The 72089-nt window shown below is 43.0% G+C and overlaps 1 protein-coding gene across 1 annotated transcript; it reads right to left on the bottom strand.

Moving 5' to 3' along the window:
• Positions 1-50462: 50462 nt before the first annotated feature.
• Positions 50463-56086, bottom strand: LOC138798722 (collectin-46-like). Its single transcript, XM_069979284.1, has 4 exons — positions 56059-56086; positions 53972-54158; positions 53255-53353; positions 50463-50954 (listed from the first exon to the last, which is right to left on the bottom strand). Exons 2-4 carry the CDS (start codon positions 54138-54140, stop codon positions 50845-50847), a joined length of 378 nt encoding a protein of 125 aa, XP_069835385.1. The 5' UTR covers positions 54141-54158; positions 56059-56086; the 3' UTR covers positions 50463-50844.
• Between the last annotated feature and the right edge of the window lie 16003 nt (positions 56087-72089).

Below are 72089 nucleotides of genomic sequence, written 5' to 3'. Positions count from 1 at the left end.
TAACAAGGTCTGGGGCTTGTGACACTCACTAGGACGGGTCCCCCGACACTGGTAGGGCATCAGGTGGTGCAAAGACCCAAAGATCAAAACACGGGCATGTTTTTTTTCTCTCTTCTCAAGTATTCTTTTTGAGTATTCTTCTACCTCATCCTACAATAAAAATTATCTTTAAAAAAAAAATTGCAATGCAGTGATTGCCTTACTGCAGAAACCCTTTTATTAGTTCAACAGGCATTGATTGCCTAACTGGCCCAAGACTTCTATCAGTTAGCCACACATTGAGCCACAGCTGTTAGTGGCTAATCCACTGACATTTAGGCCCCCACCGCCTCATGCATGGTCTTTCTGGTCCCCACCTCCTAATTCATGGATGTTCAGGGACCCGCCCCAGCTGCTAAGCACAGAAGACTCCACTACTTTGTATTCTGAAAAGGGCAGTTAGCTACATTTTTCTGGCTTATCTGTCTCTGTCTGCAACAGCAAAGTCTAATCATCAACATAATGGCAATGAGACATGTGACCGCTGCTACTATACAGCAGGATCACATGTCCACCTGTCCAATCACAGCCAGGCCTATACTGGGCATGGCTGTGATTGCTAGGCAACACCACCAGCGTTAAATTTGATGATTGGCTGCATAGCTGTCAGCAGCCTTTCAACAAACTCTATTGTTTATCTGAACTACAAACCTGAACATGAACATTCGCGGTCAGTGTAGCCAAACAAGTGGATTCAGGCACAGACCCAAATATTGGGGTCAGTTCCATTCATCACTAGTAGTAATCTGATAATAACTGCAAAAATCTCTTTTTGGGACTAGAAAAAAGTATAAAAAACAAAAACACATAAAATAAAATAAAAAATACTACTTGGGATGCGACCATGAAAAACAAAGAAAAAAAATTACAGCATTTAGACCCAGAATGTATGCTGGCGGAAGGGGCTAAAATATATCGGAATTACACAGGTAATTAAAAAGATAATAACCAAAGCTTCACTAGTTTTCCCGACACAGCAATAATAACATTGTGCTCGCCCCAGCCCACACATACTATACAGTGGCAGTGCATCACAAGATTTGCCATGTAAGCATGGCTTTTCCTCAGTTTACATACATTTAAGTAACACAGAACAATTCATTTTAACAAAAATGGGTAAATACACAAATAAGTAGCAGGATAAAAGGAGTGTTTGATTGATTTTATTCATGATTATTGATTTATTTGTGATTTAAGAATACATTTTTAATGCCTGTAGAGGACATTTTTCTTTTTTTCTTTTTTTTTTCTTTCCTAATTGAAATAGAGCAGGAGGATTTGGTTGCATAAAGTAATGAAAATTCGTATTACAGAGAAAATTCACAGGTGATCAGACTTGTGTCATTACAATTCTTAATTTTCCATTTCCCAGTGTCTATCAAATCCACACAATCATTTGCTCCATTGTTATCAGTAGGTTGTCCGTTATTCCAGTTTGAGTAAATAATTGAGCTGCCATTTGGATATCTGAATATTCCCTCATTCTGTATGTCATTTATACCCAGATTTGATTTAATAGTGGTATCTTTTACAATTTTCTGTACAGCGTTGTTTTCATCTGGATTCTGTGGTGAAGCCAATTGACCTCCTGCATTGACGCAAGCTGTCTGTGCATTCTCGTAACTACCCGATTGACTGTTCGTAACATAGGACTTGTCTCCAGCATTCCCTCCACCCTTAATGAATCCTGTAACTGAAATAAACAGGTTGGAATTTACTGCAAACAATTATAGTTACCAAAAAAAATAATTACCATTGCAACTTCAAAAATACATTGACCTAGATTTATTAATCCATATGAAGCAACTGTCTGATTTATTTATGGCAACCAATAACAACTCAGGGTTCATTTTACTGGAGCAATTTAAAAAATAAAATCTGATCTTTGGTTGCTATGGGAAGCTTAGACAGTTCTTGATACCCAGCTGTGTCTGCAGCATATTGCTGAAAGGCAATGACTAGTACATTGTATTATAGCACTGAGCTGATGATAAATGAAAAAGACATAAAAAAAAGTTAAAAAAAAGTACATAAAAATTAAGTAATAACCCCCCCTATCCACCCATAAAATGAACAATACCCCTTTCCCTTCTTCTAAATAAAACATAAAAAAGCAAATAGACACATACTACGTAACGCCGCATCTGTAACGACCTGAACAATAAAATATTTTTTTTTATTTATCCTACATACGAATGCAGAAAAAAAATATGCTGCTTCAGTTATACAGAACAAAAACAGTATCTTCAGTGGGCTGTCACCCCCAAGACAAGTTTGTCTCGGAAATGAAGATGGCTGCAATGAACGAGGTACACCAGAGACCAGTAGGAGGACATCAGAGAGTTAAGCATAGGTTCTTTTTTGTTTTCTATATAACAGCAGCAGTATAATAAAAGTTGTCTAATGCCAGACAACCCCTTTAACCCCTTGATGCAAAATGACGATCAGCATGTCATAAAAAGGAGTGAGTTCCCACATCATGACGCACAGGGGCTCTTTAAAAAGAGTTCAGGAGCTCAGAGGACTGGCTGCTGGGTCTTTCAATGACATTGCACCGAACAGTGTATGCAATCTTATGATTGCATGTAATATCCCCTAAGGGGACTTTAAGGTGTAAAAAATAAATAAATAACCCCTTTCTCCTGGGCTAATTTTCATTTTTGTGTTTTTGTTTTTTTTTCTTTGTGTGTTTAAAAGGCCATAGCGCTTGCATTTTTTCATCTACAGACCCGCATGAGCCCTTATTGTTTGCGCCACTAATTATACTTTGCAATGACAGACTTCATTTTTTTGCATAAAATATGCTGCGAAACCAGAAAAAAATTATATGAAATTGAAAATAAAACACTATATTTTTTATTTGGGGTGGTTTTGTGTTTATGCCATTCGCCCTATAGAGAAACAGACTAGTTATTTATATTTGTCAAGTTGGTACGATTAAAACGATAGGCAACTTGCATAACTTTTATTTTATTTGACAGTTTTCAAAAAATTAAAACCTTTTTTAAAAAAAACTAAATGTTCCTTAAAATTGCTCTATTATAAACCTTATAACGCTTTTATTCTTTGGTATATGGGACTGTGTAAGGTGTCACTTTTTTGCGCCATGATCTGTACTTTCTATCGGTACCCTACTTGCATATATGCAACTTTTTGATCACTTTTTATCACAATTTATCTGGATTTGATGCAACCAAAAATGCGCAATCTTGCACTTTGAAATTTTTTTTGCGCTTTCCCCTGTTAACCATTCATGATCTGGAATGTTATGATTCAATAGTTTGGGCGATTACACACGCAGCGATACCAAACATGTTTATTTATTTATTTTTATTTATAAAATAGGAAAAGGGGGGTGATTCAAAGTTTTATAAAAAAAACATTCGAAAATTCCCATCTCCACAAATATGATACTAATAAAAAGGTAGAGCTAGTGGTGCATAAATGATGCCCCAACCATCCCTTTAGATTGAGAAATAAAAGTGTTTTTGCAAGAAGGAAAAACCAAAGATGCAATGTGATGGTGTGGTAATTTAGGCTAAAATAAGCTGTGCCATTAGGGGTTAATAATGTGTTTAGTTGGGTAGGCTTTGCACAGTTTTTATTCCCTCTTTTTTTTTCAGAGCAACTTCAAGTTGAGAGGATATCTAATAACAGAGATGCAAGGATTTGGATATTTTGCCAGCTTTTGTCAAGCTCTAAGAGACATCCCTTTTAGGCTATGTTCACACTACCTATATTTCCGGCCGTAGTGCGAACCGCAAATATACGCCCGTAATTTGAAGTTGATGCGTACGCTTGGAAGTATACGATTTCCGTACGAACTATGGCCGGACATATACGTAGTGTGAACATAGCCATAAGATGAGTGAACCTACAGTAGACTCAGGTTTGTGCAAACTCAAACTCGAATCCCTCTGCCTGGAGAAGAGGGGTGCAGCCCTGGGGCTGTGTGGAAAATATAGATACAGCCTATGACATAATAATAATAATATTAAATCACCTTTCCTAGTCCCTCATGGGATAAAGCTGTGGATGCTGAGCTAAGTGGGGTAATTCCTGTATGTTCTCAACATCAAAGGAAGCAAAAAGAAGCCAGATCTACCAGCTGGAAGAGCAGCATGGTTGAGTATGTAAAAGGTTGTTTATTATTTTTACTACACCACCAGCTATGGAGACCCCCCCCCCTCCTCCAGGAGAACCCCTTTAAATATCCAAATGTAATGCTAATCTAATAACCTCACCAGCAGTATTAGAGAAAAGTAGCTACTTTTAAATTTCTGTGCTAGAGGAAATTATTTTAAAAAAAGGGAGGGAGGGATAAAGATTACCTCTTAAATGGACACTGCTATTACTGATAAATAATGCTAAATACATTAATTATGATTAATGATCGCAAACGATCGCACCTTTTTCTAGCCAATAACTATGCAGGGGGTGACAGGCCCTAGGAGCCCAGGAGCACGGTGCCATCGTGAGAACAGAATCTACATTGATTGGCTGGGTTACTAATGTGACCGCCAGAGTATAAGAACTTGGCTTTTCCTGCTCGTCATTAGATGCCATCTTGAAGGAGTCAGGGAGAGAGATTGAAGCAGGGACAGCGAGGATTTAGCAGATTGTAGGCAAGACCCCAAAAGCCCTTTTTAGGACTACAATTATACACAGCACAGCATATATCTGCGAATAATCAGCAAATCAACCGGCTACCAGCACATCAGCTTATTCTTACAGACAGGCAAGCAGCTGCTGCTCACTGTGAAGAATAGGCTGCAATGTATCTATTTCCTCCTTCACTGTACGTGTTGCAGGTAGTTGAGTGGATAGATTCTGGAGTAGGGACAGTGAGGATTTTAGAAGACTGTAGGAAGGAGAGACCATAAAAGCCCATATCAGGGCTACTACACAGCACAGACAGCATATAGATCCTTCCTCCATTAAGAGAGCATAGATTGTCTAGCAGTATATCAGATAATGACGCAGACAGCTTATAGTTATAGACTTGTGTCGGACTATTTTGTCCTAGTTAGTGATTGACACGGTAGTTGATTGCCCTCTGCACCTCAGTGAAAGCAGTAAAACACCTGGCACCTGTCGATGTCGGCACATGTAGATGTTGAGATATAGTTTATACGCCTGCATAGGCATAGTAAAACAAAAAAAATTCAAGTGTCACAGCTTTTTCTTGCGCTCTGCCCTCATTGACAGCAGTAAAATTACTCAGTACCTGGAAGGTTCATGTTCATAAAAAGACAACCCCTACCATGAGATGCATAGGGACCTTTGATGTGACCCATTTTAAAATACAAAGCATAGTTAAAAAATTTGGGCCACTACTTACAGCTGACCCGGATATTCAGGATGCTCTGACTCCACATCCGAGTATAACATACAGGAGGGGAAAGAATCTCAAGGGCACACTGGTACACAGCCACTATACATCCCCCACTACAGATAGAGCAATAACTACCACTTGGTTGACTAACAGAACTACTGGATCCTTCCTGTGTGGATCATGTATCTACTGTAGATACATATTAAACAAAAACCTTTGTGAATCCAGCAGACAGAAGAGAATACGAGATCAGAGAATTCATCAACTGCACAAGGTCAGGAATCATCTACGCCATAAAATGTACATGTGATTTGATGTACATACAAAAAACGAATATGCAAGCACATAAGCGATATTAATGTGAAGAATAACACAAGTGTGAGCAGACACGTACATTCCCACCATAAAGGAGACCCTCGCACCCTAAAATTCTGGGGAATTCAAGCTATGAAACTGGGCCCCCGAAAAGGCAATCTTGATAAATTATTACTCCAAAATGAGGCGAGATAGATATATAAACTGAAGACTTTAGCCCCTGGTGGTCTAATCGAGGGGTTCACCTACACTCCGTTTCTGTGAATTGTCATGTAGATAATAGGAAGGTAAACTGCGATTTTAGATTGAGATGTGAACACTCAACTATCCAATATAACAAATAATCCAAGTTTAAACATATGTGCAATACCAAAAAATATCAGTAAAAAAACGAAGTTCGCACGCAGGCGCAGTATAAACCTCTCCCGAGATTTCTACGCAAGCGCCAGACAGATGATTACCTTTGATTCTTGATCAAATACAAAAAACAATTGACATTAAAGCAAATATTACTGCATTTCAAACACATTTAAATGAAGACTTATCGTTACTAAACAACTAACTAATTATACTTTTTCAAATAATCGGAGGAAAAGCCCGGACGCAGGTGCACCCTAACATACAAATAGCGCCTAGGAACTAAGTCCGAACGCATGCGTGATACAAACCACTGATCTCCGGGGCCTGTTGTGGAGTCTGGCGCAAAGTGTGTACACAGGCGCACCAGTATCGACAACCAGGGCCCAGCGAACTAAGTTCGAATGCATGTGCGATATAGATGACAGTTCTCCGTGAAAAGATCAAAGAGCCAACGCATGCGCAATAGAATATATTATGCCCTGACAACCATAACAGCAGCGGTCAGAGTTGCGTAAATTTATTTGAGACAGTAGAGAGGGAGTTTTTACAGGACGGCGTGTTTTATGCTTATCACCGATCCTGTGGTAAATTCAAAACAATTTAGTGACTCCCTCAAGTCTCTCAAAAAAAACACCAAGAGGTGGTGACTGGGTGCCGAGGAAAACTGTGCAAAACTTGATGCCTTTGATGTGCACTAAGCACGGCACGAGTATATAAAGTGCAGAGTACCCAGATTCAAGCTATACACAGAGCCTTTTTTAACTCACAATTGCTTTCTACACTTATCACTCGTAAAGTATTATACATTTTAAGCATATTATTAAAAGTTAAAATTTAACCAACAGGAAACAAAGGTGTATATAGTGCACTTAGTGTACAAAAGATAGACAGGATTGAATTATACCTACCTGTTTGGTAAGGGCTAGCAGCTCCAGCAGTAAAACACCTGGCACCTGTTGCCATATACTGTGTTTGGAATGTATTGTTGAGAATCTTTGATAGTGGTTTAATACTATGACTTGGGCGTGTTATATGCACACAGCCATGCTTCCCCTCCTGTCCCAGTGGCATTCAAGAGGTGTATGCATCCATTTATGAGGTGTCATTGTGGACTTGGAAGCCTAAAGTCTACCACTTGGAGGTCACTAAGAAACAAGCATTTTTCTTTCATAGACTTTAATGGGATTCGATACTCGATCGAATAGCCGAACATTGCGGTCTATTCTATTCGGATTTTGAGCTTTCGAATATTTCACTACTCACTCATATCTATCGTTAACCTGAAATCACCCAACATATTACAGAGAACGATTGTCATTTGTTACAATCGTTACTACGATCTTTACTGTAACTGTTTACTCCATCTGATCCCAGCAAAGGAACAATGTGAATTACACTGAATCGTTTGGTTGAAATGCAGTTAACGATTTACGAATGAGAAATCGTTGATCGCTTTATAAGACCTGGACCTATTTTTATCGTTGCTCGTTAGCAAAACGTTCGCAAATCGTTCGCATTGAATAAGTTGTCGTACGCAGTAGATACGAACACAATGGCGAAGAAATAGCGAAGAAAAAACTATCGCAAATACGATCATAAGTAACGATTATCGTTCCATGGAAATGAGTGAACGTTTTCAGGTCTTTCGCAATAGCGGTCTTTTGAGATCGTTAATCGTTAACGATTATGCGAACAATAATCGTCCGGTGGAATAGGGCCCTAACAGCTGATTGTGTCAGCCACCCCTCTGATCACTGACTGATGAGCTATACTGAGGACAACTCATTAGTATGTTTTGCCTGGAAAACCCTTTTAATAAAATATTGATGTGTGCTGTGCTATTTAACAGATTATTCTACTGAGAATTCTGGACTATAAATACCTTTTCTCATTTGTCCCAAGCTTGATTGTAGATCATTAATTTTTGTAAGGAAAAGTTGGATTTGAATTCTTAAGGCGCTAATTGCTGAAAAAAAAGGTACTTTGTGACATAGGGTAGAACAAAATAAATGACAGTTTAGAATTATGTTCCTGTGTTGTATGCTGGGTTAATAAATCATTTTAGCATATCACTCTGGTATCAATATTACTAAGGGTACAAACACACAGGGCGGATCTGCAACGGATTTCTCACTGTGAATTCGCATTGAAATCCGATTCGGATCCCTGGAAGATTGCCATGGCTGCGGCAGGGCAGCGCACTGACAGGCTGACTGGGATGTCCAGACGCCGGAAGCCCCCGAAGCAAGCTGGAACATGGAGCAGGTACAGTATGCTCCAGCCGGCAGTGGTTAACGGGGCACTCTCCTTACATACTCGCAGCGGGATGTTAATCCCGCTGCGAGTATATCCTCTCATAGAAATCAGAAGCTAGGGATCCACAGTGGATTTCGATGCAAATTCGCAGCAAGAAATCCTCTGATGATCCGTTGTGTGTGTTTGTACCCTTAGGGAACAAATTTGTTTTAATCTAAACAGCTTGGTAATCAGCTGAATGACATGGCTCCTGCTTTAAGACCCTTTATCAGGACTGTGCGCTGGCGGTTCAGATTCCCGTCCAGGAGTGTTGCTAGAAATTGTCCTGTGTAAAAGTAATAGCAAACAACTGAGGAGCGGGCCGTGTCAAGACGGAGGAGGCGTGGCCTCCTTCCAAACCTCATTTATTTATCATGATTTATCATAATCCAAATCTACACCCCTATGGGTCTATTTACACAGAAAGATTATCTGACAGATTATCTGCCAAAGATTTGAAACCAAAGCCAGAAACAGACTATAAACAGAGATCAGGTCATAAAGGAAAGCCCAAAATCTTTCTTCTTTTCAAATCCATTCCTGGCTTTGGCTTTAAATCTTTGGCAGATAATCTGTCAGATAATCTTTCTGTGTAAATGAACCTTAGTTTAGTGCATATTGAGCAGCATGGGGACCGCCTTTGGGAAGTCGCAGTGGAAAGTGACATGCAGTTGGCCCATGTTATGTAGAGTAGGCCTAATGCATAGATATCATATGATGATATAGATTATTAATATACATGTATAACTTTATCATAGTAGAAGTATTAGTTTCATGGTTCTTCCAGGTGCACACGAGAACGGAAAGTCACAAAATAGTTCAATATAAATTAAGCAGATTTTTGGACATTTAAGAGCACTTCTTGTTATTTCATTTTTCTACGTGTATGAAGCTTCTCCCAGATTTTCGTAAGATATGTTTTTAAAGAGAATGTTTCATCAGGTACATTGCTTTTTTTCATGAGCCGATCAGCACTGGCATGGGAATCCCGGTGGTGCAGTCCTTTCTTTGAAACGATGCCCAGTTCTCACGCTCTACACCATTATTTTGCAATGCACCGGCCCAGCTCTATGCACTGGGGATGGGCCCGCTGCCTTGCCCCCCCGAGTGTGAACATATTCCCTCCTCTCTGTGAACCAGCTTTATTGTCTCTAATGGAGCTGCGGCACAGAGGGAAGGGAATATACTGTAATCATATTGGGGAGAAGGGGGGGGTCCCACCTCCATTGCATAGACCCAGCCTGGTGCAAGACAAAAGAATGGCGCTGAGTGCAGTAACTGGGTGGCGCTTAAAATAAAAGGACCACACCCCTAGGATCCCCTTGTCGGTGCTGATTAGCTCATGTTACTGGGCTTATAGTTACATGGGCTTATATTTACTGGTTTACAAAGAACCTGTGGCCGTCATGAATACAAAGAAAGCCAAAATGGTTTCCTTCAGAGGTTCACTGAGGGGAATTTTTACCTGGATCTGGAGTGTCTCCTTTATCACCTTTCTGACCTGGAGGTCCCTGTATTCCTGCTAATCCAGGTGGTCCATTATTGCCTGGTGATCCAGGTGGTCCTGAAGTCAATATAATAATGGGCTTAGAGTAAGATGTATGATTGTTTATATTTACAACATGTAATCGTTCACACTATGTATTATAGGATAAGCAGTTCACACTGCATGCAGTATGGTTAACATTCATATTCATCATATTCATTAAAGTATTGATAAAAAAAAATCATAAAAAAAACACGTGAGAGAGACGTGTTTGACAGTTTAGGGTACTGAGACCCTCATGATTACTATGATAAATGAAAAAAATCACACGGATAGTCACCTTTCTCTCCATATCTCTCCTTGCTGCAGGAAACTGACTCGAAAGACTTCCTATAGAATCGGTCTCCTGCAGCACGACATCGCTTAGCTGAGCACTCCCCACTTTATCTCTTTACCCAGACCCCAACCAATCAAAACTTTTGACATTTCTCTATGACATATCAAAAGTTTTGGTAGATACCACTAGTACTTTAGGGGGGACAATACTATAAATCATAGTGCAATATCATGTCTATACAGTACGACTTTCAAAAGATTTCTTAAATGACTGTAACACTTAAAATAGTGTATCACATAATGACTATTTAGAAATAGGAATTATATAGACTTGCCTTGGTCTCCTACGTCTCCTTTAGTCCCATTCATTCCATTTTCTCCAGGAATACCATCCCTTCCTGGAGGTCCACATGCAGATATAGTACAGTTACCCCCATTTTCACATATCTGTACAGCAGATGACATACCGAACAGAAGGAAAAAGAGAAGCAAAAGAGCCTGCATTCTCCAGATACCCTGCATCTGTAGAGGTATATTGTTCATTAGAGACTATGATTACATATATTATGAATATAGATAAAATACCCTGTCACAGCTAAAAGTATAACTTTGAGGAAGCTAATGGTATACAAACATATTGATATGTTCTAAATATGTGCTTTTTTATGTTCTATAGATAATGCTGAAAGTTGATGCATCAAATAAATGGTCCTTCCTACCCTGGTATTACTAGTCTGCTGCTTAACCCACCTTGCAAACTGTTAGAACTATCTACTTTGGAGAATATTTTGCTGGGACTGTCTCTTAATATTTGGAAAGCAAAAAGAGACAGGGGCGCTTTCTGGTGCAATATCCCTCTTGTATTTAAGGTAATTTCATTCCGTGTGATTTTATGCTTGAGAAAGGTCCCTGTATGTATTTGGGAGGGCCTAAACGCATTGCAATAAACCCTATACCCTACTGAGCAGTGACCTGTGGCATTCATTGATGCTATGTATACCGCTCAGCCCTATCTACATTGTCTTAATATTTGGGACAGTCCAAGAGAATGTAGAATTGTTAGCAGCTATGCATTTAGGTCCTAATGGCCACACAGTATAGACCCCCCTCCCAGCCTAGTTACCAAAGCAAAAATTCTTACAAAACACCACAAAAACTGCTTCAAAATAAAAACACACTATGGTTACGTTCACACATACCGGATCCACTGCGTGTATGGGACCCGGACCCTTTAACGTTTCAATATAGGTTTTTATTGAAGTTTTTTTTATAATTTTAACAACATAAAGCAAATACAGAGCAAAGGCAAATATTGCGTTAAAGTATGACAATAGATCAAATAGGTACAAACATTGAACCAAACGCATGTACAAGTCCATGGTTATATAGTCCTGTAATGACAAAAACAAATGCAAACATTCTACTATCCAGAGTGAGTAACACTGAGTTTAGTTCAAAGTATTGCGAAGGATGCAAATTAGGAGGTGTAATAATGAGAATAGTTACCATTGTCAGAGAAAAATGCTAAAAACATGGATGAGTTGAATTTCAGACTAATTCAAGCAGGCTAAGGGATACTAACAACTAGGAAAACAAGAAACAAGAAAAACACAAGAACACACAGCAGGCATGAGAAAGTTATCCACTGGCCACTGATATTCCTAGAGAAGGAGAGAGATATACCTTTTTTCTTCCTCTCAAAAGAAAAAAAACATATGCACAAAAAATAGTAGCACATCACAAAAATCTCACTGACATAGATACAAAATACCACATCCCTGAGGAAGCCGCTAGACGGCGGAACGCGTGGGGTGATTTCTTATCCCATCTGACTCTCATTCCGTTGGACTGTATATAGTGATCTTTTCCAATTTTTTTTTCCTATTCTCCATTTTTTGTGGTTATATTTTGTTTTACCGGGTTCCTGTCAAGGTAGAGATGTTGGATTTTTGTTATTGTACATACGGTCCAGAGTCAGAGTGGTAGATTAGCCCTAGCTGGTACACCAGCAGGACTTATGGTGACATTTTAGTGTTTTTAATGTAGAGCAGTATTTGGGGTGTTGTCTCCCTCATTTTACTACTCCTGTACATTCATTTATTTATGTGGTATTTTGAATCTATGTCAGTGTTATAATAAAGATGTGCTACCATTTTTTGTGCATATGCTATTTTTCTTTTGAGAGGATGATGTACTACTTATATGCATTGGTTTAGCACTCCATGATTATTAGTGGTGCCCACTAGCTTTATATATATACCTTTCTTCTTGTCCAGGAAAAGGAAGTGTGCAAGGATTGTGGGCTTTAATGCAAAGGGAGGGGAGGCCTAAGGTCAGGGAGGGTCAGCCGGCTTAGCGGGAGAGCAGTAGGGCCATTGGTTAGATGGTAAGGGCTCCAAGCTGCCCCTGTTATATGCGATATAATGTTCCAGATTATATGTACGTCTTATTTCAGCAAGGGTTAGGGATGCAATGAGAGGTATTCTAGATTTCCAAAGTCTAGTAATAGATACTCTCGCAATAGTGAGTAGTTTGCAAGCTAGTGGTCTAAACCGAAAGCCCGACCACAGCCCCTTTAACCCCCCCGCCGCCAGCCAAAAGTCCGCCCGCAGCCCCTTTAACCCCCCGCCCGAATTGAGGCTCCCGGTTCCCTCGCTCCTCTTCAGCCAAACAGTGCCCGGCAGCACTGATTGGCTGAAGAGGAGCGAGGGGAGCCGGGAGCCTGAATCAAGCCACGGCGCCGAGCTGGTAATGTATGCTCGGGGCCGGGGGTGTGAGCAGCGGGCGGGCTTTCGGCCGGCGGCGCGGGGGTTAAAGCCGCTGTGGTCCAGCGTTCGGCCGGTGGCGTAGGGGTTAATGGGGCCATGTCCCATACACGCAGCGGATCCGCAGCTTCTCACTACTGGATCCGCAGCGGATTTCACTGCTAACTCGCAACGTGAAATCTGCTGCGGATCCGGTATGTGTGAACATACCCTATAGGAAGTATCTCTGAAGGAATGCTGTGTCATTCTTTTACAACATAGTTGTCCTACATAGTCTTTTTTTTTCTTTAGGCTGGACTTTTTATAGAAAAAACACCACAAAAAATGCTAAAATAGGCCAATGGCGTATTTTTTTTTGTAAAAAAAAAACACTGTGGCCAGATAGCTGAGAGTCAATGGGAAAAAAAAGGAAACTCAATACCCACATGACATTTTATGCAATATTTTTTCAGGACAGTTTGGCTTTTTCAGTGCAGTTTTGTGAATGCACAGCAGGAAATGGCAGGGAAAATGTCATGTCTATATGCATATTGGCATTTTTGGGCATTTTTTTCACCAATAATCTGGAATTAGATAATAAAGTCTTAAAAATGACAGTAACACATTAAAGTTTATATAAAAAGTTTTAATTGACCGATCAGTAGAGCAAGCGGGGAAAGAGTCCTATAGATCTACATTTTGGGTCTATCGCGAACACATGGCACAGGGCTGGGAGAGGAGGCGGCTAGTGCGCAATCCTCTCAGCGTGTCCTAATGTTTGGTTGGGGTCTAATCACCCAGACCACAACTGATCAAAACTCTTGATGTTTCTCGCTGTAAAAAGTTTTTTTTTAATTTTTTTTTTATTGTGCCCGTTTCAGTATGGATCCATGTCTAGGCAAATAAATTAGTTAGTGAATATCTTAAAGATTTTGTCCAGGAAAAATACACTTTTCCCCTGCCCACAGGATATGGGAAAAGTAGGAGATTGCAGTAAGTTCAACCTCAGTACCTCGCACCAATCTCCATATTAGGCCCCACCGACTCTGTTATGAATAGAGCCATGGGTCCAGCACGTGACCTGGGGCTCTATTCATTCCTATGGAATGACAATAAGAGTCAAGTACACTAGAAGAGTGCTTTACTTGGCTTTCTCCCTCAGCTTCATAGGAATGAATAGAGCCGCAGGTCGCGTGCTGGACCCACAGCTCTTTTTACTGGTAATCTCTTTAAGAGGTGTATTGCCTTTCGTGAATATTTATTGCTTCATGCTTATAAGTTTTTAGTCTACATTTAAAAAACTAAACAAAACACTTAAATAGAAAAAAAAGTACTGCAGCTTCCCTTGGTCCAGGTGACTGGTCCTGTGAGCTGCAGCTTTATTTTGGTACAGAAGACAAGACAACTAACACTTTTTCCCAGTAATTGAAACTTGGCTGGTAATGCACACATACTATAATTTATTGGTTGTTATTTTAGAAAAAAAAAATTGAGCAAAAGACAGCTGCAACAAAAGTTCAAACTTTGTGTATATGTGCCAAAAAAAAAAAAATTAAATCTCCCAATGAGTATACAAACCCTATACTATAAAAACAAAACCAAAAGAATAGGTTTCCTAGATAAGACATATTATAGAAAAAAATAGAATATATATATATATACTGTATATATATATATATATATATATATATATATATATATATATATATCATAAAAAGTAAAGACCTAATTGTCCTTTTTAAAAAGCATATATTTATTTAAAATAGTGCTTCAAAATGATAAAATAATCTAAAATATTACAAATACTGTTATTTGAACCCTTAAGCATTTATAATAAAATAACCAATATTACCAATAATTATTACTAATATATACCCATCTATCTAGATGATACTCACCACTTTAGTCAAGTTAGGTATTAGAACATCATATTTCAAAGTGGTAGAACCATCCACCACATGTCTATGTATACTGTCCAAATGAATTGTTCATTTTATTTGCTGGTAAAGTCAACCAATGGCAAGTATTGGGCAGGATTTGTAGCTGAATTGTTAATGTCAGTTAAACAATTAAAAACAAACGCCCAGATCCTGGATCTAAATGAGCTGCTTGGTACATTGTGACCTGTTAATATTATAAAAAAGGAGTCTGCAGCTTACTGAGCAGGTACTCTTTGGGACAGCCAAGGGGGTCTGCCCCACCCTGTTTTAACTGATTTAAGCCCCTATTCCACCAAATAATTATTAGCCCTACCTGGCCAATTACTGACCGTTCAGGACTATAATGGTTCAGTGTTAGGCCATGTTCACATTACGTGAGAGACCGGCCGTTCCGCAGTACCGGCCAGATGGTCTTTGGCGCCGCAGAGTTCTGATGTGCGCGCCCGCATCAGAACTCCCCACAGAACACAATGAAGCTTGTGGCCGGAGCTGCTCCCTTCATTGTGTGAACTGACAGAGCTTTCTGCGGCCGCTATTCACTGAAAAGCGGCGCAGAAAACTGACATGTCTGTTCTTTGGGGCACCGCGAGGGATCCCGGCCGGAGCGTATACTATGTGTAGAAAAGGCAATGTATGTTTGCCTAGAAGGAAAGGCAACGTATGTTTCCGTACAAAGTACGGCTGTACTTTTGCGAAAACATACGTTGTGTGAACATGGCCTTATAGCGCATGTTGAAAGGCAACAATGCTGTCAAATGGGCTCTTATTAAAAGGGAATCGAATGTGCAGAGAGCTCCCTATGGTGCATGGGGCGCTGGGGATGAAGGTGAGTCTACTACCTTCATCCTTGGTGCTATTTCCATGCAGTCTGTAGTTTAATACTGTGTCTAGTAAGACCATTTGGAGCACTAAGGGCGGAGATAGGTGCTCTTGGGGTGGTAGCCTTGCCATCAGTGCTCCAAATGGCTTTTCTAGATGCTGTTTTAGGGTACAAACCCACTTGACGTATTTGCTGCGTGAATCAGTCTTAAAAATAAGCAGGCAAAACGCAGGTTGGCTTTATACAATTGTTCTGTGTTAAAATACGCAATTGCGTATTTTTAAAGCATGAAGCTACATGCGTTTTTCACACAGGTTGTTAACAACTGATGCTTTGCTAACAACAAGCTTCATGCTTCAAAAATACGCAATTGCGTATTTTAACGCATAACAATCGTATAAAGCCAACCTGCGTTTTGCCTGCTTATTTTTAAGACTGATTCACGCAGCAAATACGTCAAGTGGGTTTGTACCCTTAAGCTACTAACTGCACTGGAAATGACACCAAGGAGGAAGGTAAGAGACTTACCTTCATCCTCAGCTCCTGTGTACAATAGGGAGACAAATCTAACCTGTTGATACAAAATAAGAAAAGAATCACAGCTCCAGCAAAAGTAGAAAAAATAACAAAAATTCTTTATTTCCGAAGCATATTTAAAAAACACACAGGTTAAGGTGTTTTGTCATGTTGATTTTAACCTGTGTGTTTTTTAAATATGCTTCGGAAATAAAGAATTTTTGTTTTTTCCTATTTTTGCTGGAGCTGTGATTCTTTTCTTATTTTGGATCCAGACCTGGGTGAACGGGCCACATTCACATGGTGAGCTGACCTTTTTTCCATGTTTTCTAACCTGTTGATAGTTTGCCTTTAAAGGGATATTTTAAAGGCAAATATAACCATATAACCAAATATAACCATGTTCAGGTGCAGGCCCGGATTGGTAATCTGGCAAACCGGGCAAATGCCCTCTGGGCTGCCAAGATTACCAGATCCGTGCGCCGCCAGTCCCATCGCACATTTGCACCTTCCCTTACCAGTGGCTGAAAGAACAGCGCCTAAAAGCATGGGAGGAACTGTCTGGGAACGCGCCAAGATCTCAACACTGCCCCCTACCGGAACTCAGCGGCTTTGAGTCGTTTCTGGGAGGACCCCTGATTGTGAGACACCTCCATGTCTGTACCTCCGGCGCGGCCATAATTGTGGAGGCCAACGCCCATGTACGTCCCCTGCGCTTTACCAGAAGTGATGACTCTGCCCTCACTGGTGACAAAATGGCGAGTGGAGAACAGTGTGTCCTCGATACTGCGTCACAAGCTATATCAGAGATCGTGGGAGCCCTGGCCCGCTGGTCAGCAGCCTTTGCAGAGAAGCACCTTCGCACTACAGCTCCTCTCCCAGCTCTACCTGGTCCGGCACAGCCACTGAGACCACCGGCCACACAGCTGACGGCCTGAGAAGAGATACCAGGAGGTGAGGAACATTTTTTCAAGATCCGGGAGCCTGACCAAGAGAGTGAGCCGTACTCCGAGTTCTCCGTTTATGATGACACGGACTATGTGGCTATTTTGGCAAAACCGCCATTCTACAAGACTCCGGCCCCAGCAGAGCCGCTAGGCCACAACCCTTCTGAGGCGGGACCGCCTCCACTACCTCCGCTGCCACACAGAGCCTGCAGGGATAAGACTCAGCAACTCCTGGATGTCATCAGAGACATTGTCCCCGCTAAGCAGCCACCCTTCTGTCATCCGGCGGCAGAACGGGAAAATACTCTGGCAGTACCAGCTCAACCCTGGTCCAGCGACACAGCTACCCGGAGAGTCACCGCATGGGAGCTTGAAAAGGAGCTCATTAGACGCTATGACCAACCACGTCCTGGTGAGACACCTCTTGAGAGACGCAGAGCCACTGTGATATCTTTTGACAAAGAAAAAGGCTTCAGGGTTCTGCAAGATTCCTACACTGGTGAGCACATCTGTGTGAAAAGGTCACATCTACCTGCAACTCGCCATAACCTGAAGAAAGGTGAGATTGTTGAGTTTACATCCTATACATTTAAAATGGGCTGCTGCTGTCATCAGACCAAAATTTCATATCCAAGAGCCATTCAAACCAACTGCATCACAAGACTGGAATGAAACCTGAGAGGCATATCACAGTCGGAAAACCATAGAAGAGCAAGTTATTGTGGCTACAACTACTAGCTGCAGACCTCCATAACCACCCAGACATGATGGTAGGCGGAAAACCGCTAGTGCAGCCACTGCTGCCTCTCCTTTTGCAGCTGTGACAGAAGTCTACACTGTGTTCCAGGTACAGGCTCAGGTCACTTACAACGTTACTGTGACTACAACTCCAGCACCTGTAACTACTACTGCTACAGCCTCTACCATGACTAAGGAGTGTGTCTGCTGTAAGAGGATTGGACCTAGAAGATTGCTTCCAGCTCAACCAAGGAAGAAATCTACAACTCTTGCACCTCGATGCTCCCAAACCTTCTAAAGAGTGTCCCCCAAAAGGCACTGAAAAGGATGCTATGATGTCCCTTGGGCAGTTCGGCTGAGCTGCTCTGTTGAGCCATGTTGGCTCCCTTGTTTTGTGTGTCCCCCATTGCAACATCCCCTTTTCAAGAGCCCTGCACCCGGCCTAGCCGTGATTCCCCTTTCCTTTCTTCCCCTTTCTTGTGATGATGGAGTCTCATTGTTTTAAAGTAACTGACGCATCACAGCACCACTCAGGGTGCATATGGACAGATGCATCCAGTACCAAAGTTTATTGTGGACACCGTATTATTGCCCAAACCAAAGTTTTAAATACCTGCACAAGTATTTCATATATGCTATGTTTTATAACCCATGCACTGATTTAACAAACTTCCAGTCTTTTTCTCAAGTGGGGGAGTATGTGGTGTCTAACCACGGGTGTTACTACTATGTAACCCTTTGCAAAAGCCTGTACTTATTGTACTTGGGCGGGGATAAAGGAGTACTAAAGTTTCACCACTAGATGTCACTCTATCAGATTTGTATGCCCAGATATTGCACAGCTGAAGTATGTAAAGGGTTATTGTTTATTTTGTCTCACATGGGTCTGCGAACCAACAGGAATCTGTTGTTCTTTTTCTCTTCTATCTCCTCTCTCTTTACTTCTTCTCCGCGGACACAACACCTCAGGGGGTCACCACACAAGTGAGCGCTGACCTGACAGGTCGGCGCTCGTTTGCTCCTCTGCATTGCCCCGTGTAATAGGAGCTTTACATTAAATAGAGAAAAACCACTCTTACCACCTCACTCCCTCACCACCTCTGCTCTTTCCATATTGGTCTTCCACTGTGTTGTACCATGACCACCCACTCAATCAGCACAGTTAAATGGAAAAAAATCTGAATACCCCCATTATTTAGTTATACAAATTGTCCTCCTTTTCTTACCAATTTAGGCTATGTTCATACTACGTAAAACTACGGCCGTAGTTCTCGCCGCAGAACTACAGCCGTAGTTTTGCGGTGTGTGACATAGCTTTATGTTGAATGGGATCCCGGCCGGAGCGTACACACATCGTACACGCTCCGGCCGGGATCCCATGTGGCGCCAAACAAAACTGACAGGTCAGTGAATTCCGGCCGCAGAAAGACCTGTCAGTTCACACTGTGGGCTATGGGAAGCTCTGATGCGGCCGCATCAGAGCTCCGCGGCCGGACGGATCAAGTACCGCCCAAGATGATCTGGCCAGAGACCGGCCGTTCCGTGACCCGGCCGGGGTCACGGAGCGGCCGGTCTAATACGCCGTGTGAACATAGCCTTAAACTCTTATTACCCTCTATCTCCTCACCTATGTAGTTCTAAATACTTCATGCTTGCCCTCCTAATCTACAGTATTAATTTTTGCACTCTCACCATATCACCTATACTGATCTGTTTTGGCACTTGCTGACCTGGAGGACCTTCAATTCTAGCATGGCCAGGTTGTCCTAGTCCAAAGAAAATTATATATAGGTAATAATTCTACAATGTTCCATTCCAAATCACAATGGATGGAGCTTGTAGAACCCTCTGACCTTCATGTTTGATGATGTGTACAGAACATTCGATGGTGAATACTAGACCAGACAATAGATAACCTGCTGATCCTAATTCATGTATTTACCCAAGACTCTATGACCTTATTGCTACCCAGGGTGTTAAAGAATCGACTCCTAAATAGGAACCGGTACCTTAAATCAAGGGTTAAACATATTTTTTAGGAATTTTTGGTGATGCCTTTTCTAATTGCCATTTTACTATGCATATTTTATTAGCACTATTGAAAGATTTCCTTTTACTAATTTCCTTATTTTACATTGTTATGGGGGCTGATACTAGCATTTCGTTTTTACTAGCATTTAGTGATATGCAGGGGTGTAACCAGGGCCGTATTAATAGCTGCTGCTGCCGTAGGCACTAAACCCAAAGCCCCATCTTCACTCACTAATACAAAAACACAAAAGGTGTGTTCTCCCCCCTGCTCGGTGCTGCCCTAGGCACTAAACCCAAAGACGCACCATCTTCACTCACTAATACAAAAACACAAAAGGTGTTTCCTCCCCCCTGCTCGGTGCTGCCCTAGGCACTGAACCACGGGTGTCTAGTGGTAAATACGGCCCTGCATCTGATTACTATATGCAGCCCTTCCCTGGTGTCTAGTGGTGTCGAGCGATCCACACATCTGGCTCGGGCTGGGGTCTGCGTCGTAATGGCGCTGATCCTGGCTCGGCCCTCGATTGCTTCTGGCTGCAGCAGCCGGAAGCAATCTAGTGCCTATCTCATTGATCTATGCTGTATAACTATACAGTATAGATCTCAATGAGAGATCCGTGTACTTATAGTATAAATGTAAAAGTAAAAAAAGTGTCATTATTAATAAAAAAAAAAAACGTTTGTTATCGCCATGTGCGTAATCGCCCGACCTATTAATTAATCACATTCCTGATGTCACACGGTAAACAGTGTAAGCGCAAAAATTCCCAAAGTGCAAAATTGCGCTTTTTTTGTTGCATCAAATCCAGAAAAATTGTAATAAAAAGCGATCAAAAAGTCAGATAAGAGCAATTAAGATACCGATAGAAAGTAAAGATCATGGCGCAAAAAATGACACATCAGACAGCCCCATAAACCAAAGGATAAAAGCGCTATAAGTATGGGAATAGAGCGATTTTAAGGAACATATATTTGTTAACAATGGTTTGAATTTTTTACAAGCCATCACATAAAATAAAAGTTATACATGTTACATATTGTTGTAATTGTAACGACTTGAGGAACATATATAACAAGTCAGTTTTACCCTAGGGCAAACGGCGTTAAAACGAAACCCCTCCCAAAATAAAAGAAATGTGTGTTTTTTTCAATTTCACCACATATTTATTTTTTTCTGGTTTTGCAGTTTACTTTATGAAAAAATTCAGCCTGTCATTGCAAAGTACAATTAGTGGCGCAAAAATAAGGGCTCATGTGGGTCTCTAGGTGAAAAAATGCAACTGCTATGGCCTTTTAAGCACAAGGAGGAAAAAACGAAAACGCAAAAATTGAAATTGCCCGGTCCTCTAAGGATTAAAGGGACGGTACATAAGTCACTCTTAAAGGGACAGTACACAAGTCACTCTTAAAGGGACAGTGCTAAAGTCACTTTTTAAGGAACAGTATTAAAGTTGTTCTCAAAGGGACAGCGCTAAAGTTGCTCTTCAAAGGGTGGTACTTAAGTCGCTTTTAAAGAGACAGTACATAGGCTGGTCTTAAAGGGACAGTATATAGGTCATTCTTAAAGGGTTGGCACCAAAGTTGCTCCTTAAGGGACAGTACCAAAGTCGCTCTTAAAGGAAAGGGAATCAAGGGTTAAAGTTTTTCTTAAAGGGAAGTCACTGCTAAAGGGGCGCTCTTTTCAAGCACTATGTATTTCCCTGGAAATGCAAATCTAGTTGATTATGTAATTTGTTTTATCTGTTATTGAATAGCTTGTTAATGTTGCTACTTTGATCTTTCTCTTCCTTGTCTATACTCTTTGGGGAGAATTTACTAAGCTTACGCCAGAAGCGTACGCCTCCCTTGCGCCCCGCTCGCCCGATGGGCGGGCTGGCGGAGCTTGCGGGGGCATGATGAGGCGGGAAGGAGGAGCTGGAAGCTGGTATAGATTTGGTCCGTTGGGCGCAGATTCAGGCGCCCGGCCGCCAGATTCACTAAGAGGCGTGTTCCTCTTAGTGAATCCTGCCGCAAAAAAGGTGGCGGGGCTTAATATAAGACCGGTGTACCTGTACGCTGGTCTTCATAAATCCTCCCCTTTATGTCCTTTTATGTTGGTTGTCAGTGGGGTTCACAGAGCTTTGCTGGGTGTCTAGGAGCAGAGGTAATCCTAATGCTTCTACTAAAACAGGGGACAGTAACTACAAGCTGTAAGCTATGAAGGATGTATACCTATAGGAATGGGTGATACATAACTTATTGGAGTTTACAGTAGTGATGAGCGAATACTGTTCGATCGAATAGATATTAGATCGAATAGTAAGGTATTCGATCTATCGAATATTATCGAATAGTTCGCCGAATATGCGATAAATATTCAATAAGCATTCAAATCCCCCAGCTTCCGGATTTTACCTCCTAGTGGTCGAATAGATGTTTTTCAATACGGATGAGCGAACTTTTGAAAAGTTTGGTTCGGGTCGATCCCCCGAACTTTCCTGAAGTTCGGATTCTTACTTACCGAACCGAAAACGAACCTTGCAATAACGGCTGAATAATTGCAGCTACAATAGTGGGAGTCTGATAGGGTATAGTTTCGTGTAGTTGCAGTTGCTATTACAATGAAAAAAGTGGAAAAAATCAAAGTGCAAAAATAGAGAAAAAAAAATAGCCAGCAAATCGGCAATAATGCCGACTCCTCTAATAGTAAATATATTTAATTAATAAAGCACATTTTCATTGTAAAAAAGTCACTTTCGTTGTTCAATAATTTAATTAAAACGAATCCATCATTGTGCAATTAAATATACTGTTAAAATAAATATATATATAAATAAATGTATATTTATATATATTTATTTTTTTACAGTATATTTAATTGCACAATTATGGATTCGTTTAAATTAAATTATTGAACAACAAAACTAATTTTATTACAACGAAAATGTGTTTTATTAATTAAATATTAATTATTACAGGAAAGTATTAAAGCCGTTAATTCATATTGCCGTCAATAGTTTTCTGTCATAATTAATACTTTACTTTAATTAAAACATTTCTTCTAATAATGCTATCACAATAGCATTATTAGAAGAAACATTTTGAATCATATGTGCGCTCAGCTGATCAGCTGATCGGCTGAGCGCACATATAAAGAGCCGAACCGCAGCCCAGTGACTTCATTGTGCTGCGCACCAGCTAAGAGGACGCATCGGGACATCAGAGGGTGAGTATACAGCTCTCCCCACCCCCTCCCCAGCACTGCACCCATCCCAGCAAGGAAGGGGGGTCACTTAACCCCTTCCTTGCTGGTATGGGTGCAGTCTGACATCAGTCTGGCCCCCAAGGGGTTAAGAGGGATGCAATGCATCCTCCCTTATCCCCTTGGGGGACAGACTGTAAGCAGCGATCTGTAAAGATGCTGCATACTGTAACGTGCACAACACCGCTCACAATGATGGGTGTTGTGCTCCTGTTCGTGTGTTTTTTGTGTGTTTCTCCCTTTTTGTTTTTCAGATATCGGTATTCAGTGGATTACGTCGGATTCGATGCACTACGTCGATGACCAGCGGTCGTTTGGATTTTTTTTTTAAATAAAATGGTCAATGAGGGGTGTGGGGGTGTTTTTATTTGAATAAAAAAAATTTCACTTGTGTCTTGTCTTTATTTCTTTACTTTATAGACTTAGTAGTGGAAGCCGTCTAATAGAGAATCCATTACTAAGTCGGGGTCTAGTGTTAGCCGGTATAAAATGCCACCAGGGGTACTGGGAAGAGCCGGGTGCCAGTGGTCCCAGAGCGTCAAAATTGGCGATCCTGGACTGGGGTGGCAGCAGGCTGGTAATGTTTAGGCTGGGGAGGGCCTAAACCAATGGCTCTTCCCACCCTGGTGTTACCAGGCTGCTGTTGCTTGGTTTTTAACCCGGCTGGTTATGAAAATAGGGGGAACCCTACGCGGTTTTTTAAATTATTTATTTATTTAAAAAAAAAACGATTTTCATAACCAGCTGGGTTAAAAACCAAGCAACAGCAGCCTGGTAACACCAGGGTGGGAAGAGCCATTGGTTTAGGAGCTGTATACTCACCCTCTGATGTCCCGATGCGTCCTCTTCGCTGGTCCGCAGCACAATGAAGTCACTGTGCTGCGGATTGGCTCTTTATATGTGCGCTCAGCCGATCAGCTGAGCGCACATATGATTCAAAATGTTTCTTCTAATAATGCTATTGTGATAGCATAATTAGAAGAAACATTTGATGTTTTAAAGGGAACCTGTCACCCCCCGTGCAGGGGTGACAGGCTCCCGACCCCCCGTTAGAGCCCCCTTTACTTACCTAATCCCGCCGGGTCCCGCTTCTGGAGGTGGTCGGGTGATGAAGATCTCAGCCGCTGCAGCCCGGCGCTCGCGCTAGAGAATGACAGGAGAGTCCAGCGCTCCGTCATTCTCTATGAGCGTTGGACTCATCTCTCAGCGCGCGCGCCGGGCTGCAGCGGCTGAGATCTTCATCACCCGACCACCTCCAGAAGCGGGACCCGGCGGGATTAGGTAAGTAAAGGGGGCTCTAACAGGGGGTCGGGAGCCTGTCACCCCGGCACGGGGGGTGACAGGTTCCCTTTAATTAAAATAAAGTATTAATTATGACAGAAAACTATTGACGGCAATATGAATTAACGGCTTTAATAGTTTCCTGTAATAATTAATATTTAATTAATAAAACACATTTTCGTTGTAATAAAATTAGTTTTGTTGTTCAATAATTTAATTGAAACGAATCCATACTTGTGCAATTAAATATACTGTAAAAAAATAAATATATATATATAAATATACATTTATTTATATATATATTTATTTATTTTAACAGTGTATTTAATTGGACAATGATGGATTCGTTTTAATTAAATTATTGAACAACGAAAGTGACTTTATTACAACAAAAATGTGTTTTATTAATTAAATATATTAACCATTAGAGGAGTCGGCATTATTGCAGAGGATCGATAACCCCGAAATGCAGATTCCTGTAATACTGTTTCCCTGCTTTCCCAGATGCATTCCAGAGGTGTTTGCATCACTTTCTAAAGATGTCTTGGATGTCTTTGATTTTATTTGTTATTGTTATTTTAACCAGATTCGTTACAAACTTTCTCAAAGTTCGGTTCGGTGACGAACTGAACTTTTTGCAAAGTTCGTAATGAATCTGGTTTGTTACGGTTTGGTTCGCTCATCCCTATTTTTCAATAATCGAATACTTGTTCCCATAGACTTTAATGGGATCGAACATTCGATTGAATATTCGAATATTCGGGAGATATTCGTACGAATATTGAATATTCGAATATTTCACTATTCGCTCATCACTAGTTTACAGTTATTGCCAAAGTTCAGAAAGATATAAATATGTTGTTTGGGGGAATTGATGTAAACTACAGAATTGATGGAATTCTTTATAGATTTATTGCAGGTTATGGTCAGCCCATTACTATGGTCTGTTTATCTGTTTCTACCATTATAGTATTAGAGCTACAGCTGTCTCATGTTGGTTACTGTATCATCAGCCATAATATATATTATATTGTCTAGAAGGTGGATTTTAGTTTTAGGCTAGGTTCACACTGCGTTTTCAGCATCCGTTTAACGGATCTGTTTTTTTTAACGTCCAGAAAAATAGGGTCAGCAACGTTTTTTTGTCCGTTTTGGTCCGTCAAAAAAAAACGGATCCGTTTTTTTATAATGGAAGTCAATGGAAAAACGGATGCACACAAATGAATCCGTTTTTTGCAATCCGTTTTTCATGCGTTTTTTGCAAAAAACGGATGCGTTAAACGGATGCTGAAAACGCAGTGTGAACCTAGCCTAAGCAGTTTTCTTTGCATATACACATTGTTTGGGGTTACTGCATCTTTTCGGATAAGGGTCAGTTGCTTTGGTGGAGGTCGAGTCCATTTAAGGGGTTAAACGGCCTCTCTGTGGTGGCTCCGGAGTCAGGTGGAAGTTGCAAGCAACTTATGGTGGACTCCTTTTAACTCATGAAGGATGTTAAATGTCTCCAGATTGGGTGGGGTTTCAAACTCAGTTCCATTGAAGTAAATGGAGCTTAATTGCATACCCCACCTGAACTGGAGACAACAGTGGGGCAAAAGTGGCCATGTTTTTGTAGCACTGGATAACCCCTTTAAACTATATTGGCTCTGCTAGAATGGCAAGCCAGAACGTGCCGCCCCCCTTTATTGCTGTCTGGCCGGGTGCTGTATGGCAGACAGCTGGGAATCTCACAGTACCTGTGAATCCCAGTGAGCTAGCACTTCACCTGACTCCTGTGATTTTTTTAGTCCTCTGATTTAAATAAAGCTGTGGCCAAAACGTGTGTTTTATGCCTTCATTTCATAGTCTGTATTTATTATTTTTGGTGTGGTTTCAAGGGAAAGCGAGGGTCCATCCCATATCCAAAAGTCATGATTTCATGGGGGTATAATAAGCCTGATGGGGTATGAATTGACCTAGGGTATAATCCAGCCTAGGCCATTTTACCCCTGGATATAGTCTCGACTGGGGTATACTCTGGCCTGTTACAGCGGTGCACATGCACCATTTGCCCTCTAGTTAAAGCGGCCCTTGTAAGTGATACTCAGGGTATGTTCACACTGAGTAAATGTGGCGGAATTCCGCAGAAATCTCGCCTGCTTCAGTGTCCCAGAGTTTGTCTATGGGAGGGCTCGCGCGCCTCCGCTCCTGCCGTTCTCTGATGGGGCATTGAGGCATGTGGGATTCCACGGCGGAACTCTCTGGATATTCTGCCACATTTACACAGTGTGAACATACACCAAACCTCTTCTAATGTCTATTTTAATGCTAATATACATTAAAACAAACATAACACTTAGGGAAGCCATCTGCAAAGCAAGGGGGACATGGAAAAATGCTCCCATTGACTTTAATGGGGTTTGTTACTTAAGTCGAGCACTCAAACATCAAGTAATATTTGAGTAAAGTAATGAGTAGGGATGATCGAATATCGGGAAATCTAAGGTTCTATAGAACTCGAACCTTGTTGAACCTTCTGCATTTGATTCCCGATGCCTTCCTGGTCCGTGTGGAAGGAGGAGACAGCCCTGGTACCGCCTGGAATTCCGGGATACAGTCTATTACCTAGACTGAATCCCGGAATTTCAGGCGGTACTCGGGCTGTCTCCTTCTTCCCCACGGACCGGGAGGGCATCGGGAATCAAATGCGGAAGGTTCGACAAGGTTCGAGTTCTATAGAACCTAAGATTTCCCAATGTTCGATCATCTCTAGTAATGAGCACTCAAGCATTTTAGTGCTCGCTGAACACTAATAACCATCAATGACCACCTGCCCTGCTTCACTGTGCTGTGAGGGCAGTGCTACTGATACAAGCTGCTTACCCAAGTGTTTTATCTATGTTAATACTAATATGCATAGGTCTGTAGTGCCACCCAGTGGCTATAAGATAGATAGATAGATAGATAGATAGTTTTGTTTGTGATCTTACTGCATTGCAAGACTTACAACTATAACAATTGCACTGTTCCACTATAACATATCCTTTAATGGTATATTTGTCTAAGCAACTCACTACAAGGTTATAAATGAGCCTTGACTGTTAAAGGAGAAATCCGGCAACATTTTTTATTAAGGTATTGTATTGTCCCGCAAAAGTTATACAAATTACCAATATACACTTATTACGGGAAATACTCATGAAGTGCTTTTTTCCATGTACTTACTACTGCATCAAGGCTTCACTTCCTAGATAACATGGTGATGTCACAACCCGACTCCCAGAGCTGTGTGGGCTGTGGCTGATGGAGAGGATAATGGCAGAGGGATGCTCAGTGTGCCTCCAGTGCCCTGTGTCCCTCTGTGTCCCCCTGCCATCATCCTGTCCAGCAGCCACAGCCCGCACAGCTCTTAGAGTCGGGTCGTGACATCACCATTTTATCCAGGAAGTGAAGCCTTGATGCAGAAGTAAGTGCAGGGAAAAAAGCACTTTATGTGCATTTCCCGTAATAAGTGTATATTGGGGATTTGTATAACTTTTGGGGGAAAACTCAATATTTAATAAATATTTTCCCGGAGTTCTCCTTTAAGCTCCTCTGATAAAAACAAAACAAAACATATGCTTGTGTGTCATCTATTCATTACTGAGAATTAATATTGACATCAAGCTATGGGGTTGGGATTTTAAATCACTTTTTATCACTTTCATTTTTATTTTTTGTTGTAGTTGTAGTGTAGCTCCAGTGTTATTTTGACATTGTCATTTCTCTAAGATAGAGCTTCTTGCTGTGCCTCCATGGCTTTCTCCAGCGTAATGTTAGTCTATGGCACTGGAGACGGGAGCTATGGAAATGCAGCAGAATGCTTGTCCCAAAAATTATATTCAGGGCCGCTTTAACCAGAGGGCAAAAGGTGCATGTGCACCGGCCAGGGCCGTTTCTAGCACCGTGCAGGCCGGACCACTGCACGGGGCGCTGACAGCTAGGGGGCGCCCTCCCCCTCCTCACTCAGCAGCAGTTACATTCTGCACAGGGCAGCGGGCTCAGACTTCAGAGCGCCCCCACACACAGTACCTGGCTCCTGGGGGCTCCTTTGTGGCCTGTGACTAAAGGGAAGAGGATAGAGGAGGCAGCAGGGACTCCTCCACGTTCCCACCTGCGGCTCTACAGAGCATCCAGCACAGGCAGCAGCTCCTGTGTGATGGCGTCTCCTCCCCCGACCCGGCCTGGACACAGATGAAGAGAAACTTCCTGTAAGTGCTTCTGCTGTCTGGAAGGAAGGGGGGGGGGGGTCACTATGGGGGACCAGCAGTACAGTGTTGGGGTTGTATGTGATTGTGGGGGAGCAGGGTGATGGGCAGCTTCATACCTCACAGTCTGTACTTTATCTATCTTCCTTCTAACTTCCTTTCCCCTTAGCTGACAAGGCTCTGCAGCTTCAGTCAGGAGGAGGGAGGAGGTGGGGGAGGGTTAGTGGCATAGGACCTCTGCCTGGTGATTTAACCCTTCCTAGACTGCACCCTGCTACAAAAAGTTACTCCACTATATTTGTGTGTAAAGAGTCCACTGTGCAAAGGTATGTGTGATGAGCTATGGTATGTATAGTGTGCTGTGTATGTGTGATATCCTATGGTATGTATAGTGTGCTGTGTATGTGTGATGAGCTATGGTATGTATAGTGTGCTGTGTATGTGTGATATCCTATGTTATTTATAGTGTGCTGTGTATGCTGTATGTATGTGTGATATCCTATGTTATGTATAGTGTGCTGTGTATGTTCTATGTATGTGTGATATCCTATGGTATGTATAGTGTGCTGTGTATGCTGTATGTATGTGTGATATCCTATGTTATGTATAGTGTGCTGCTATGCTCTATATACTGCCTCCCAGAGGGTCACACAATAATATATACCGCCTCCCAGAGGGTCACATAATAATATATACCGCCTCACAGAGGGTCACACAATAATATATACCATCTCACAGAGGGTCACACAATAATATATACCGCCTCACAGAGGGTCACACAGTAATACACAAGATATACCGCCTCACAGAGGGTCACACAATAATATATACCGCCTCACAGAGGGTCACACAGTAATATATACTGCCTCACAGAGGGTCACACAATAATATATACAGCCTCACAAAGGGTCACACAATAATATATACAGCCTCACAGAGGGTCACACAATAATATATACCGCCTCACAAAGGGTCACACAGTAATATATACCGCCTCCCAGAGGGTCATATAGTAATATATACCGCCTCACAGAGGGTCACACAATAATATATACCATCTCACAGAGGGTCACACAATAATATATACCGCCTCACAGAGGGTCACACAGTAATACACAAGATATACCGCCTCACAGAGGGTCACACAATAATATATACCGCCTCACAGAGGGTCACACAGTAATATATACTGCCTCACAGAGGGTCACACAATAATATATACAGCCTCACAAAGGGTCACACAATAATATATACAGCCTCACAGAGGGTCACACAATAATATATACCGCCTCACAAAGGGTCACACAGTAATATATACCGCCTCCCAGAGGGTCATATAGTAATATATACCGCCTCACAGAGGGTCACACAATAATATATACCGCCTCACAGAGGGTCACACAATAATATATACCGCCTCACAGAGGGTCACACAATAATATATACCGTCTCACAGAGGGTCACACAATAATATATACCGCCTCACAGAGGGTCACACAACAGTATATACAGCCTCACAGAGGGTCACACAATAATATACAAGATATACCCGGGGGGGGAGGGGGCACTATATTTTAGAGTCGCCCTGTTGCCAAAATGGCCTAGAAACTGCCGTGGCACCGGGCCCACTTGTTAAAGGGCCCCCCCGAGCAGGCCGGCCGTTGCTATGTGCGACCAGTGCGGTCGCACAGGGCTCCAGCCACCAGCCTGTTAGGGGGGAGCCCCCTGCAGGCCCCCCCCCCGCCCGCTGCTGCGCTGTACATTGTAGCTATGGGAGTGCGGGCTCTTGTGACCGCTGCAGTGCGGCCACAAGAGGGAAGAGAAGAGGAACGCGTGGACCCAGGTGAGTATAAGTGTTTGTTTTTTTAATGTTATATGAGAGGGGGAGCACACGGGGGGCGCTATATACTATTGGGGAGAGCACGGGGGCTATATACTACTGAGGGAGTGCAAAGAGGGGCTATATACTACTGGTGGAGCGCACAGGGGGGCTATATACTTCTGGGGGAGCACACAAGGGGGCTATATACTATTGGGGGAGCGCACAGGGGGGCTATATACTACAGGGGGAGCACAGGGGGCTATATACTATTGGGGGAATGCACGGAGGGCTATATACTTCTGGGGGAGCATACGGGGGGCTATATACTATTGGGGTAACACAGGGGGCTATATATTATGGGGGAGGTCACAGAAGGGATATATACTACTGGCGGAGCGCACAGATGGGCTATATACTACTGGGGAGCGCACAGGGGGGCTATATACTACTGGGGAGTGCACAGGGGGCTATATACTACTGGGGAGAGCGCACAGGAGGGCTATATACCACTGGGGGAACACACGGGGGTTCTATATACTACTGGGGGAGTGCACAGGAGGGCTGTATATAATTGGGGGAACACACGGGGGTCTATATACCACAGGGACACCTTAAAACTATGGGAGCACAGAGGGGTGTAACTACTATATAGGGGTACAGAAGGGTGTAACTACTATAAAATGGTACAAGGGTCCTAACTACTGTATGTGTTGGAGCCAAAAATGTTTCTCTGGCAGATTCTGGAGAGAAGATTCACAGCCGGGGGAGACATCATGGTGGCCCACGCTGGATGGAGCGAAAAAGAAAAGGTGACAGATTCTGATTGGAGAAGATGCCCCTTGTGAGTCACTGGATGTAACTGCACTCTGTTATAGGCTTGTAGCGATAGGGTGTGGTGTGACGGTTTATGTAATGGTATCATTGGTAATATTTTTGTTTTGTTCATTGCAGTTTTCATGTAATATGTAATCACTGTATGGTGGATATAGTGTTATGAGGTAACTACTGTATGTATTCGGGCTCTTAATACAGTGTGGGGTCACTTTCAGTACATTATACTGTGTGTAGAGCTCCGATTCTGATAACGTGTGTGTGTGTGTTTGGGGTTACGCCAAAAGGGAAGGGGGGGGAGCATTCTTGAGGGCTGTGTACCGGGCCCACCAATGTATTAATACGGCCCTGGGTATATTTATATGCAGTATAGGTAAGGGAGAATGTTACTAATAAAAACTACACATTGACACCCCAACTAGCCCTGTTGGTGGGAAAATAAAAGGGCTATGGCCTGGTCATAAAAAGAAATTAAAGGACAACTCCCATGGGACCTGAAAAAAAAAAACACAGACACACACAGACACCATAGTCACCATCCCTCCAGTGACAATCGCCACTCTATTCGCCCGCCGTCCGCGTCTCCATCACCTCCGTCCAGAGATGTCTCTCACTTCCGTGTCCATGGGAGAGAAAAGGCTGCTAGTGCGCTTGCGCACCGGCAGCCTATTTATTGGCTGGAGCGCATCACATGGCTTCCAGCAAGCTCAGCCAATTAGGGGGGGTCCGAAAGTGGGGGAAGGGGGCCAGACCCGTTATTTAACCACATTACAAAGTTATATAACTTTGTAATGTGTGTTAAATAAGCCAAAAAGATTTTTTGTGGGTTTTGTGGTTGTCTCCATCTTGGATCCTGCCCTCCACCCATACCCCATGGGTTATTTAGGAAGAGAAAGCTGGATCTTACATGCTCAGAATGCATGGGCATAGTCAGGGCCGTATTAACCATTAGGAACCCGTCGTCCAGTGCCTAGTGCAGCTCCTTGCAGGGGGGCAGCACAAGGGAGCAGGCGGAAGAAAACAACTTTTTCTTTTTTTAGTCTCCCACCTCCCGGTCATACTTACCAGTAAATCTGGTTTCTTTTTGGGGGGGCCTGAATAGCAGGCGCACAAGTCTGACAGGTCACACAATGGATAGTGTGGCCACACTCTCCATTGTTGGCAATGGTGAATTGGGATGCGGGTACACATGGATGCACCTGCATCCTAATTCAGCACAACTGAAGATGATCTTCACTCAGGGCTGGCGTCAGCACCCGGCTTACTCGGGCAAGTGCCGGGGCCCGCAGCGCTTCAAGGGGACCCCCCGGCACTTGCCCATGCCCAGAATTCACAGCCACTGGACACCTGCAACAGTGTGATGATACCTGCTGCATCCCTCCTCCCTCCACGGGACTCAAGGTCAGTGTTGCTGACACCCGGGGGCCCCCTGAGTGATGTCAGGATGCCAGCCGCGACACAACTACACCCTGCTGGGATCCCTCCTCCGGGACCCCACACAGCTGAGCCTGATGTCTTCCCAGCATGCCCGGACTGGCAATCTGGCAAACCAGGCAAATACTAATGGGCTGGCCGTATTGCCAGTCCTTGGGCCGTCTGTATCCCTCTGCATCACATCATGTAAGCATCATTACAGGAGGCTGTGGGGGGAGGGGGGATGACCCGGGCACAGGGATGAGGAGGCGCTGGTGCCAGAGGAGAGGGGGGTGGGGCTCACTGCACGGCAGCCTGTAGAGGCCAAAGAGCAGGTCAGGGCCCAGAAGCCTCAATACAGTGCTGCCTGTGCTGTGCTTCCCTGCCCCCTCCTGTATTCCTGTGTCTCTCCACTCCTGACCCCTCCACAGCTGCCTGGGCAGAGGGAGATGTGACAGGTGATAGGACTGCTGCCTGACAGATCTGTGTGTGTGTGTCTGTATATGTGTGCTAGGAGTAGTAAGGTATGTTTTAGGGTTACCTGTGGCATATGAGCTGCAGTGGATTTATTGCAGATTTTCCTCTTTACTTTCCATGGGGGAGTCACAATATGCAATAAATCCACTGTTGTATTGCAAATGTTTCTGTTGTTGATCCCTGCAGACTCTAGAAAAATCTACAAGTGCTAATATTGTTTGGATTGTGCAGAACTGTCTGAACTATTTAAAAAAATATATTATTTATCGTGCTTGCTGCAAAGTGCCAGAATTGTTTATTTTGGGTCACATCATATTCAGAAAATAAAGGATGTGGAGGCATCTCATTAACCCCTTCAGGACCGGGCTAATTTTCGTTTTTGCGTTTTCGTTTTTTCCTCCTTGTGCTTAAAAGGCCATAGCAGTTGCATTTTTACACCTACAGACCCACATGAGCCCTTATTGTTTGCGTCACTAATTGTTCTTTGCAAAGACATGCTGAATTTTTGCATAAAATATGCTGTGAAACCAGAAAAAAATTATATGCACGGTGAAATTGAAAGATAAACCACAATTCTTTTTCTTTGGGGGGGGGGGGCCTTCGTTTTTGCATCGTGTGTCCAATGGAAAAACTGACATGTTATATATGTTCCTCAAGTTGGTACAATTACAACGATATGTATAACTTTTATTTTATTTGATGGCTTGTAAAAAATTCAAATCATTGTTAACAAATATATGTTCCTTAAAATTGCTCTATTGCCAGGCTTATAGCGCTTTTATACTTTTGTCTATGGGGCTGTGTGAGGTGTCATTTTTTGCGCCATGATGTGTTCTTTCTATCGATATCTTGATATGCGACTTTTTGATCGCTTTTTATGACAATTTTTCTGGATTTGATGCGAACAAAAATGCACAATTTTGCACTTTGGGATTTTTTGGCGCTTATGCCGTTTACCGTACAAGATCTGGAATGTGGCAAATTAATGTTTTGGTTGATTACGCACGTGGCGATACCAAACATGTTTATTTATTTTTATTTATAACATAGGAAAAAGGGGGTGATTCACACTTGTATTAGGGGAGGGGACTTTTTATTAATAACAACACTTTTTTTTTTTTCTTTTACACTTATACTAGAAGCCCTCCTGGGGGACCTCTAGTATAAGAACACTGATCTCTCATTGAAATCTATGCTGTATCGATATACAGCATAGATCGATGAGATAGGCACTCTATTGCTTCCGGCTGCTACAGCCGGAAGCAACCGAATGCTGAGCCGGGATCAGCGCCATTACGGCGCAGACCCCGGCCGGAACCAGACACGGAGATCTCTCCTCCGTGACAACGTCACGGGGGAGCGATCTCCCCACTAGACAACAGGGAGCGGCTGCAATAAAGTTTTCAGATGCAGCTGTTAACTTTGACAGCTGCATCTGAAGACTTAATAAGCGGGCACGGTCCCGTGCAACATGCGGCACCTGGGACCACGGCGGTTCAGAGCGGGGTCGCCGTGCAGCCCTGCTCTGAACGCCCCCACCCGCGCGAGGACGTACAGTTACGTCCTCGTGCGGGAAGGGATTAATAAAAATATAAAAATTAGATGTGCGCACTTTACTCAGCAGGTGTTTAGTGTTGGGTGAACCTGTCAAAATGTTTTCAAAGACTCCCTAGGGCAGCATCCGACTTGTGCACCCAACAGAAGTTGCAAGTTTGTGCTGCTGTCTCTGCATACTATACATAGATATAAAATTATATGGTATGTGGGCTGGTTGGGTTTTAGTGCCAGGGCATTCTGTGTAGGTGATCAGCAGTATATTATAATAAGTATATAATACATTGCTGATCACCTACACAGAATGGAGAGCTAGAAACCTTTTAACAGTGATGCCACATGATTTGCTATACAAAGGGGCCTGCTGAGGCTCTGTCGTCCAAGGGCCCACAAAAACCTGGAGCCGGCCTTGTCTTCACTGACACCGCCGTTCTGTGACCCGGACAGGTCACAGAACGGCCGGTGCTTCACATAGTGTAAACTCGGCATAAGACTGATCAGATATCAATATGATGTTCAGAAACTAGAAAATCATGATGCTAAGGCTGGGTTCAAACTGCATTTTTTTTTCTCCCAAAAAACGGATGGAAAAAACAGATGCATTTGTTTTGATGCGTGATGCGTTTAACTTCCATTAAAAAAAAAAAGTATCAGTTTTTTTAATGGACACAAAAATTAGGTTGAATACGTTTGTGTACGTTAAAAAAACGGATGCGTTTTGACCCTTTTTTTTAAATTGAAGTCAATGGTAAAACAGATCAAAACGGATGCACACAAATGCATCAGTTTATTTCATCTATTTTTTTGAAAAAAAAAACAGCAGGAAAAAAAACATTGCAAAAACACAGTGTGAACCCAGCCTAATTGATGAGTGAAGATGGGTGCGTCAGGGTTAGTGCCTAGGGCAGCAGCGGCTGGCCATGGGCATAGTATAAGCCCAGGAGAGGCCAGTGTACAATGTAGGGACTTCTGTATGGTTGTGGTCACTTTATTATGGTGGGATGGTACACAATATTTGATCAAATAGTATGCTAGGAACCTCTATTTTTCCCGATAGAAGGTTTGTATTTCTAAGCATATATCTTAGCATTTGCAGTGTGCTGTTACACATTTTTGTTTTTTTATGTCATCACACATGCCAAAATTACTGATCACATAGGGTCTCACTCCTGAGACCCGTAGCACTCCACTCCCCAGTTAGCAGAACATCCATCCAACTCTTTTGTTCATCCCAAAGTACTTAAAGAACTGATCTGTGATTGCTGCCCCCATGATGGATATGAATAACCAGTCCCTCCTAAAAGGTGATGTTCTTGATGATTGGAGAACGGCCAATGTTATACTCATCCACAAGAAGGGGAGTAGAGAAGAGCCCAGTAACTGCAGGCCAGTTAGCTTAAAGTGTCACTGTCGTTATAACTTTCAAAATCTAAATCAACAGTAGATGTGATATAAAGCAAGTTTGCAATTTACATTCATTATTTATTTTTAGTTATCATGGAAAACACAGCACCGCCGGTTTTATGACTCTTTTTTTCTCAAAAAACAGGAAACAGTCAGAAAACAGGAAGTCCGGTGTTTCCCAGGCCATCTGAGTGCTCACAGAGAGAAGGCAGTCATGTGACTGATGAACACATTGAGCCGTGACTTTCTGTACTGGCTGTAATTCCTACTATACAGAATCCCCCCCCCCCCCCACACACACACGCAGACAGTTGTATCACTAGGCATTAAGGTTCAGGGCTAGTGCCCCACATAGGAAGGTCATTGCCCTAAATATTTTGCCTATCAACATCCAGCTTTGGAGAGGGATGGGGGTCGTGGTTCTTTACACTCCTTGACCAACTCTGACAGTGCCCCCTGCTGTTAGAAAGGGGGCTGTAGGACCAGCTCCTGGAGTCCATCCCGTCACTTGGTGATATGCCTAGCTCACAGCCTGCCCCTAGCCCCAGGATACCTAAGAGCCACTGCCTTTAAGGCCGCTCTGTCCCTTTAAAACCCCTGCCATTGTAGCAGATGTTCCACGCACAGACAGCACTGGAGTTGATATTCTGTAAGTAGATCATGGGGAGATCTCTAAAGACTTCATATACAGTAGTCCCAGTCCACACACAGCAGTAGCGTAACCAGCTCTGCCATTTAGCCATAGGTTTAACCTCAGTTTGCACATGTTTGAGTAATACAAAACAATAATGTCTAACAAAATGGATAAAAACACAATAGCAGGATAAAATGATTGTTTAATAGATTTCTTCATGATTTCTGATTTATATTTGATATAAATAGTACATATAAAGCCATGCAAGTTTTTTTTTTTTTTCGGGGGGGGGAGGGGTAGTTGGGTGCATAAAATTATACAACAAATTCACAGATGATCAGAAGTTTTTCAACACAATTCTTGTCATTTAATTTTCCAGTGTCATACATTTCCACACAATCTTCCACTCCATGGTCATGATTTGGTTCTCCTTGGTGCCAGTTTGAGTAACTAATTTTTCCTCCATCAGGATATCTGAAAGTTCCCACTTGCTGTATGTCATTTATACCGAGAAATGGAGCCGCCTTATATTGTGTCGAGATTTTATTTACAGCACTGTTTTCCAATGCGTTCCTAGGTGACGCCAGTTGACCCCCTTTACTGCTACAAGCTGTCTTTGCATTGTCATAATTAGCCTTGTCACCCTTTGAAACAAAAATCTTGTTTCCAGCTGTTTCTGCACCATTTAAATATTTTAGAGCTGAAATAAGTAAAATACTGATTAGAATTTATTAAAAAAAGATAGTAACAAGTAAAATAATCACTATCGTATCTTCAAAGGGGATCTATTCATGGTAACTACAGAAAAGTAAAGTACCGACGGTACATTCGCTTTAAGCTCAGAATAAGCAGATATTTACATTAAAGGGAAACTGACAGCATACATATATAGATATACAGTTGTACCTTGGTTTAAAAGTAACTTGGTTTAAGAGCGTTTTGGTTTAAGAGTTCACAGTTTTTCAAAATTGTGATTTGGTTTAAGAGCTCCCTGTACTGGGTGGAAGCGCGAGTGGAGGAGGGGCATGTTCTGCATGGCGGGGTCTACAGTACTGTACTCTGACCCAGGAAGTCTCCCTCACCTTCCAAATCATCCAGATCTTCAGGCTGGGGCTTACATCAGGGGACAGGACTGTGGGGGTAATCCCTTCATAGCTGTAACCCTTCTCTCCCCGGACAGAGAGTGCTGCATGTAGGTGCCCACATCTGCCCTGCTTCATGCTTCCTGCAGTCTCTATCAGCCCTTGTGTTTCCCATCCTCTCCATTACTGTACAGTAACTTATAATATCACATATTCTGCTGTTTCTGAATGTTTGTTTCATCTGCTTTACATGTTATTCAGAATAATAAATCATTATTTTTGGGGGTGTTCAGCCAATTGTCTGCATTTCTATGATTCCTTATGGAAAAATTTGCTTTGGTTTAAGAGTGGATTTGGATTACAAGCACGGTCCCGGAACGATTTATGCTTGTAATCCAAGGCACCACTGTATATCCATGCTGCAATTTTTGAGTGGCCGTTTTGTGGTGGGACGGCCGGTCAGTTGCTCGATGGAAGTGTGACGCCACTTGGTGGATGGCCGAGATACAGCCGGACCTTAAAGTGACTGTACCACCAGGCCCAGGCTGAAGCACTGGAGGCGAGCCGACCCACCCTTAGTGGGAGGAAACCCTAGCCCCTCTATGATGGGTTTTCATTGATTCTAATGGAGTCACGTCATGGAGGGGCTGGGGTTTCTTCCCACTGGGGATGGGTCGGCCCGCCTCTAGTGCTTCAGCCTGGGCCTGGTGGTACAGTCACTTTAAGCTGTGCAATACATAAGAGCATTCATACAAAATACTGACATCTAGTGGTGAAACTACAGAACACCTTAATCACCACTGATGAAGCAACCTGGAGTAAGGAGCTTTTGCGACAGGCGTACAAGAGAAAAGAACACCCGTGGTGGGAAATTACACACATAGCTGTGTATTTTAATCCTTAGGGTACGTTCACATGTACCATATCCGCTATAGATTATACACAGCCTTTAAGTACTTTCTGGAACTGCAGATGCGACCTAGACTTGCAAGTCCAGGTTCTGTCTGTGATTCACAACTACATATGCTTGCCTTGGAGCATTTCTTTATGTTTTAAAAATTTTCACTCTACACTCAATAAGAAATAATCTATAAATAGTACAGAGATGCTACAGAGGTTTCAGAAGCAGCAGAAAATTCCTCATCCACATTATTCCCTATACAGTCATGGTCAAAAGTTTTGAGAATGACACAAATATTATATTTTCACATGATCTGCTGCCCTCTGGTTTTTATGTGTGTTTGTCAGATGTTTTTATCACATACAGAAATATAACTGCAATCATATTATGAGTAACAAAAGCTTATATTGACAGTTAGAATGAGTTAATGCAGCAAGTTAATATTTGCAATGTTCACCCTTCTTCTTCAGGACCTCTGCAATTCTCCCTGGCATGCTCTCAATCAACTTCTGGACCAAATCCTGACTGATAGATGTCATGAATGTGCCTGGGATGAACTCCGTGCGCCCCTCGGCTCGTGCTGCGCGGCTGAGATGGCGCTGATTTCAGTGTTTTGTGTGTCTTGAGCAGTAACCTGAACCTTGTCTGAACACTGCTCTATTTCCTTCTGTGTGTTCAGCCACACCCGCTTTGCCTGAGATACTCCTGGCCACTCCGGAGTTAACTCTGATGCTGGTTAGCTAGTCTGACAGACTGTTCTCCCTGCCAGTCAGGTTGCTCTTGCCCCAGGTGTTCTGAGGAGATTAGGGGTCTGGTCCAATCAGCTTCTGCACTGGACCTCTGGTCTCCTATATAGTGTCTGCCAGCCTGCCTCTCACTGCCGGATATTGAGCTTGTCTCTGCCTGGTTCTGTGTTTGCTATTCTTGCTCTGTTTATTCTGACTCTGCTTTGTATTTCTGACCATTCCTGCTTGCCGCCTGCCCTGACCATATTGCCTGTTTATTGACCTCGCCTTTGGATTGTGATTTTGTACTTTTGCTGCCCGATTGTTGTGACCCGGACTGTCGACCATTCTTTATTGTGTTTTGTCTGTCTGTCTTGTCTTTGTGTCCCACCTAGCCAGTGCAGGGACTGACGCTCAGTTGCTCGCCGCCATCTTAGGGCGGATTGTGGCAAATAGGTAGAGGACAGTGGGCGGGGCTGAGCTTAGGGCTCACTGTGTCTTGTCTTGCTGTCCGGTTCCTGACAGAATATCCGGCCTAATATATATACTGCCCCCTCTGGTGCCATGGCTACTGTGGAAGATCTTGCTACCCGGGTGGAGGGGGTGTCAGGCCTGGTGGTCAAACTGGCAAACCAGATCACCCAGTTAATGGATTCTAACCTGGTTGCTAAGATGGAGGCTTTGTCTTGCCTGGTTGAAGACCTAGCTAAACAGGTTCAAGTTTTGTCCGTCAACCAGAATAATGCTGTGGTAGCGCCCCCAGTGGTGGAAAGGCCTAGAAAACCGGTCATGTTGCTCCCTGATAGATTTTCTGGTGATATGGAAAAGTTTGAGTCCTTTAGGGGTGCTTGCATGTTGTTTTTTCGGATCAATCACTTCCCTTCTGAGCAGGAGAAGGTTGGTATTGTGGTCTCACTACTTCAGGGAGATCCTCAGGCTTGGGCTCTCAAAATTCCCCCTGAGGCGGAGGAATGGAATAGCTTGGAGAAATTCTTTTTGTCCCTGGGTACTATATATGCTCAACCTGATGACAGGGCATTGGCAGAGAATAACCTATTCTCTCTCCGTCAGGGTAAACGACCAGCAGAGGAATACTGTTCCGAGTTTAGAAAATTTAGTGTGGTGACTGCTTGGTGTGAACCAGCTTTGAAGGCTTACTTTAAGCAAGGATTGGCAGAGGCCATTAAGGATGCCTGGGTAGGTCACCCAGATCCTCCAACCCTTAAAGAGACCATGGCCTTGGCCATTAGTATCGACCGCAGACTCCGTGACAGGAAGAGGGCGAAAGCAAACTCTGACCTCTTCAAATCTTCTTCTTTTCCTGCTGAAAAACCTTTCCTCCCTGTTGTCTCAGAGGAGGAACCTATGCAGATGGGAGCATTGATTGTCAGGACCAGACAAGAATTCCGGAGAGACAATGGCCTGTGCTTTTACTGCGGGAACGGTGGTCACTACATCAGCCATTGCCCCATCCGTCCCCAGCGATCAGAACATCATCAGCGTCCAGATGACTACCAGGAAGGTCATCTGGGCGCACAGGTAACAATTGGTGAAATTGGCATAAATTGTTCCTCTGATAATCCTGCCATACCTGTGCCTGATGTAAATGAAAATTGTGGTGATGATAACTCTGTCTGTACCTCATCTGTCTATAACTCAGAGTCCTCTGCTGACGAGTGGGAGACTGATAGCGATATTGCTAGTGATATTCAAACCTGTGTGGTAAGAGGTAATTTTCCGCATACTTCTGGTTTATTGAGTGAGGGTCCGGTGGCCCCTCATAAAAGGGGGGGTACTGTCATGAATGTGCCTGGGATGAACTCCGTGCGCCCCTCGGCTCGTGCTGCGCGGCTGAGATGGCGCTGATTTCAGTGTTTTGTGTGTCTTGAGCAGTAACCTGAACCTTGTCTGAACACTGCTCTATTTCCTTCTGTGTGTTCAGCCACACCCGCTTTGCCTGAGATACTCCTGGCCACTCCGGAGTTAACTCTGATGCTGGTTAGCTAGTCTGACAGACTGTTCTCCCTGCCAGTCAGGTTGCTCTTGCCCCAGGTGTTCTGAGGAGATTAGGGGTCTGGTCCAATCAGCTTCTGCACTGGACCTCTGGTCTCCTATATAGTGTCTGCCAGCCTGCCTCTCACTGCCGGATATTGAGCTTGTCTCTGCCTGGTTCTGTGTTTGCTATTCTTGCTCTGTTTATTCTGACTCTGCTTTGTATTTCTGACCATTCCTGCTTGCCGCCTGCCCTGACCATATTGCCTGTTTATTGACCTCGCCTTTGGATTGTGATTTTGTACTTTTGCTGCCCGATTGTTGTGACCCGGACTGTCGACCATTCTTTATTGTGTTTTGTCTGTCTGTCTTGTCCTTGTGTCCCACCTAGCCAGTGCAGGGACTGACGCCCAGTTGCTCGCCGCCATCTTAGGGCGGATTGTGGCAAATAGGTAGAGGACAGTGGGCGGGGCTGAGCTTAGGGCTCACTGTGTCTTGTCTTGCTGTCCGGTTCCTGACAATAGAAGTCCATTCTTGCACAATCAATGCTTACATTTTGTCAGAATTTGTTGGTTTTTGTTTGTCCACCCGTCTCTTGATGATTGACCACAAGTTCTCAATGGGATTAAGATCTGGGGAGTTTCCAGGCCATGGACCCAAAATCTCTATGTTGTGTTCCCTGAGCCATTTAGTTATCACCTTTGCTTTATGGCAAGGTGGTCCATCATGCTGGAAAAGGCATTGTTGATCGCCAACTGACGGTTGGGAGAAGTTGCTGTTGGAGGACATTCTGGTACCATTCTTTATTCATGGCTGTGTTTTAAGGCAAGACTGTGAGAAAGCTGATTCCCTTGGCTGAGAAGCAACCCCACACATGAGTGGTTTCAGGATGCCTTACAGTTGAGTTGGCATGAGACAAGACTGGTGGTAGCGCTCACCTTGTTTTCTCCAAATAAGCTGTTTTCCAGATGTCCCAAACAATCGGAATGGGGATTCCTCAGAGAAAATGACTTTACTCCAGTCCTCAGCAGGCCACTCCCTGTACCTTTTGCAGAATATCAGTCTGTCCCTGATGTTTTTTCTGGCGAGAAGTGACTTCTTTGCTGCCCTTCGTTGCTCCAAGAGTCTCCTCCTCACAGTGCGTGCAGATGCACTCACACCTGCCTGCTGCCATTCCTGAGCAAGCTCTGCACTGCTGGTAGCCCGATCCCGCAGGTGAAATATTTTTAAGAGACGTCCTGGTCTTGCTGGTCTTTCTTGGTCACCCTGGAGCCTTTTTGGCAACAATGGAACCTCTCTCCTTGAAGTTCTTGATGATACGATAGATTGTTGACTGAGGTGCAATCTTTCTAGCTGCGATACTCTTCCGTTAGGCCATTTTTGTGCAGTGCAATGATGACTGCAAGTGTTTCTTTAGAGATGACCACGGTTAACAGAAGAGAAACAACGATGCCAAGCACCAGCCTCCTTTTAAAGTGTCCAGTGGTGTCATTCTTACTTAATCATGACAGATTGATCTCCAGCCCTGTCCTCATCAACACCCACACCTGTGTTAATGGAGCAATCACTGAAACGATGTTAGCTGGTCCTTTTAAGGCAGGGCTGCAGTGATGTTGAAATGTGTTTTGGGGGATAAAGTTCATTTTCTAGGCAAATATTGACTTTGCAAGTAATTGCTGTTAAGCTGATCACTCTGTATAACATTCTGGAGTATATGCAAATTGCCATTTTAAAAACTGAAACTTCATTTTGTAAAAATGAATATTTGTATCATTCTCAAAACTTTTGGCCATGACTGTAGACCTTCATTCTTCACACTTGTCCTATGCTAAATTATCATCTTCTACCGTATTAGTCAAGAGTTTTTTTTAAAACCTAAAACATTTTCACATAACATTATGAATGCAATATATTCATCCCAGCCCAGGACAAGGTATTTGGTGCCATAGGCAGATAAAGTAAATGGCACTGCCCCAAAACAAATACACACATACAATCCACTCAGGGAACATGGCTATGAAATAAATATTGCTTGTGGAATAACATTATATACCTCTAAATAACAGTCATAGAGCTGCTAAATAATACCACAATATTTAGACCATACATGTTATCATCATCCTGTTACTGGCCTAATCCAGTATACCAGCAATAACAATAATACCAGCATACAAGGGGCACATAATACCACCATACCATGACTGCCATACAGTGACTGAATACACCATACTTTACAAACCCTCCAGGTTAGGTAGGCAGTGACTACTCCATTTCCTGGCCCTGGTAACAGCGCTTATGTTGGGAGAAAAACAGCATCTTTCCAGTTTATTAAAGAAAATGTTTTTATCATTGACTTTTTTTTATTTTTTTACTTATCATTTTTACATTGACGGACAGCAGTAAGAGGCATGTTGGAACTACAGGACTGCACAGCTAAATATGGCTAAATGCGATAGTGATAGTTAGGTTAGTGATACTAAGCCTCTTCTAATTTATCTATTTAATCTATTTTAATGGTAATATGCATTAGAACAGACATAAAAATTGGGAAAACAGCCTGTGTCAGGAGCTCTGCAGCCGCATGACAGTGAAGCAGAGTGAGCAGACTGATAAATATTAGTATTAAAGAGGATGTAGTACCAGGTACATCCTCTTGAATTTAACACACCGATAGAACGGCGGCGCCATTAGAATCAATGGAGCCGCGTCATAGAGGGGAGGGAATTCCCTCCCACTGGGGGCCGGCCGACCTCCAGTGCTTCAGCACGGCCTGGTACCCGTGGATAGAACGGCGCCCTACACGGGAACTGGGCCTCGTTCTATCGGTGTGTTAAATTCAAGAGGATGTACCTGGTGGTACATCATCTTTAAGCTAATATGCTCTAGCAAGCATAGTGCTCGACCAAACAAATTTCTGAGGTTTTCAGGTGAACCAGGCACCTTACCCTCTGCCGAGCAGGGGGGCACCTGGAAAAATGCTCCTATTAACTTTGATGGGGTTTGTTACTCAGCACTCGAACATGAAGTAATATTGGATTCAAGTAATGAGCATTCAAGCATTTTAGTGCTCGCTCAACACAAGTAACCATCAATCACCACCTGCTCTGCTTCACTGTGCTGTGAGGGCAGTGCTACTCAGGGCCGGGACAAAGGGTAGGCCAGGGTAGGCGATGGCCTAGGGCGCCATCTAGTGGTGAGTTACAGGGGGCGCAATTTCAATCTAAAAAAAAATAATTACTACAGGCTCCTGTACTCCTGGTGGCCTCAGAGTGCTACCCCTCCCTGCTCACCTTCAGCATCCTCATGTCCTCCCACTCTCTCCCCTCCTGGGCAGGCAGTGTGAATATCCCCTCACCCCGAGCAGGATCATTGCTCTGCCCTGAAGATGGCCTGCAAGGACCTGCTAGGACCTTTCACTCGGACTAGAGGCTCCGCCCCCTCCTCACCATGTGACCTCCTCACTATCTGACTGCTGGAGGCCGTGCCGACTGCTGGGGCTGCTGTCTGGTGAGTTCACTGACTGACTCTCATCATCCTGTAGGTGTAGGGAGGCTGGGAGTGCTGGGAGTGGGAGGTCACCTAGGTCACATGGCTGCCCCATATAACACTGCCCCATATCCCTGCACTGCTCCTCTATACACAGCACTTCCCATATTGTTCCCCAACCTGTGGGTCACCAGCTGCTCCAAAACTACAACAGTCACAGCATGATAGGAGTTGTAGTCCTGCCACAGCTTGGGACCCACAGGTTGGTGAACACATGTGTTTATTATGTACAGGCTAATTCTCCTGACACTGGTGCTTTATATCCTTATTGTATTGGGTCCTTGTACTGGGTCAGGCAGGATCAGTATATGATGTGTATATGGCGCTGTGCTGTCATGGTATAGGGGAGGTGTATGTGGTAGGATCAGTATATGATGTGTATATGGCGCTGTGACTGTGCTGTCATGGTATAGGGGAGGTGTATGTGGCAGGATCAGTATATGATGTGTATATGTGACTGTGCTGTCATGGTATAGGGGAGGTGTATGTGGCAGGATCAGTATATGATGTGTATATGGCGCTGTGCTGTCATGGTATAGGGGAGGTGTATGTGGCAGGATCAGTATATGCTGTGTATATGGCGCTGTGCTGTCATGGTATAGGGGAGGTGTATGTGGCAGGATCAGTATATGATGTGTATATAGCGCTGTGACTGTGCTGTCATGGTATAGGGGAGGTGTATGTGGTAGGATCAGTATATGATGTGTATATGGCGCTGTGCTGTCATGGTATAGGGGAGGTGTATGTGGCAGGATCAGTATATGAGGTGTATATGTGACTGTGCTGTCATGGTATAGGGGAGGTGTATGTGGCAGGATCAGTATATGATGTGTATATGGCGCTGTTACTGTGCTGTCATGGTATAGGGGAGGTGTATGTGGCAGGATCAGTATATGATGTGTATATGGCGCTGTGCTGTCATGGTATAGGGGAGGTGTATGTGGCAGGATCAGTATATGATGTGTATATGGCGCTGTGACTGTGCTGTCATGGTATAGGGGAGGTGTATGTGGTAGGATCAGTATATGATGTGTATATGGCGCTGTGCTGTCATGGTATAGGGGAGGTGTATGTGGCAGGATCAGTATATGATGTGTATATGGCGCTGTGACTGTGCTGTCATGGTATAGGGGAGGTGTATGTGGTAGGATCAGTATATGATGTGTATATGGCGCTGTGACTGTGCTGTCATGGTATAGGGGAGGTGTATGTGGTAGGATCAGTATATGATGTGTATATGGCGCTGTGCTATCATGGTATAGGGGAGGTGTATGTGGCAGGATCAGTATATGATGTGTATATGGCGCTGTGACTGTGCTGTCATGGTATAGGGGAGGTGTATGTGGCAGGATCAGTATATGATGTGTATATGGCGCTGTGACTGTGCTGTCATGGTATAGGGGAGGTGTATGTGGCAGGATCAGTATATGATGTGTATATGGCACTGTGCTGTCATGGTATAGGGGAGGTGTATGTGGCAGGATCAGTATATGATGTGTATATGGCGCTGTGCTGTCATGGTATAGGGGAGGTGTATGTGCTGCATCATTTTCTCTGTTCCTGAAGTCTGTAACGTTGTATATTCCTGTTATACCTATAGCACAATGTGCGCCATCATTATACCCGAGGGGCCTGGTGTGTGACACCTAAATTCTCAGGATGCCATGTGTGACACTACTACATTCAGGTGGCATGGTGTGTTACAGTCAGGGAGTACAGTATACAAGGTCCTGTTACAGTCAGGGGGTACAGTATACACGGTCCTGTTACAGTCAGGGGGTACAGTATACATGGTCCTGTTACAGTAAGGGGTACAGTATACATGGTCCTGTTACAGTAAGGGGTACAGTATACATGGTCCTGTTACAGTCAGGGGGTACAGTATACACGGTCCTGTTACAGTCAGAGGGTACAGTATACATGGTCCTGTTACAGTCAGGGGGTACAGTATACAAGGTCCTGTTACAGTCAGGGGGAACAGTATACATGGTCCTGTTACAGTCAGGGGGTACAGTATACACGGTCCTGTTACAGTCAGGGGGTACAGTATACATGACCCCCACATACAGTATAGCCTCCTGGCTGTCCCCGCATAGCGTACAGTCTATTTGTCTTCTCTGCCTAGGGCACCAAAACTCCTTGTCCCAGCCCTGGTGCTACTGACACAGGCTGCTTCCCCAAGCGTTAATACTAATATGCATGGGTCTCTAGTGCCACCTAGTGGCTATAAGATAGATAGATTTGTTTGTGATCTTACTACGTTGGGATACTAATCACAACTGTTACAATTGCACTATTCCACTATAACATATCCTTTTAATGGTATATTCATATAAGCAACACACTGCAAGGTGATAAATGAGCCTTGACTGTTAAAAAACATATTCTTGTGTGTCATCTATTCATTGCTGAGGGTTAATATTGACATCAAGCTATAGGGTTGGGATGTTATATAACTTAGTAACAGAAAACATAATTTTTTGTAATTTGTATTGGTGTGTATAAAGTAAAAGTTGTAGAGTGTCTCCAGTGTAATTTTGACAGATTGTCATTTCTCTAAGATAGAGCTTCTTGCTGTGTCTCCATAGCTCCCGTCACCAGCGTAATGTAAGTCAATGGCACCGGAGAGGGGAGCTATGGAAACGCAGCAGTAAGCTTGTCCCATAAAATATATTTATATGCAGTGAGTAGAGGTTAGGGAGAACGGGCATTCAGTCCCCATATAGAATCATCACCATATAGAATACCCCCCACTATGCAGCATTCCCATATAGAATACCCCTTGCTGTGCAGCCACCCTATATAGAATACTTCCCTTTTGTGCAGCCACCCTATATAGAATACCCCTTGCTGTGCAGCCACCCTATATAGAATACTTCCCTTTTGTGCAGCCACCCTATATAGAATACTCCCCTGCTGTGCAGCATCCCTATATAGAATACTCCCCTGCTGTGCAGCATCCCCATATAGAATACTCCCCTGCTGTGTAGCATCCCTATATTAATACTCCCCTGCTGTGCAGCCACCCTATATAGAATACTCCCCTGCTGTGCAGCATCCCTATATAGAATACTCCCCTGCTGTGCAGCATCCCTATATAGAATACTCCCCTGCTGTGCAGCATCCCCATATAGAATACTCCCCTGCTGTGTAGCATCCCTATATTAATACTCCCCTGCTGTGCAGCCACCCTATATAGAATACTCCCCTGCTGCGCAGCATCCCTATATAGAATACCCCACTGCTGTGCAGCATTCTCACACAGCATGCCCCCCTCACACACATACACGCACACAGTGCCCCACATAGGACGGTCACTTCCCCCAAATATTTTGCCTATCGACATCCAGTTCCGGAGAGGGGTGGGGGTGGTTCTGCACACTCCTTGACCAGGAGTCTATCTGGCCACTGGGTGCTGTGCCTAGCTCACAGCCTGCCCCTAGTCCCAGGATACCTAAGGGCCGCTGCCTTTAAAGCCGCTCTGCCCCTTTAAAATCCCCGCCATTGTAGCAGACGTGCTATGCACAGGCACTGGAGTTTATGTAAGTAGATTATGGGGAGATCTCTGACTCTAGCTTGTCCCAGTCCACACACAGCAGTAGCGTAACAAGCTCTGCCATTTAGATATAGGTTTAACCTCAGTTTGCACATGTTTAAGCAATACAAAACAATAATGTCTAATAAAATGGATAAAAACACAATAGTTAGATAAAATGATTGTTTAATAGATTTTTTTATGATTTCTGATTTTATTGTACATATAAAGCCATGCAAGTTTTTTTTTCTTTTCTTTTTGGCAGGGGGAGTTGGGTGCATAAAGTAATGAGTAGAGTAAATAATTATACAACAAATTCACAGATGATCAGACGTATTTCCCCACAATTCTTGTCATTCCATTTTCCTGTGTCATACATTTCCACACAATCTTCCACTCCATGGTTATTATTTGGTTCTCCGGGTTGCCAGTTTGAGTAACTAATAATTCCTCCATCTGGATATCTGAAAGTTCCCTCTTGCTGTATGTCATTTATACCGAGAAATGGAGCTGCCTTATATTGTGTCGAGATTTTATTTACAGCACTGTTTTCCAATGCATTCCTAGGTGTCGCCAGTTGACCCCCTTTACTGGTGCAAGCTGTCTTTGCATTGTCATAATTAGCCTTGTCACCTTTTGTAACAAAAATCTTGTTTCCAGCTGTTTCTGCACCATTTAAATATATAAGAGCTGAAATGAGCAAAATACAGATTAGAATTTATTGAAAAATGATAGTATCAAAGTAAAATAATCACTATCGTATCTTCAAAGGGGAGGGCAGTACACTCTCTGATTTGAAGTGTTTTTTGTCCAGCAGCTTCAGTGTAAGTGAATTGGCCAACTGGTGGGGGATGATTGACAAAGTGGAGGTGAAGCCCACTGCCAATCATCTGCATCCAGTGGCCCCATAGACTTGTAATGCAGCCACTGGACAGAAACGCTAATCTTGCTGCAATCAATCTGAATTCTGACATACGTATAAACTATTATTTTAAAAGTTTTTACAGTTTATTTGCCTGCTACAGCTATTTTGATAGTGTAGTTAACCATTTTCTTATGCTATGCTTCATACAACCACTGAAAATCCACCGCTCAAAATCTAGATTTGGTTGTTGCAGAAGGGTGAGATTGATGGTCGGGGTGGTGTTAGGAATCTAATACAGTGGCACCTTGGTTTAAGAGTAACTCAGATTGAGAACGTTTTGCAAGAAGAGCTCACAGTTTTTCAAAATTTAAGAGCATAGTTTTGGTTTAAGAGCTCACTGTGCTGGGTGGGACGGGGAGCAGGGGAGGGGGATGGTTTGCACAGCGGGGTATACAGCACTGTATTCTGACCTGGGAAGTCTCCCTCACCTTCCAAATCATTACAGATTCACTACAGGCTCGAGCTTGCCTCAGGGGACAGGACTGTGGAGGTAATCTCTTCATAGCTGTAACCCCTCTCTCCCCAGACAGAGAGTGCTGCTATACTGTGCCCACATCTGTCCTGCTCATTCCTTCATGCTCCCTGCAGTCTCTTTCAGTCCTTGTGTTTCCCATCCTCTCCATTCCTGCTATAGTGTGCCTGCACTTACACTCAGCTATACACACTGCTGCTATAATGTGTCGGCACTCACACTCAGCTATACACACTGTTGCTATAATGTGCCTCCACTTACACTTAGCTATACACACTGCTGCTTTACTGTGCTTGCCCTTACACTTAGCTATACACACTGCTGTATAGAAAGGTTTCTGTCACTGTCCTCCTGCACAGCTCTGTGATTCTCACTTCCTGATTGGTCTATGCTGAAGACACGCTTCTTACCCATTGGTGCAGTCCAGTCATGTGACCACACAGACCTCTGACAGCATCACTGCTTCTCTATTCTAGCCTGTTTGCACCGTGACCAGTATGGGGATCTGCAGTTCCATGCTGTTTCTACAAACTGTTTTTTTTTTTTTTTTTTTTTCATTTTTATGCACTAAACATTATACTCCACAAGCTGATTGCTATTCTGTACAGTTACTTATAATTTCACATATTTAGCTCTTTCTAAATGTTTGTTTCAATAGTTTTACATGTTGTTCAGAATGGAAAATCATTATTTTTGGGTTGTGGAACAAATTGTCTGCATTTCAATGATTTTTTATGGAAAGTTTGCTTTGGATTACAAGCACGGTCCTGGAACAAATTATGCTCCTAATGCAAGCCACCACTGTATCTTTAAACCTATTATAAGGGCATAGAAATTAGCACATAAATTATATAAATATGGATGTGGTCCGGGTTTTGTATTTAGAACAATTCTGGACTATAAATACCTTTTCCCTGTAGTTTGATCATTGATTCTAGAGCATTCAGTCTTCCATTTAAAGTTGAAACTTTACGTTTTAAGGCTTCAAGTTCTATAAAAAGAAAATAAAAGAATGGTACTTTGGAACAGCAATATGATAGACTAAAAAAATTACTTCATATGACAGATTAGTTATTTAATAGTATCATAATAGTTTTAAAATGTAAGTATAAAATAATAATTCATGTGCTGTTATACTACTATGTTGTTATATGTACAATAGATAATAAAGTTTTTAAAGTTTATGGGAGTGTAAGGCTATGTTCACACATTGTGAACAACCAGCCGTTCCGTGAACGGCCGTGATGATCCGGGCAGAGACTACCGGCCGGATGATCTGTCCGGCCGCAGAGCTCTGATGCGGGCACATCAGCGCGCGCCCGCATCAGAGCTTCCCTTGCACAGATGTGTATACGCTCCGGCCGGGATCCCATTGAAAGTAAGGCATTGTTCCACTACGCCAAAACTACGGCCGTTGTTGCCATCGGCAACAACGGCTGTACTTTTACGTAGTGTGAACATAGCCTAAGGCAGTACAGAGGGGGCTCACAACACAAGACCCCTCGGTACCATGCCACTCCTGGCTGTTCCTGGGGACCTACCAAAAATCTACCAAAGGGCAAAATTTCTGATTTTTGTCTCATCACATCTAGAAAAATCTTGAATAAAAAGTGATAAAATTTTTTTGCATATATGCAAGCAAGCTACAGATAAAAAGTACAATCATGGCACAAAAAATTATGTCTAAAAAAGCCACATAGCACCAAGCGTTTTAACCATTATATTAGAGCTATTGTAAACACATTTTGTGTTTTTAAAAGGTTTAAATTTTTTAAGCAGTACAATAAAATAAAAGTTATATAAATTCCCCATTGTTGTAGTCAACCTGACTTGAGGAACATAGATAACATGTCAGTTTAACTAACTAAGGTGAGAGTTCCATATATACCTTCACCCTATTTCATTTGTCTGGATTATGCTATGGAGCGCTGTCTCTCATTCTGTTTGCAGTTTAACCACAGGTCAAACTGTGTTAGGCTATGTTCACACAACGTTTTTTTCAGCTCCGTTTAAAATGACGTCCGAGTCTAAAATAACGGACGTTTTTAGAAGCCTGGCATCCCCTTAGTGCAATGACGGGTGTTTGCACATTATTTTAGTTTGGGGTTACTAATTGCCCTTTGGTTGTGGCTTAATTGAAAAATCCATTGAATTTAATAGTAAAAACGGAGAAAGAACGGTGGCAAAAGAAGAACTGTGTGTGAACAACTAACAAAAAGCGTCCGCTATTTGCAAAAAAAGTCCGAAAATAATGTTCATGTTCATTATTTTGATGTCCGCGGCAAAAACGTCAGTTTTTTAATGCATTGTGTGCAATGATCGTCCGTTTTCCTATTGACTCCAATGCAATGGCATTGCAGTAAGTTAAATTGCGGCAAAAACGGACGCTTTTAAAATAGCGAAATCGGCCGTTTTTTCTCCATTTTTGACGTTGTGTGAACATAGCTTTAGGCTAGGTTCACACAACGTCAAACAACGTTCGTTAAAAAACTGCCGTTTTTGCAGCAATTTAACTTTCAGCAATGGCAATGCATTGAAGTCAATGCAACAACAACAACTGGGTACTGGGTTGGGTACTGTTATGTATTAGTGTACTTTGTAGTCTTTCAATTGCGCTATGTACAGTATGTACTGTAAATGTTGCTGCCTCCTAGTGGTTATGTTTTGTTAGGATAAGAGCAAGCAAATATATGCATACAGTAGCTTTGACATATACACTGAGAGGGAAACCCCTAGAGATTTAGAGGTCCAATCCCCTCAGGCTGAGAAAGGCTATGCTGTGGAGAGTACAATGAGTTACAAAGAGGTTAGTGAAGTGAAGGCAATATGAGCTGTAGTGTTTTAATACTACGCCTGGGTTACACAGGATCACATCCTGGTGGAGACCAGTGTGCCCAAGGACACAATAAAGGGGTTCTATGTTTCTTGTCACAAATGCCAGTGGCCAAGAGGGATACATGTCTCACAGCCAGTAAAGCGAAGTTGAACAAGTGCCTTACTGCAAACTTGGACCTGTTGGGCTTCAGGCCGGGCCTAGCCGTCTGAGGGTATTAAAGCTAACAGTCTGAGCAGGAGAAGGTCAGGAACACTTACCATAAATGCCAACCTAGCCTCAGGGTGTTACCCTGAAATGTGTAGGCTTATGCCAATAATATGCAACAAGGATTCTTCTTTGTAAGAAGTGATGTTAATGAACATTTATTATTAGCAGTCCTGGAATTTGCTTAATTTAGGAAAAACTGTCCGTCATGAATACAGAGAAACAAAGATAAAAATATGACAAGTCTTTACCTGCAGTTGCACTTTCTCCTTTTTCACCTTTCTGACCTTGAGGTCCCTGTATTCCTTGTGGTCCAGGTGGCCCAGCAATGCCAGGTGATCCAGGTGGTCCTGAAATAAATATATTAATAGGCTTACAATAAATTAAAGATGTAACACTGTTTTTATATATTTTTTTTAACAGAATCAATTACACTGCAAATAACATGATAAACAGTAAGAGGCCATGTTCACACTATGTATAACACCAGCCGTTCTGTGACCTGGCCGGGTCACAAAACGTCCGGTGTTACTGAAGATCATCTCGGGCGGTACTGCAGTTGATCTTCACTTCGGGTGAATTTGGATGCGGGCACACCCGCGTGTGCCCGCATCCCAATTCACCACTGCGCACAACAGAGCGTTTGGCCGTAGCCGCACACTCCATTGTGGAAACTGACAGGTTCGCACAAGTCAACAGTTCGCACAAGTCAGTTTTTTGAGTTGCCGCTAGCTATCCCAACCGGAGTGTATACTATGTGTTTACACTCCAGCCGTGATTCCATATATGGCAGCACAATGTAAATTTCTTATTAATCATGGCCGTTGTTGCAAATCGGCAACAACGGCCGTGAGCAATATGAAGCTTACGTAGTGTAAACATAGCCTAACATTGTGTATATATATATATATATATATATATATACTGTATCACATAACTTTGTAGAAATGGTAATAATATAAATTCACCTTGGTCTCCTTTCTCCCCCTTAAGCCCATTCTTTCCATTTACTCCAGGGATACCATCCTTCCCTGGAGCGCCACAAGTAAATACAGAACAGGAACCACCATCTGCACATATCTGTGTAGCAGATGAGCTGCTGAACAGCAGGAAGGAAAGAACCAAAAGAGGCTGCATTCTCCAAGTACTGTTTATCTGTAGAGAAATACACTTCATTAGGCACTACGATTAGATAGACTATCAATACAATTCTCAGAAAATAAAAATTTACACAAACTCTACAAATTATATTTTAGTCTATGTTCCTATTTTTGCCATACATTTTGTGTCATAAATTTCTAGTAAGATTAATAGAGGGATAGTACATCACAGCAATATAAGGCCCGGTTCACACAGAGCAAAAACGGCAGAACGCGGAATCCCACTGTGCTCAGTGTCTTGCAGTGTGGGAGGGCGCGCATGCCTCTGCTCAAAGAATTGACCAAGGAAACACAGAAAAGAACTATATGTTATGTGAAATTAGCCTCTAAATATAGCAATTTTGTTATTATTCAGTTACATAGATTATATTGCACTCCATTATTTAAATAAAAGAGGGAAAAGACATTATGAAAATTGCCCCCATTGTGGTTAAGAAAAGACAGATCAACTTCAACATTTGTGGTCATGCCTGAAGACTTAACAATATTGGCTTATAGTATATGTTTCTATATATATAGTTTCTAGTAGTTTGGGTAAGGAAATTCCAATTCCCCTATAGCATTAATTTTAGTTATAAATGAAAAAGAGAAAAGATTAGATTGTTCTTTATGGCATGTGTATAAAATTGCTTGTGCAATAATTAGCATTTTTTTCAAATTTGCAAAGTGCTGTAGTCGGCTTTCTCCGGCGCCTACATAGAGATTGAATAGAGCCACCTGAGAGAGCAGAGTACAGCACTTAGCTCTTTTAGATGACTCCATAGGAATTAATAGGTTTGGCACGTGATCCGCGGCTCTATTCAAAACAATCTTGTAGATAGGTGACAAGTTATTTTATCTTGGAATACCCCTGTAATATTCATGGCCGCAAAAAAATATCACAATTTTTATACGTGGCCGTCAATATGAACAGACAGCCGCCTTACCCCGATATGAACCATAACCTAACCCAGTCATAGGGTGCTCCTTGCAAACATTACACTATGCATTTTTATTCAGATTTGGTGATGCAGTTTTGAAATCAAAACCAGGTGTGGATCATATTGAATGACATAATAAGACTTTGACTGTAAAACTGCATCAAACCAAAACCTGAGCAAAACTACACTACAAGATTGTTTGGCTATTATGGCCATTCCACTGATCTAGGTGGTTGCAGTGTTAAGTTAAATAAAAATAAGGGCAAATAATAGCCGTTGTTGTGAAACAATGGCCGTTATTAATGATCATAACAGATGTTACTTGCCCTTATTTTTAGATTACGGGAACATAGCCTTAAAACAAACAAACAAACAAACAAACAGCATGATAATGTGATTAAAAGGATTATTAGGCAAGAGAAAAGTTATTATATACTGTTGCAAGTACATAGAAAACAATAAAGAAGCTATGCTTACCTTTCCACATTCCCCCAGTGTCCTTCTACGGGTCTCTGGGTCCCCTGCTTAACCACCCCGTCACCACCTGTGAGACAGACTCATGATAGCTCGCTCTGCCAATCACTGGCTGAAGTGCTGTCCCGTCTCAGCCAGTGATTGGCTAAGCGAATTGTCACTACTGAGACAAGTCCAACACGGAAGTGGAGGTGGGATCATTCAGCAGGGGTCCAAGAGCACCATTGGAGGACACCGAGGGGTGCAGAGAGGTTTCTCTTGCTGGATAACCCCTTTAAAACATAGAAACTGTAAAATGAAAATACATTTTATATATACTGTATATATATATATATATATATATATATATATATGGTTATTATTTATTCAAACTATGTGCTATAGTGCTATAAAATAATAAATTGAGTTACAATATTAAAAATATAATTATAGGAACCATTAAACATTTCTTTCATAGAAAATATAATATGATATATAAGTATTTTCCTAAGTGATACTTACCACTTTAGTTAAATGGAGTAGAAAGCTGTCAGAGATCAGAGTAGTAGAACTATCCATCATAGCTCTATATATACTGTACAAAAGTATTTCCTTATTTACTTGTTAGATTAACCATTGACAAGAATGATAGATATACAAGATATACTTTTTGCCTCTCCCAAGAATTGAATAATTGTCAGATTTAACCCCTTTATACCCTTTGTTCTAACTCACGGCCGTAGATTTCAATGCGGCCCCGTACGGAATACTTTTTCAGCCAAATCAAACTTGATTTTTATATTAAAAGGTTCTGTGTGGTTTACTGGGCTGGACGAAGATTTCCAAGTAAATGACCTGCTTCAAACCGCTTCGAAGCAAGCTAGGAAACATAACTATACTACGGGCTTATGTTCGCGGTTTGCCCGTATGTTCGCAATCCGGCCGCATGTCTATTTTTCCCACGGCCGTAGTTTCAGCCGCACATGTCCGGCCGCGTACGAACTACGGCCAGACATATACGTAGTGTGAACATAGCCTCAAAAGATAAAAAATATACCTCCAGTATTAAAAGTTTAAATCAACCCCCCCCTTAAAATAAAAATGAACATATTTGGTATCCTATCATGCAGAATTTTCCACTCTATTAAAATATAATGTTCTTGTTCCTGCACTGTAAATGGCATAAACTAAAAAAATAAATTGAGCCACCAAAATTGTACGTTTTTAGTTGCATCATACATAATAATACAAAATAATTAAAAATAATAAAATACACAAAATAATAAAAAGAGATCAAAAAGCCCCATCTAAACCAAAAATGGTACTGATAAGGACTGTGGATTATGGTGCAAAATATAAGCTCTAGTAAAGCCCTACAGACATAAAATGGAAAATAAATAATTGCACAGAATACAGATAATCTGTCACTGTTGCTTTAACTTGCTATCAGGAGCCTATGATGGCCATCGTGCTTGGCTACTGATATTAATACCGGTGGAACGTGCAGCCGGCCTAAGGGATGCACCGACAGTGTCCCTAACAATGGGTCTGACGCGTATCCACGCTGCGTTCAGGGCCTTGTCTCCTCCCGAACATTAGCATATGTGGAGAGTAAACAGTCGTGCTGTGTACCCTGTTGTTATATTCCCACATCAGTTTAGGTAAGTGTTCTGGCCATCAAGCCTTTTGGCTGTCCTCCAGGGTTCCCAGCATCTGGAGCAAGGTGCGGTTGAACCGCTGGCACGCCCCATTCCCCTGAGGGTGGTACGGGGTAGTGCGGGAACACTCAATCCCATACAGCTGGTATAGAGAGCCCCCTTATCTGATTGAATCCTCTGTGGACACCCAAACACCTGTATAAAGTGTTTGCAGACCCCCTCAGACTCTGCCGTCTGATCTCTGGTGGGCACAGCCACTGCATATTTCGTGAAGTGATCTGTCATGACAAGACAGCAGAGTACCCAATCTGTACATAATCAATCATTCTAGGGGTGCAGATGTCTGGATGGCATGCTGTTCAGTACTCTTACTCAGTCCACAGGGCCGACACTTGAGACATGCCTCGTTAACCATGTTTCCCAAGTCGGGGCAGTACACTAGCTGTTGGGAGCCATTTGTACGTTTTATTGCTCCCAAAGTTAGTGCCCCTCTCATGGGCTTCCCGAGCAACCTCCAGTCCCAACGACATGGGAATAACAATCTGCTGCCTGTACTGCAGTATTGATAATTAGAAAGGTAAGCCACCCACCTTTGTTCAAGTGCTCCAAGCTTAGTGTTTTCCAGGTGCGCCAATGGATTGTTGTGCGTTATTACGGTCACCTCCGCACTGGTCAGGTACTCTGCAAACCTTTCAATCATGGCCCACACCAGTGCTAGTAGTTCCAATTTAGAAAACTGTAATTGTCAGGGTTACGCTCTGACTCCATTAGGGGCCGAATGGCATAAGCAATTACTCTTTCGCATTTATCCTGGACTTGTTACAGCACGGCGCCTAAACCATGTAGACTCCCGTTAGTGTGCAGCAGAAATAGGGCAACGAACTGCGCATAAGCCAGAATAAGACCACTGGTCAGTGCCTCCTTCACTGGTTCAAAGGCCTTTTGTTGTCGCTGCCCCCACTCAATGGGACGATTCTTTGGGCCTCCAGCTGTGTCCTTCGTAAGCTTGTATAATGGGCCCACCAGATGAGCAAACCTTTAACTTTCTGTAATACCCAGCCATTCCCAAAAATGCCTGCATCTATTGTGGCGTATGTGGCTGGAGCCACTGCTGTTGCCCTGGAGTTAGGGTCTTGCAGTCCACCCCCATTAGGGTCATAATCCCTTGGCCATTTCACTCCGCTGTCGGGGCTTCCCTTTTCTAGACCTCCACAGCATAGGTCCATGCTGACCTTCTATCTGGCTGTAGTGTGAAGCTCTTTTGTCAAAGGACGACCCCCTCCAATACATAAATTCCAGCCAGCAGGGTATTTCCAGGAATGGTTAATTCACTGTCCATGACATTCAGGCAGCGTATAGGCACACATCGATTCCTTATGGTGGTGAGGGCCTGAGCCAACAGGAGATTGGCCTGTGACTCTTTCGGGGAAGCGGGTTCAATCAAGACCTCCGGCCCATTCAATTGTCGTCTAGCTCCTACTGGCAGCATCAATAATTGTTTCTGCTATAATGAAAAAAAGAACAAAAAGAAAGGCACAGGCGCCTAGTGCGTTATCCAAGGTACAGAGAAAGGTAAAGGCAAGGTAAATGCTCACCTTGTAGCCACTTGGACTTGATGCATATCACCCTAAACGGGTACAATGGTGCAATAATCCACACTCCGGGACTAGAAAAGGGGGACTGCAAGCTGGTGATACCTTGTTGGCGGATGCTCCTGAATTGGTAGCCCGCAAATAATGGAGGAGGATAAAAAAGGAAAAAAGAAAAGGTATGTGCACTGACCAGCGCTGTCCCAGCAAAAATTCTCCTTTGGAAAGATTCTCCTTTCAAAGCGATGTAAGGTGAAAAAGGTTTTCCTTTATTGAAAGCACAGCGTTAACATGTTTCAGGAGTAGGTTCTCCCTTCCTCAGAACAAACGTGCACCTTTGTTCTGAGGAAGGGAGAACCTACTCCTGAAACATGTTAACGCTGTGCTTTCAATAAAGGAAAACCTTTTTCACCTTACATCGCTTTGAAAGGAGAATCTTTCCAAAGGAGAATTTTTGCTGGGACAGCGCTGGTCAGTGCACATACCTTTTCTTTTTTCCTTTTTTATCCTCCTCCAATAATTGTTTCTGTCATGGCAGGATCTTTACCTTACTCTCTGGCAAGATGACCATATTGTCAACAAGCCCAGCAGAGGGGTCCTCTGGGTCTCTGAGCACCAGATGAGCCTCTTTCAGTGGACCCCTGCACGTCAGATCAACGGTCGTACGGGTCATCTCTTGTAATTTGTCCTGTAGGAACTTTCTTGATAGCCCCACTATGAACTGGTTTTGTAGTAGCCAGTCCACCTCCTGGAAGGCTCCCATGAAATCTGGGTCTCGCTGCTGTATTTCATTCAACAACTTCTGGAGGGCATTGGAGTACTGCATTAAGGTTTTGCCTTCTTGTTGGGGTCGGTTGAAAAAATGGCTCCCTTAGAACATCCCCCTTGGGCCCCCTCTAGGAGAAAGAATATTTTCTCTACGGTGTCCCTCTCGGACTCTGGCTGTACCATCACTGCCCATCTAACATCAACCTCTAGGGCCCCCAACGCTATCTCCATCCGCAGTTCTGTGTCTAGATTACACTGTCAGGACTGGCAGGTGTAGACAAGACAAGAGACAGTGGGCCCTAGATCTGAACCCACCCACTGTCACCTGCCTACTTGCCTCAGTCGACCCTAGGCGGTCGCGGACAACAACAAAGATGTTCCCTACGCTACGTAAGTGAACACACAGAACAGTACAGACAGACGAACACAATAAAGAGTCATGGAACAAGCCAGGTCAAACCACACGGGCAACGAAGTACAAAATCAGCAACACAACAGGATAGTCAAAAGTCAGGCGGAGGTCAGAACACGGAATAGGACGGGGTTCGCAGGAGTAGGACAAGGGGAGCTGGGACCAGGAGTGAACCTAATTAACCAGCACTGGAACTCTGCCTTTGCTTTGCTTTATACTGAGCAAGAGCCCGGTCCGGATACTCATTGGACCGGCGCTCTGATTCTTCAGGCTGCAGACAGGCAGAGAAACCAGTCAATCACAGAGACCAGACAGGTGTAAAATCAAGTCCAGAAGCTTCTCAGCTTAACTCCTGCATTGCCGGAAGCTGAGAAGCAATCGGGTGTGGCACACAAAAGCATAACACCAGGTCCAGTTCAGACAAGGCTACTGCAGATTCCTGACATACACACTGAAACTGCTCTGCGCACCTTTTCAGTCCAGTCCTGCAACGTCATGTTTTCGTCATCAAGTTTGGGCAAATACTGCAATAGCGCCCCCCACAGGAGCATACTGTCCCTAGGTAGGCATAGGGAGGGTGGGTTGTATCAGCGGCATCAGGGCTGGTAGACCCAACAATGTCAGGACAAATGGATCTTGTTGAGCTGGGGCACCCTGAACTGGCCCCTGAGCCAGAACCACTGTTGCTGGGGATGATCCTGTATCCCCAGGATACAGCAAAGTCACAAGGAAAGTGACTCTAACACCAGTTTAACTTAAACTACACTTTACTGAAAAAAGCAATGGTGTATACCAAAAGGTGATAACAATTTAGATAATCCCCGTATTACACAACATATCGCCCAGATATTTGCTGTATAAATACACACGCAATAATTTTACCTACTAGCAAGCTCAGATAGGCCGGATGCCATATACCTATTAATCCCTAAAATAAAATGGAACAATTATATGTGGCTGCATCTCATCTACAGGCTCAATATCTGTTTCAGAAAGTTTGGTGCGCATGCTTACTGACCCGGGTCTCCTTTAGATAGATGAGTAATTGTGGTTACTGCACAAGGCGGTCCCTCTTGACAAAGTCCTGTAACAAAGATGGCAGTCGTTTCTCTCCACAACTGTATTTTACACTGATTCTATGCTGTCTCAGCGAATCTCTTAACAGTACCCAGTCACAGAATAATATAGCTGCTCTCTACAGCAGTTATGGGGTCCTTTAAGAAGGATACTGCATGTGGATGGCGTCAGGTCTCTCAGTCTGCATCTGCTGTAGCTAGCTGTCTCATCAAAATGGTTGCTCCAGTCTTCCCTCATCTGCTGCTTCTTCTTCCCTAAGATCACATCTTCCAACTGTCAGGTTTGTCTCTCTTGACAACAGCACAGTCTTAGGGTAAATTCACACGGGCGGATCCACTGCGAGTTTCCCGCTAAAAATCGCATTTAATCCGCAATGACCAAACCAAACGTTACAAACACGCTGGGAGTTGAGTTTGCCATTGACTTACATGACAAACATTCTCGCAGCGTTTTAATCTGCGGATTTATCGCAATCGTTAAACTCGCGGCAGATCCGCCTTAATTTACGCTTAAAGGGATACTCAAGCAAAAAGCTTTTTCCCAGTAATTGAAACATATTACAAACTTATATAACTTTGTAATATGCTTCAATCACCTATTTGCCCCCCTTCCCTATCTTTTCCCCTCTCAATCCTCCACCAGGAATTGAAGTAAACTCAGTCTTACCTAATGACTGTTGACCCCAGGCTGCTCTGTGGAAGCCATTTTGTGACAATGACATCATCAAGAGGGAGGGGGGTCTAAGCCCTGTTAGGCCAGCCTCCCTTTGTCAGATGACTCAGGTTGCTTAGCTCTGATTGGCAGTTCGGATTTTTTTTACTACTTGAAAGAATAAATAAGGAATAAAATTGTGATATTTAGTTATAATTGAGATAAGTAAACGTTTGAAAAATCAATTCTTCAGTTTCGCCAAATTTTGGCATAAATTTTGGGTTTGTCTTGATCCAATAAACGAACCACATTAAAACTGATAAACTATGGTGGCTACTGTCAACCTTGTATAAAATGTGCAATTTTTCATGCCAAATTTTTTTTAAAATTTCCTATTTCAATGGGAGAAGGGTCTCTTTGAAGCATCTTCTGTGGCATAACGCCCTCCCCAACATAAATAAAAGATAAACATATTGAAGTTGTTTCTAAAAGAAAGTGAAACTAGAGTAGAGGAAGGAAGGTGACAGGTTGGCAGCGAGTTGACAGGTGCTCGTTAGGGAGGTGCTTACTTGGCGTCTGGCCATTCACAAGTCCTTAGCGGGTGGCCTGAGGAGGAGGATATGCCACCATGGGCCTATTCATTACCACTCAGCTACAGGGAGGCTACAGAATCCGTCTGGAATGGGGAGGCAGTTTTACTGGATCCACCACTTTGAGAGGCAACATGGAGCACAGACACTAATGTAATGCTCAATGCAACCAGGGTACTGCAGACCAAATGAGGCCATATCGCTGCTTACCTGAGAATCTGGCTTTTCTGAGAATGCAGCAGCCCCACTGAGGCTGTCTGGCTTTACTGAGCATTCAGCAGTTCCACTAAGTCTGTCCAGCTTTCCTGAACATGAGGCATAAAGCAGTCCCACTAAGGCAATCAGACTTACAAGCCATAGAGTCCTTCAAGCGGTCAACACCATTTAAACTTCTCCCATAGCAGTCCTTCCTCCGGAACCCACCTCTACATCCTACATCCACATTGTTTACGTTATGTTGGCCCAGTGGGGCAAAATGTTTGTGTGTGCCATGTTGGTGGCATGTTTTGTATAAGAAAAGATCCTGGTCATTACACAATTACACCATCTACAGATGTAGGCTGTGTTAACTTGATCACAATGACGCATTTAACTCGACACTCTAATTGACTTAACATACCTCCCTGACACAATTGTTGCGTCGGGGATCATGTTAACCCTGGCTACAGGACTAGCCAGATATCCCTCCGGGAAGGACCCGGCCAAGGGGAAGCTCCTGTTAGGAAACCACCAAAACCACCATATTAAGTGGCCCTATAAGTCAATGTAATGATAAGGGATAAACCAAGGCTAGGTAACCATCCACATACAGCTGTTTCGGGGCATTGCCCCTCATCAGTGTGGAGCAGGATTCTGGCTAGGTGGGAGCAATGCCCAATAGAGCCAGTAGTAGGCTAGTCCTGTGTTTTGAGACTCTTCGGTGAGGCTCCACGGGCTCCTCTTTTGCATATTCATGTTTCCCAGGGGGCAATGCACCTAGGACTTCACTGCATTGAGTTCAGCAATCTGTTTCTCTTATGGCTCTACTGGGCATTGCTCCCACCTAGCCAGAATCCTGCTCCACACTGATGAGGGGCAACACCCCGAAACAGCTGTATGTCATTACATTGACTTATAGGGCCATTTAATATGGTGGTTTTGGTGGTTTCCTAACAGGAGCTGCCCCTCGGCCGGGTCCTTCCCGGAGGGATAGCACCTAGGACTTCACTGCATTGAGCGCTTTCACTAGCAGCCGGCAGTGTTGTCATTTGGCTGGTCTCCCTGAGTTCATCAATCTGTTTCTCTTATACTGTAGAGAGGAGATACTAGATAGACTTTCTGGATCAAGTTTATTAATGACAATCTAATTTCTAGGTCAAAAAGAGGGATATGTAAGGGGCAAAGAGATCATGAGGAAAGTGGGTTAAAAGTAAGGACTGTCCCTCCAAAGAGGAGGTATGCTTTTATAATGATGTTTGGTGAATAGTGATGAGCGAATAGTGAAATATTCAATATTCTCCACGATATTCGAATATTTGATAGAATATTCGATCCCATTAAAATCTATGGGAACAAGTATTTGTTTATTGAAAAACATCTATTTGACCACTAGGAGGTCTCCAAGTCCACAATGACACCTCAGGAAATGATGCCAACACCACTGGAATGCAACTGGGACAGCAGGGGAAGCATCCAACATCCCAAAATCACAGGTAATAAAGTCACAAGTCAATATTATACAGGTGAATTACCTGGTTATTAAAGGGTGTATGAATATTTTATAGGTAAAGCTGGACTGCTGTATTATGTAGCACGAAGCACTTGGTAAACAGAGTGCCTTATAGTAGCACAGCAGCCTGCTTGTACCGCCCTGTGCATTTATGTATGACGTAGCAGCATGTAGCACTGGATGAACACACGTACTACTCTTTTTTTTTTAGATCGAGCTGTCTAGCACGTATCAGCAGCACAAAGCACGTATCAGCAGAGTGCTTGCACTACCCTTTGTATTTATGTATGACGCAGCAGCACGTAGCACTGGATGAACAATGTTATTGGGTCATGTGACTATGCCATCCAATCATTGTTATTCTCCTTTCTTGCGATGCTACAAGTGTCAAGTGTCAAGTGACTATGAAAAGTTAAAGGTGTACTCTATACCCTAATGTACGCTGTTTACAAGTGTTCTTCACAATATGAATAACTTTAAAGGGGTTTGCTATTAGGAAGAAGCACGTCCTACTTTGTACGTTATGTTTTTATTTATTGTGATATTTAGGCCTATTGCACTATATTTGTGAATATTCACCTATGTCACTGTTGTATTACATATTAAGTATAAGGAAAATGCAATGGTTGCTGAACAGTACCACCAACACCTAGGTGCAGTCCCCTTTAACCTCTGTGGAAGATCTCCTCAGGAAATATATTTATAGGAGGTGCAAAATATGTAATTGTGAATGAGTCTATAGTATTCAGTAGCTGAATAGGCCTGACACCCATTGTATCTCAGTCTTTCCTTTATGACCTGTTCTCTGTTTATAGTCTGTTCCTGGCTTTGGCTGCAAAAATCTGTCAGATAATCTGTCTGTATAAAGGGACCCTAAGCTGCCCTTTTCTGCTGCTTTTGTACTTGTATGACAAAGTTTTAATAACAGAATCAGCTGGAGGAGAAATTAAAGGAGTTATCCAGCAAAAATCTTTTTCTTTCAAATCAACTGATAGCAGAAAGTTATAAAGATGTGTAATTTACTTCCATCTCAACCCTTCCCATACTTATTAGCTACTATATGTCCTGCAGGAAATGTTGTTTTATTTTCAGTCTGACACAGTGCTCTCTGCTGCCATCTCTGGCTGATACAGGAACTCTGTCTCAGTTTTCTATGAATCCCCATAGAAAACCTCTCCTGCTCTGGACAGTTCCTGTCTCAGCAAGAGATGTCAGCAGAGAGCACAATGTTAGACTGAAAATAAAACAACATTTTCTGCAGGACATACAGTCGCTGATAAGTATGGGAAGACTTGAGATTTTTTTAATAGAAGTAAATTACCAATCTTTATAACTTACTGATACCAGTTGATTTGAAAGAAAAACATGTTTGCTAGACAACTTCTTTAACTGGAGGACTAATGGATCTTTGTGAATCATGGCTTTGCTAGAAGCCTAAATCATCTTTCAAATATTCTGTATATTACAGCTGTCAACATTCTCTTTTATTAGCGCTAATCTCACATTTTATTGTTCACATTCCCAAGATACACCTTATCAATTCATTTTTATCGGCGAGTTACCTGGAAACAGGAAGTATTGTGCAATTTGCTATTTTCTTAGGAAGAAGCAGGAAAAGAAATTCCTGTGTAAGAAGCCTTTTGACATAAATCAACGTGTTGAAAGAATAGAACCACATTGCCATTGACATAAAAACAAACATTTACATACTTGGGTACAGGATTATGGTCTTTTCTTTGAGGGGTGGCCTCTCAGCATGTCTTTGTTTATTTGGTGTAGTACTTGGCCAGTGATGATGATTGTGGTGAGGCTAGTGCTATTTCAGCACACAGGTGTGATGTTGGTACCTGCTTTGTGTATGGCTGGTTTGTACTGTTCCCCAAAATGGTCGGTGACCTGCCGGGCTGTGATGTGTCCCCGACTATCGAGTCCCAGTGATGGAAAAATAGAACAGCTTTACTGTAAGAATACAAAACACTTTTGCAGAAATAGATAACTGTTCGTACAGACTTGGTTTGTGCTGTGGAGATGCTTGATGCTAGAGTAGAGTGGAGCAGCGTAGAGGAGTTTGTCAATGGAGTCCCAACCCAATGTAGTACTGTGCTCTGCCGGAATTTTGGAGAGATAATTGAGAGTGAGAGAGATACTTGTACCCGTGTTTAGACTATAGTCTGACCAGCTTCTGCCCTACAATGTCGAGGTGAAGCTAAGTGTCCGAGCCTTCCCTGTTTTTCTTGCACTGCAAGATAGAATACGTAGACCTTCTGGTAGCTTTGTTCTATCCAGGCTAGTTTCTCTTGTGTAGTAGGATACTGCTCTGCACCTTTAAGACTGGTTCATGGCATAGGCTGATAATATCCCAGACTCTTCTCCCTTTTAGTGTCTAGCACTGCATAGTAGATATAGTAGATAGACTGGAGATATTAAGTGTCTCTGGTTGCTTCTGCATACAAGTGTCTTAACCAACTCACTAAAGACACTCAACTGAATTGACTTCCTCCCACACAGGGCTAACTAGCTACTTCCCCAAGGGCTGTGTGTAGAGAGCAGGGATAGGTAGAGGAAGAAAGAGAATCTCCGATAGGCTAGCACAGAACACATGGCGCAACAATAACAGTAACCCTTTGCTAACTTCAGCTGTGCATGAGATAACAAAATTTAAAAGTAACACTGACACCTAGAGGTGAAACTAGAGAATGCTACCTTCATCGACACTGAACCTGGAGAAAAAGTTTTTGCAACAGGTGCAAGAAACACGAAACACCCGTGGTAGGAGCCCACACTTAACCTCGAAAGGACACAGTGGATTTTGACCTTGTCAACACAGCCAAATTTCATTTTTGCTTTTTTTGTACTTTCCTTTTCACACTCTAAAAACCATAACTCTTATATTTGTCCATCTACAAATAAGGACTTTGTGTTGTTTTTATTTTCTTTCTTTTTTTTTTTTTTGTTTAAAACCATTGTATTTTGTAATGCCTGCTTTCAATCTACCATAAAATGTATGACAAAGCCCCAAAAATATTCTTAGTGAGGTGAAATAAAAAAAAAAAATAATAATAATAATTTCCCAAATTCTTGGAGTTCTACTTTTACGGAATGCTCCTTAAAGTAGAATTGACACGTTGTCAATCCAAATACAATGAAACCCATGTTCACATAGCTTTTTTAATAGTTTTTATTTTTAAAATAGTTAAACCTTTCCCCCCCCATAATAAATATTTAATCAGCTTTTCAAGATACCCCTGGCTGTTAATGATGTCTACATATGAGGTCAGCATGATAGCCATACATTTTTTTAAAAGTCACAAGTCTTAGGACACCTACATGGTTGTGCAAAATTTTTTGACTTTTGCCAACAAACAGACTATATCATTGATAAATAGGTTAGCTGTTCACTTATTAATAAATTGTATTTTTATTCCAAAAGGGCCACCAGCTCAGAGTGAAATGCAGAAGCATGATCAGCGCAATGGAACTGCTAAAGTAAAAACCAACAGCATACATAACGCAAGGCAGGAGCCGCCGAGTATAGAGAGAGCTCCAGTTGTTAGCCCTCTCTATAATCCCCTACTGACACCATGACATACCAATACGCCATGTGTACTTAAGGGGTTATTAATTCTGCAATGTACTATTCAATATACAAGGAAAGATAAGTGTGGGTAAAACATTTCCGCCTTCATTTCTTATGAAGTGTATATTAGATTAGAAATATTACCATCTGTTTTAGGTAAATACTAGACAATATATGATCTGTTGACTTAAGCGGCTCATACAAATGTCTTTCCTTAATTATTGTGTTTACCTTCTTGATTAATTGGAGAATAGACTCCTAAACAGGAACTGTTAACTTTCTACACCCTTCTACATTAGTGACTTACTGATTCAGCATCAAGGCTATCAAGAATAGTAGTGTCAGCGACTGTGATATTGGTAATTTTGCTAACTGTAAAAAAAGGAATCAAATGGTGTTAGGACCTTGGTGATAAAGATGCTTTCCACTTGTATGAGGCAATCACTGCCAGATATAGTCACCAAAGAACCTCTCTGTGAAGTTTGCTGGCAGTACTTGATCAGTTTGTGTTTAATTCAGTAAAGCTTTAACAATATTGACAAATTAACTCCTATCTATTAAAGCTATGTAGCCACCATTATTTGAGTTTTTTATAATCAGGTTATTGTTGGTACATAATTCTTCAATAGCTTCTTGTTCCCCTTTTGTTAAGTTAAATAAGGTAAATGGCCACTCATAGGTTAGGTTTTTAATGCCCATGGTCACCAAAGTAACAAAGGTGTCAATATTAGGATAGAAGGATATAATTGGCTCGTCAATAGAGAGAGGGATGGTGGGTCTTTTGTACAGCATGATAGAGAGACCATTCTTTTTTAAAAACCCATGGCTCAGTTCCGACTGGCACTTAAACAAATGTGAAACCTAAATCTATCTTAACGCCAACTATATCATCTTATCCTAATATTGACACCTTTGTCGCTCTTGTAACTGAGGACATTAGAAATCTACCCTATCAGCGACCATGCACCTTATCTAACTTAACAAGAGAGAAAGAAGAAGCTTTTGAAGAATTTTGTCTCAGGTCTGCTCATCCAGTCAGTGACGGAGGCAGGAGACGTATCGCCTTTGGCCCGTGTCAGACACCAGGAAGCGGCCGGGTACCGGGGACCGGAGCGCCGCGTTGCGGGACCCGCCGCTGGAGCCGCGGAGGTGAGTGGATGTCGTTTCCCTCAGCCACCTCCTCCCCGGTCCCAGGAAAAAAATGCCCTTCGCCGGAGTACCCCTTTAATGCAGAAACGTGTCAAGTACTGCCAGCAGACCCAACATGGCCTAGAGTATCCGTGCCCTAACCTTGCACCACTCCTCTGTCCCTCCTCCCCACCCTCCTCATCATTAGGAATGCCACTGGAAGGATATTTCCTATTTCTCTGCAGTGAAAACTGCACAGGTGCCTTAACGATCCAGCCCATGTGCCGTGTTCTCACAGCTGATGAATAGGAGAAAATCTGCCTGGAGCATTCCTAATGATGAGGAGGGCGGGGAGGAGGAACAGAGAGGTTGTGCCAGCCTAATGCATAGTCACTGTAGGCCACGCCAGTTTGGCACAAGGCTGCAAGTTTAACCCCTTAACGACAAATGGCGTATAGGTACGCCCTATTGCCGGTAAGGGCGTTCAGAGCGGGGCCACACAGCGACCCCGCTCTGAACCGCGGCGGTCCCGGGTGCCGCTTGTAGCCCGGGACCGTAGGTATTAGCGGGCACGGTCCGATCGCCGTGCCTGCTAATACAATAATCAGATGCAGCTGTCAAACATGACAGCTGCATCCGATTACCGGATCCAGCGTCTCCCTGGTGTCTAGTGGCGGAGATCGCTCCTCCGGGATGTTATCCCGGAGGAGCGATCTCCATTTCTGAAGCCGGCCGGGGACCACTCCAAGATGGCGCCGTCCCCGACTCGGCACTCGTTTACTTCCGGCTGCAGCAGCCGAAAGCAAACGAGTGCCGATCTCATGGATCTCTGCAGCATATCTATGCTGCAGAGATCTCAATGAGAGATCAAAGTGTATATACTAGAAGTCCCCCAGGGCGGCTTCTAGTATATGTGTAAAAAAAAAATATAAAGTGTTGTTGTCAATAAAAAGCCCCCTCCCCTAATAAAAGTCTGAATCACCCCCCTGTTCCCAGGCTATAAATAAAAGTAAACAAATAAATAAATAAACAAACATGTTTGCTATTGCCGCGTGCGTAATTGCCCAAACTATTAATTAATCACATTCCTGATCTCGTACGGTGAACGGCGTAAGCGCAAAAAAATCCCAAAGTGCAAAATTGCGCATTTTTGGTCGCATCAAATCCAGAAAAATTGTAATAAAAAGCGATCAAAAAGTCGTATATGCGCAATCAAGGTACCGATAGAAAGAACACATCATGGCGCAAAGAATGACACCTGACACAGCCCCATAGACCAAAGGATAAAAGCGCTATAAGCCTGGGAATGGAGCGGTTTTAAGTGATGTATATTTGTTAACAATGGTTTGAATTTTTTACAGGCCATCAGATACAATATAAGTTATACATGTTGTATATAGTTTTAATCGTAACGACTTGAGGAACGTGCATAACAAGTCAATTTTACCCCAGGGCGAATGGCGTAAAAACACATTTCCCCCAAATAAACAAAATGCGTTTTTTTTTTCAATTTCACCACAGTTTGAATTTTTTTCTGGTTTCGCAGTGTACTTTATGCAAAAATTCAGCCTGTCATTGCAAAGTACAATTAGTGACGCAAAAAATAAGGGCTCATATGGGTTTCTAGGTGGAAAAATGCAAGTGCTATGGCCTTTGATGCACAAGGAGGAAAAAACGAAAACGCAAAAATCGAAATTGGCTCTGTCCTTAAGGGGTTAAAAGTTGTTTTCTTAGGACAATAACTGCATCACCTGCTAGGACAGATCTTGGGTTAAAAGCAGCTATCTGAAGGTACAAGCGGTTTGGGGGTGTGTGTCAGATTGTGGGTACAGAGTCGCTTTAAGGTGTCTAATTGGCCAAAATTTGGTGGGTTTTTCACATGATAAACTTAAACTAGTGGTGGTGGATTTTTGGAATACAAAACCTGTGTCAGGACTGTGTGCTGGCGCTCCTCGGTTTGAGCTGTGTGGCCGAGAAGGCGCTGAGTTGGTGCATTCCAGAATCCTGTCTAAACACAGGTTTATTCTAGGTTTGTTCAGCCCCACCCGTCTTGCTTGTTGTGCCTTGGCAGCTTGAGGGTTAACCTGCTGCTGTGCAGGTGAGCTGTGTGGAGGATCAGGGGCTGGTTCAATCAGCTGCTGGACTGAGTTCCTGATCCTGTATAAATAGTAGGTAAGCCCAGCATTCTGAGCTGGCTATTAGTTGTTACTAATCCTGACTGTCTACGTTCTGTGTGTTCTGTGTGTTCACTTCTGTGTAGGGACCGACTCCGTGGCTGTCCCCGGCCATTTAGGGCCGTGCGTGGCAAGTACCTGTACAACTTCCTGAAAAATTTAAGGGAGATAGGAAGGATTTCAGGTCCTTCAGAGAGTGGTGTATTTTTTCGGCTCTGTCCTGGTTTTTCTGGGGACGAGAGTTAAAAAGTGGGAATTGTTATGTCCCTTCTGCAAGGTCCTCCACAGGAGTGGGCATTTTCCCTACCTCCTAATGCGATAGAATTAACTTTGGTTGATTTTTTTTTTCAGGCCTAGGCCTTTTGTATGATGACCCTGACCGGACTGCTGTGGCCGAACGTCAGTTGACCTCTTTGCGTCAGGGAAAGAGGCCAGTAGAAGAATACTGCGCTGAATTCAGACAGTGGTGTATTCCTTCTTCCTGGAATGATTCTGCCCTGCAGTATTAGTTCCGGGTGGGTCTTTCAGACCAGTTGAAGGACTTGCTAGTAACTATCCTGCTCCCGAGACCTTGGAAGAGACCATGACCCTAGCCATAAGGGTAGATAGACGGTTGCGGGACAGACATAGGGAGAAGGGAGCCCCTGAGTTTTTCAAACACTCATCCTCTGTTGTTTCCTCTCCTAAGTCTCCTTCTTCTCTGTCAATACCCCAAGAGGAGCCTATGCAAATTGGAGCGACAGATGCAAAGATCAGACGGGCCCACCGACTACAGCACAACCTGTGCTTATACTGTGGCAAGGCCGGACATCGAGTACGGGAATGTGCTTCCAGACCTGCGTCACAGACGGAAAACTCCAGCGCCTGAATGATTGTTGAGGGGGTCATTCAAGCGCACAGGCACCGCTCTATAGCAAAAATAAATTTATGGTGTCCATTTCGTTATTTTTGGGTGAGAAATGTATTTCTGGGTTTGCCCATGTGGATTCCGGAGCATCCACTAATTTTATTAATTCTGGCTTCTGGTCCACTCTGGGGGTATGTCCACTTCAGCTTAAATGCCCGCTGAGTATTACTGGAGCAGATTTCACCCCATTGGCTCAGGGTAGGGTGAAATATATCACTCCCTCTCTGGAAGGTGGGGTCTATTCATTTTGATCACAAACAAGATTTTCGGCACTACTCACAACCGCTAGCGGATTCCATCCTCCAGTGTGTATT

The sequence above is a fragment of the Dendropsophus ebraccatus genome, chromosome 8 (assembly GCF_027789765.1).
Source record: "Dendropsophus ebraccatus isolate aDenEbr1 chromosome 8, aDenEbr1.pat, whole genome shotgun sequence".
NCBI classification, from domain to species: Eukaryota; Metazoa; Chordata; class Amphibia; order Anura; family Hylidae; genus Dendropsophus; species Dendropsophus ebraccatus.
Note: the sequence above shows the minus strand (reverse complement) of the source record. Positions and strands in the feature narration are given on the sequence as shown.

Bases quoted from the DNA above. Each gene is read 5' to 3' on its own strand.
- LOC138798722 (XM_069979284.1), bottom strand. From the start codon at position 54,140: ATGCAGCCTCTTTTGGTTCTTTCCTTCCTGCTGTTCAGCAGCTCATCT. The intron at 53,354-53,971 runs GTGAATTTATAT...TATTTATTTCAG, and splicing joins GGGGGAGAAAGGAGACCAAG to GACCACCTGGATCACCTGGC. The intron at 50,955-53,254 runs GTAAAGACTTGT...TTCTTTTTATAG, and splicing joins AGGAGAAAGTGCAACTGCAG to AACTTGAAGCCTTAAAACGT.